General features: G+C 45.8%; 1 protein-coding gene across 2 annotated transcripts; it reads left to right on the top strand.

The window, feature by feature from the left end:
• The first annotated feature begins 19,829 nt into the window (after positions 1 to 19,829).
• Marco (macrophage receptor with collagenous structure) lies at positions 19,830 to 64,859 on the top strand. Of its 2 annotated transcripts, XM_048369337.1 has the most exons (17): positions 19,830 to 19,947; positions 42,701 to 42,802; positions 43,559 to 43,780; positions 44,974 to 45,009; positions 48,695 to 48,793; positions 48,878 to 48,922; positions 50,982 to 51,026; positions 51,268 to 51,375; positions 56,226 to 56,324; positions 56,428 to 56,463; positions 57,131 to 57,229; positions 57,315 to 57,377; positions 60,348 to 60,392; positions 61,849 to 61,947; positions 62,494 to 62,538; positions 63,128 to 63,304; positions 64,587 to 64,859. In XM_048369337.1, the coding sequence occupies exons 1-17, from the start codon at positions 19,914 to 19,916 to the stop codon at positions 64,715 to 64,717; spliced, it is 1,485 nt and encodes a 494-aa protein (XP_048225294.1). In that variant the 5' UTR covers positions 19,830 to 19,913; the 3' UTR covers positions 64,718 to 64,859. The 2 variants fall into 2 exon arrangements, with proteins under 2 accessions (XP_048225294.1, XP_048225295.1); XM_048369338.1 differs by lacking the exon at positions 48,695 to 48,793.
• The last annotated feature ends 6,584 nt before the right edge of the window (positions 64,860 to 71,443 follow it).

Genomic DNA, 71,443 nt, shown 5'->3' with positions numbered 1-71,443 from the left:
TGTGTCATGTGTCTACTTACCTGTCCAGAGAGACAAAGCATTTGGCTTACTAAATTAAAGGAGCCTCTGCCTCTAGGGCAATCCAGGGGCCCATTCCTCCCCCAAAACAAGGTCATCTAACTCTGTAACAAGAAAAGAGGGTAAGGTGAGAACACAGCTGTGGAGCTTCTCCAAAGGGTTGGATGATAGACCCATGCACCAGCTCTTCTCTTTGCTTATCTCTGACATCTGTGTGAATATACACAGAAATATCCAGGCTTGGAGATAGGGAGCTGTGTGTCTCTGGAGCTCCCCTGTGTGGAGCATGGTGCTGGGTGAAGGGTCCAGCCCCAGGCAAAACATAAGGCCCACTTCCAGTCTTTCCCACCATGCATATGGGTTTGGCTTCAGCCTGGAACCTGGCTTGTCCTCCGGTCAGTGGTACAAGAGGCCCAGGACCCAGGACAATCATTTCCCTGTACAATATCCACTGCTTTCCCAGATCCTGTTTGCTCAATATCACTTGCTGATTGATTCATTAAAGTCCTGTTTGCTATTTCTCTCAGGGAAATAAACTGACAGCTGAAATTATAACTAGATTTAAGACAAGGATGACAGGCTCAGATTGAAACATATTAAGGGAAATGTAATACATCCACATCAGCAACACTCAGAATCTGATATCAGGAAAAACATCTGCTCGGGACTCCAGCAGGTAGACAATTTTTGCCTGGGTGAGCCAAAAAGTGACCCAGGGAGGTCATTTTGTCACACACATACATTGCACACATACCATGGATGTGGTGCAGGCCAGGGAGTTTCTGAACACAAGTATCATTCCCTTAAACAGTAAATACTGTTGAAAAGAAGGAAATATGCTTTGTGGTGGGAATGACTATGTATTTGTTTGTGCGGGTGTATTTGTGTGTGGTTTGTGTGTAGACATATGCATAATTCACCTAAGCATTGTATGCAGGTATGCATGTTTGTGTATGTATGTATATATATATTGTGTGTGTGCATATATGTATGTGCAACATTTCCTCTGGGTGGAGGTGATAAGGGGGAAAGGATATGGATAAGGAGGAAAAACATACATGGCTTTACAGGTTGTCTTTCAAAATACAGCAAACAGCACTTGCATAAGGCAAGAGTTTTCTTGTCCCTAATCCTCAGAATTCCCCAACACCCTTGCTTTGTCGGGAGCTTCTCTCATCATGCTCCCATTCATTGGAGCAGCACCAGGAAGATCCAGCAGGCTCCTGAGTGGCAGCTGCTCTATGCTCCCTGACTTCCCAGAGCCATGAGCACCAGAACACCATGGGGACCTGGGGATGGAGCTCCTGGGAGTCAGAGCCCTGGGACCACCAGAACAGGGATTGGGGGCTGAGGGTCCATGCCCTGTAGAACAAGTGAGTTGTATGATCTCCTTTGGAATGGTCTTCTTTGGAACAGAGTTGGGCATGACTGTCTTGTGGCTAGGCATTTCTGGTTCATCCAGGCCTGTGACAGGGCCCTTCGGCCAGTGTCCCGCTGGGGCCCAGCCACTTGGAGTTCAGATGGTGAACATAGATTCACTCCTCCTTCATCTATGTACACAGCAAGACTAGGTAAAAACTGTCACATGCTAGGTGTAGAGAGGCACCAGGAAGGCAGCCCCTAACCCAGAACATTCAGTAAACAAGGAACAAAGGACCTAGATTTTCACAGACAGCATGAGAACCACGAATGCCTTAACCAGGGTGATGGTATAGAGGAACACTCCTGGTGGGGGATGCAGGGGAGGTCCTAGGGAGACCAGAGTTTGTTTCTACACAGGAGAGACAGGCAGAGACCCAGAGGGGCTGAGTATGAGGCACTTCTGGGGATATACAGAGGAGAATGGTTGCCAATTCTCAGGGAGGAGAAATGGAAGAAGTCCAATCCTGGTGTTTGGTGGGATGAGGATGGGGAGTGCCTGAGTGTGGGAGCAAGACAGCAGGTCCAGTCAGGATTTGGTCTATGAAGGAGGTTGGATGTGTTCCCAGAGCACTGATGATCCATGATAGATTCTAGAACAGGGAGCACAGGACACAAATCACATTGTCCAGGGCCCTTTGGCTACAGTGTAGAGTCCAGATTGAGTCCTGTCATGGTTGTCCCCACTTTGTATTCACTGTGCTGTCCCAAAGTCCAGCCAATGCTCGTGTTACCCATCTGTCTGGGCAGACTTTGGTGACTAAATAGTCACCCACTCCTGACTCTCTTGTGTGAGAGGGTGCCATAGGGACACCCCCACCCCGCTTCCAGGAAGGACAGCCATCCTAGAGCTGCTGCAGAGAGCAAGAGAGCCAGCCTCTGGGGAGCAGGAATCCTCATCCCATATCCCAGGCTTGATGCCACACCTCACCACCACCATGCTGCCTGACCTCTCTGCTGCTCCATTTCCAAGTCGGACAGGAGGCAAGTCTTAGGTATCAAGTGTTGGATCCCCTTGGAAGTTTCTGGATGTGGAATCTACAGTTCAAGTGGCATTACAAGTCCAGTAACCTGGTATGAACACTAAGTGCCCCCCCCATGGTCACTGGGAACAATTTGGGATGGTACTGTCCACACCTCAAGTGGTGACACATCTGAGGTTCCACATGGAGGATTCCACGCCCCCCTGGAGGGTGCATTCCTGAGACCCTTGGAGTAGAAGGGCCCAGCCTTCCTGGCTTTGTCATATGTATCATTTAGGATAGTGTCAGCCATAAGTGGAAATTTCTTCAACTGGCAGAGGCTTCAGTTATTAAGACATTATTACCTTAGTGATAACCCAGCAGCCTAGTCATTAATTCAGCAGTTCAATGCCAGTGGAGCTTTGGGGTTGCTTCTCTGGGATTTCAATTACATCCCCCTCTCATGGTCACAAAGTGACTGATGAAGCTCAAAGTAGAGCACTCTTTCATTGCTTCCACAAACATTAACACATTGTACTATGGTTTCAATGCCTTTCTAGGTACTGGGGAGGCATCAGTGTCAAAACCAACAAAAATCTCTGGCCTTCGGAGCTTCCACTTGGGAAGTGGGAAGAGAATTTTTTCTTTTTAAAGTAAGGAAACTGCATAGAACTTGCTGATATGTGCCACAGAGGACAGTGACAAAGGGAACAGAATGATGGGGATTTTTTTTCAAAATGGCAAGGAAATATTCTCACTGAGAAGTTGACATCTGAGTAAAGACCTTAAGGACAGGAAAGAGAAAGCCAGTGAAGATCTAGAGGAAAAATAGTTTAGGTGGAAGGAACAACTTGTGCAAAAGCTCTGGGTTGTGTGTGTGACATATTCTGGAAAGCAAAAGGCCATGGAGGATGGAGAACTGATGGAGGGAAAGGCAGTAGGATATGAAAGTAAAAAGATAAGAGTGGAACTTGTGCTGTCAGGGGGGTAGGGGTGGGGATGGGGAGGAGGTCACCAGGAGGGGGATGGATGAATGATGAGAGGAAGGGTAGAAGAATGCAGTCACATGTGAAGAGTGAACCAGGTCACTAGTGGCTGGGTGGGGCTGAGGGAGCTGTGGGGGAAAATGATGAAGGGGTGACACTGATCAAGATGCATTCTACTTCTAAACTGACATGGTGACTTAAAACTTCTTTGTACAACTACTTAAAGATACTAACAACAACAACAACAACAAAAACCCAGCATATAAAACTTTTCACTCTGAAGGCCTGCAAGATGGCATGGTAGCCCCCAGGTATCCATCTCTCAGTGTCAACCTGATCCACCCCAACCTGCCATTCCCCTGGTCAGTGCTGTAACTGTGCACAGGGCCCTCTGAGGTCCCGCTGTGTTCAAAAGTCCCAGCCAGAGAGCAGAGTGTGAGAGCCTGAAAGTCACTTTCAACTACTGTTCTTAGAAGCCCCGAGCTCCTGGCTTCCCTCTGGCTGGGGCAGCTGAAGGACACTGAACCCCTCTAGAGTCACCCCTGCATCAGCTCTCAGAAGCTCGGGATGCTGGCAGCCTGTCTGTATTTGGGACGCGCGGCCCATTAGGAATTCGAATGGACCGAGGCACAAGTCGCCGGCACTGCACAAAGTAAATACTAGCAAGGCGAGATCTGACTTCTGTGCAGTTCATTTAGACTCCACTCTGCATATAAATCAGTGTTTCCCTGCAGATCCACTGAGTCCTATCCCAGCCTGCGCTGAATGACAAATACCAGGCCGCCATCCTGGGTGGGAGAAATCCTGAGAGGCACCCAGGGGCACGTCCTTGAGCCCCAGGGAGGCTCCTGGCCAGGGAAGGACATGGGGCTCAGAGGACTGGGGCCACTTCGGGTAGGGCCTCATCTGTGCCTAAGGCTCTGCCCCCTGCAGGTGGACACTTAACCTGGCTGATATCCCCAGAGACCTTTCAGTGCCTCTCTCCCCAACTAACCCCATGGAAGTTTCAAGATCACCTCACCAGGAAAAGCCTGTTCTGGAAGGATTGGGCTCTGGGTCTGTGGGGTGTAATAAGGTGGTTTGGGGTAAGAGATTCTGCCTTCCTGGGTGTCTGATGAGAGTTTTCCTGATGGCAAGGGAAGAGGAGTGCTGAGGCTGCAGCCTGCCTGCCTCACTTCTGGGGGAGATGAAGTTTTGTCTGAGTCTGTCCAAAGGGATGGGGAAGTCTCTACCCAAAGAATTCAACCATCCCAGCTTCTCCTGCTGAGCAAAACTGGGTCTCCATGCTCTTAGGCAAGATGGGTTAATGCCTCTGCAACAGACCAGATAGGGCTGGCAGGAACCCAAACCTTCCTCCAGCCACCCTTAGGAGACAACCACACAAGCTTTTCCACAGAGTTAAGACAAGGGGAGGCTGAGAGAATGACTGCAGGCAGAGGCAGAGTGCTGATGACAGTGAGGGCGTTTCCATCCCAGTGGCCCCCTTTCGTCCCACAGCCTCTGTACCCATGGGCCATCTGAGGCTCTGTGAAGAGTCAGGCTGGACTCAGGCATACTGCAGTAACAAATCAATACTGAGATCTCAGTGGTTTGACCCAACCAGAGCTTATTGGTTGCTCATAACCTTTTGGAGGACAGATGACCTCCACGGGGTGACAGAGCAGTTTATTTTTCTATTCCACAGTTCTACCCTCTTTCTGTATAGCTTCCTGAGTCACTGTAGCAAATGAAGAGAAAGAATAGCTCCAACTAAATCCAGGGGGGTTACTTCTCAGCTCCCTGCATGACCCAAGATGAGAAGAAAGAGACAGATGTTAGACAGTCAGACCTTCTGATGGTGGGGTAGAGAGGAGATAGAGAGATCCAGAGGGGGAGGGAGAGTTTGTCCTAGGGCTTCAACTCAGGGTCTTGGTGCTTGTCTGTTTAAAGCTAGTGACTCATCTGCAAAGCTCTGGCACCCTGGGCTGCTGACTTGAAAGATCCCCAAAGCTTTTAGGAGCTAGAGTTCTCCTAGCGGCCTTTGCCCCTAAGCCCAAGCACCTCACAGAGCAGGCCTATGCCTCTCTGCTGCACGAGGCCTCCAGACCTGAATGCTGTCTCCCATCGCAGGGGCTGCTGGGGTCTGAAGAGAACTCTCAGGTCCACTTCTGTTTCAGATGTGGCCTTCCACTCCCAGCCAAGGCCAGGTGATGCCACAGCAAGCAGAAACTGCATCATCATCTCCCTGGGAGCACCCTGGAAAAGTAACATGGGAGCCCCAAGTGGACTGACCCCTGTGCCACCTGTCCACCATCAAAGCCCCCAGAGCCCCAGAAACACTTCTGTTTGGCATACCTCTAACCAACACCCCCTTCCTGTGGCACCAGAAGGGCCTCTTCCCTCCCATCTTCCCTTCCCTCCTCCCTCCATCCTTTCTGTGGGTTCAGCTTCTCTTCCCTTGTGCCTGACCTCCTAAGTTTGGCTTTTGAAATATGAAAATCAAGCTTTGAAAGTTCCAAGAGGACTACATTCTATTTCTGAAAATGGAGAACTTGCAAGGTTTCGTCTTATGATGTCCAGAAATTAAGTCTGAAATTCTGCTGTGCTGTTCTAGGCTGCGTCAGCTTCCAATGCAAGGCAAACAACTGTCAGAGACTTGAGCCTCCAGGCCCAGGGTCAAAGGCCAGCAGCAGAAGAGGAAAAAAGGAAAAGGAAGTTGATGCAATGGCTCACAACTGGTCCAGAGGCAGACATGGGAGGTTCAGGGTTGAGGTCAGCCTTGGCAAAGAATGACTACTCCTCATCACTAACTACTCATCGTCTCACTACTACAGGTGGTAAACCATGCCTGTAATCCCAGCTACTTGGGAGGCCTAGGCAGAAGAATCTCTGTCCAAGGCCAGCCCAAAGCAAAATGTGCAGAACAGCCAAAGTAAAAAGGCTGGATGTGAAGATCCTTCCATAAAGATTGATTTTTCTGGTTACATTTACTCTTAGGTATTTCACCTCTTCATTTACATTATCAGTGAGGTATATTCATTTACATTACCAGTGAGGCTATATTTGCTATTTTTCTAATTGAAAGTTGGTTTACATCAAGAAAACTATGGTTGCATATTACAACCTCTTTACTATTTTTCTTAATGTAGGGAGGGAAGGAGAGAGGAAAATGTGTGTGTATGTGAGTGTGTGTGTGTGTGTGTGTGTGGAGAGAGAGAGAGAGAGAGAGAGATTCTTTTTCTTGCATTCCTATGGCCTAGATGGCCTAGATGGAGAATGACTACAGTCAGAACTTTCTAACACTTTATAATATCTGGTAAGAGTAATTCCTCATAATCTTCCTCTTTCATTTTTTAGGTTATTCTTCCATGCTTATTTTTCCATATAAACATTAGGAAGAATTTTTCTAATGCTGTTCTTTCAAAAATATTCTGTTAATATTTTCTTATTGAGCTTGCACCTGACTTATAAATTCAATTAGGGACAAACTGGTACCATTACCCAATTGCATTTTCTTTTCCAACCCATTCATTCAAGTTTCTTAGAGAGAATTTCAAAGTTTTACTCATGTAAAGATTTAATTTTTTTGTTACATTTATTCTTAGGTATTTCATTTCTTCATAATATTAATGAGGCATGTTCATTTGTTACATTTATTTTTTAATTGATAACTGATGTATTTCAAGTAAACCATGGTTACATAACAGCTATGTTACCAACTTCCTTACTATTTTTATTTATATATCAATTGATTCTTTGGAGCTTTCCAGAAATACAATCACAAAAATTTTAATAATGTCTGGATGCCAGGCTTTATTATGCTTTAAAAATATCTGGTGGAGCTGGATGCCAGTGGCTCACACCTGTAATCCTATCTACTCTGGAGGCTGAGGTCTGAGGATCTCAATTCAAAGCCCTCCCAGGCAGGGAAATCCATGAGGCTTTTGTCTCCAATTAACCACCCAATAGCTGGAAGTGGAGCTGTTGCTCAAGTGGTAGAGCACTAGGCTTGGGCACAAAAGCTCAGAGACAGTGCCCAGGCTCTGAGTTCATGCCCTGATACTGGCACAAAAAGTGTTAATAATGTTAATTCCTTTGGGAATTATTAGTTCAGGTATAAAAATTCACTAAACTTGTCATTTTCAAACTCTAAGAAATAGACAAATTCCAGCATCCATTTCCTTCCCCCTCTCACCCAATGCTGCCTCAGTTTACCCTTCAGTGCCCACCCTCTGGCCTGTGCAGCTCACATGATTGGAGGGGCATTTCTGCTGTCCCTTCTTTCTTGTCATCAGCCTGTGTCTTCTACTTACAGTAGTCACACCAGTCCCATAGCCACCCCTGGCTGTGGCTATTAGAGGTGTGAAGTATTTCATATTTATGATGCTACTACACATTGTTAATTTGTAAAATTTTAGTGACTTTTTACTAGTATGTAGAAATTTAATAATTTTGGTGCTGACCTTATATATTGCATTCCTGCCCAACTTTTTAGTTTAAGTAGCATTAGTGTAGAAACCACTGAACTTTCCACATATTGTTTGTGAATAAGATAACTTTGCCTTTTAAAAATATATAATCAAGATTCCTTTTGTTTAATTTTCTTACCTTAGTGTATGTCTAGAGCCTTCAATAGATATTTGGGTAGATGCCTGTCATATCAGTTATGCAGGCACAAATGTAAGACCCTATTAAAAATTCACTTTAGAAAAAAGGGCTAGAGTCATAGCTCAAGTGGTACAGTGCCCGTCAAGGAAGTACAGAGCTCTGAGTTCAAACCCCAAGATCACAAAAACACTGTAGTCATGTATTTCAAAGACAGCTTCTTTTGCAAGGTGAATACTATTCTACTTTTAAGAAATCTTTTAACTAGTGTGTATATGAATACACATTTAACTGGCATCATTGCATCCATACTATTATGTTCTCTGCCCTTATTTTTCTCCTCAATAACCACTTGCAATAGTCTGGAAGTTGATATAATGTCATTACAACCTTCTTGTTAATGATTGGGTAGTGTTGCATAGCATATTGATTGTGTCCCCTTCAGAAAGCTATTTAGGACACTTGCAGCTTTAATTTTGTTTTAGTGCACAACATTGTCACATACTGACAGCACAGTGCATTCAGTAAGAATCTCCTCCAGTAAATTCTGGCTGTGGAAGTGCTGAGCACACATCCCAGGGAGGGTAAAGTCCTCCAGCAAGGGAAAAGCACCAAAAAACAAGAGGAGGGGGCTGAGTGCAGTGCTTCATACCAGTAATCTTAGCTACTTGGGAAGCAGAGATCAGAAACAAAGCAGTTTGAAACCAGCCTAAACAAAACGTTAGCAAGACTATCTCAACTCATAAGTTGGGTTTGGTGTCCTACATCTGTAATATTAGCTATAAGGGTATATAGATAAGAGGACTGCAGTCCAGGCCAGCCCCAGAGAAAAACTTGAGACCCTACCTTAGAAATAAAGCCAACTACAGGGCTAGGGGCTTGGAGCAAGTGGTGGAGTGCTTGCCTAATGAGCACTAGGTCCCGAGTTCAATCTCTAATAGCAGTGCCAGAGAGAGAGAGAGAGAGAGAAGAAAGGAAGAAGGAAGGAAGGAAGGAGGAAGGGAGAGAAGGAAGGAGGGAGAAGGAAGGAAGGAAGGAAGGAAGGAAGGAAGGAAGGAAGGAAGGAAGGAAGGAAGGAAGGAAGGAAGGAGAGAAGGAAGGAAGGAAAGAAGGAAGGAAGAAGGTGACATGCCAAAATGTCAGAGGGCACAACTGACCTTTGCTATTCGCAAGAGATTAGCTCTATGACTCCAAACATTGAGAATATTCAAGTCTCTTATGGAAAAATAGCTTAATGTTTTATATCACAGACACATACTCTCTTGTATATTTTAAATCATAATACCGAATGCAATATAAATCCTGTGCAAACAGCTGTTGCGATGTATTTTTAGAGAACAATGACAAGGACAAAGGTCTGCCTGGGTTTGGTACAGCCACTGGGGTGGAGTTGTAAAAGATTGCTTTCCATCCAAGCTTTGTTGGATCTGCCAATGCAGAAACTGCAGATACAGAAGGCCAACTGCTTGTTGCACAATTTACAATTTTCCTATGGGGTTTCTAGCTTCTAATTCTTTATAAATCTTACATCCACTCTATTGCTTTAGGCAAATCCCTCATAAGTGCATCCCTTAAATGACTCCAGCTTCCTTGCAATCCCCAGTGAGCCCAGCCTCTTGGTGAGGCAGGAGACACACTGAGCTCTTGCAGGCACTTGGCCCTGGTTGGGTGACCTTGGACAGGTGCCTTTTAATGGTCTGGAATGTCAGTTCTTCACCTGGAAAAAGGAACAGTGACATCCACATGGAAGTGGATTTTTGTGAGGTAAGAAGCTAGGCCATATTGAAAGTTAGGACCTGCCATGTTATCCACTAGACACTATGTCAAAAATGAACAGTACAACTTGTGAGTGGGGATAGGAGGGAAAAACTGGGAAAGAGCGTGGGAAGGGGTGACATTGCCCAAAAAGAAATGCACTCTTTACTGACATATAACTGTAACCCTTCTGCACATCACCTTTATAATAACAATGTAAAATGTATGAAAGGAAAGACAAATATATATAAAAAGAAGCTAGGCAAATGTCTAAGTATGCTTGGCCATGGAAGGTACTAAGACATGACTGATTCCTTCATCTTCTGGGGGAAATGATTCTACAGGACAAACTATTTCAGAAATGAGCCTAGGGAAATGAAGCCACGGAAGCTCCCTCCACCCTGCTCTGAAAACTGCATCAGGACACTGCTTCCCTTCTCATTTGTATCTCCTTTACACAGTCATCACAAGCTCACTCTCTTCTGCCATCTGAAATGACACAACAAGAGATATTAATAGACTGGGAATTTGGTCAACTAAGAAGAGAATTACTTGCTTGTATGCTTTTGACAGTTGTACCATATTCCCAGTGCAGTTCTCAGAATCCCCAGTCCTCAGAATTCAGCCTCAGGCAGAACAAAGCAGAGTCAGCAAGGAATCCAGCTTAAGTTACTATATATCTTCCCTCTTAAGAAATGTACTCATTAGCTGACTTAGGTAACTGCAACCCCTCTCTACATCACCTTTACAATAAAAATTAAAAATTAAAATTACTTAATAATGCTAGATGCCAGTGACTAACGTTAGCAATCTTAGCTACTTGGGACTCTGAGATCTGAGAATTGAGGTTCAAAGCCAGCCCTGGCAGAAAAGTTTGAGAGACTCTTATTTCCAATTAACCACCCAAAATCTGGAAGTGGAGGTGTGGTTCAAGTGATAGAGCACTGGCATTGAATGAAGAAAAAAAAATGGAAAGAGAGAGTGAGGCCCTGAGTTCAAGCCTGGTACTGGCACAAAAAGAATTTTCAAAAGTGACTACCAACCAAGCCTGGCTATGAAAGGCTAGAGCTGCCCTCCTCTGTGCACTTGCTCTCCCTGTAAGGGCAGGAGGGTGAGGGTGTACAGCCTCAGCCAAGACTCTCGGTCCCCAGCATCTCTCCTGTACAGACCTGACCAGCTGGTAACAAGGTTGTCTGTTAGAGTGTGTCATTCTTGGAAAGCTGGACACCCAAGGTTGGTATCAGCTGTTTATATCCAAGGATTGAGGTCAAGGACCTTGAAGAATACATATAAAGTTCTTTAGAGTCCTCAAGGGACTGACAAAAGGAAAGCTCACACATATGATTCTAGCCCTTTGGGAGGCTGAGATCTGGAAGATAACAGTTTGAAGTCAGCCCAGGCAGAAAAATCTATGAGACTCTATTTCCAATTAACTAACAAAACAAACAAACAAAAAACATGTTGGAGGCATGCCTCCAGTGGTAGATTTCTAGCTATGAGCAAGAAATCCAAACAAGAGTAAGAGGCCTTGAGTGAAGGTTCCAGCTAGTATTGGCTATTAAAATAAGTCATATGTTTCCAGAGAACCATCGTTTGCAATTCCATCTAACAGAGTAAGAGAATCAGTGACCTTTGACCTGACCTTTCCCCCTCTCCTCCTATGTCTTTTGGGGACATACACAATTTCTGTAGTGCTGCTGGAGAGGGAATCCTGGGATCTAGCTATTTCCCAGTAATTTCCTCATGAACTGTGGTGAAAGATTACAATGCATGCTTCCTGCCTGTGGGCAGCTAGTAGTTTATGGAAGACTCTGGAAACAAAGTGCTGTGGAAGAATCTCTGTGCTGAATACACATCCACTCAGGTAGCTCCATACCTGTAATCTTAGCTGCTCCACAGGCTGGTTCTGAGAGGATTGTGGTTTGAGGCCATCCTGTACAAAACATTCATGAGCCCTATCTCAACAGAAAATGCCTATCACCCCAGCAATAGTGGGAAGCTTAAATAGAAGTACGTATCAAAGATATGGAAACAAGAGGTTCTTATTATATCCTGTATGTAGTTGTTTGTTTCTCTTAGTTTTCTGTACCTTGTGACTTGTATATAAGATAATTCCATCTGTAGAAGGGAAAGGGATTCACAGAAACAGCAGGACAAAGGACGAAGTAATACAACATTGATACTCACTTGAGTGAGTATGTTGGATATGAAACTTACAACCTGCTAGGGAGGGGAGAAGCGAGTGAGAAGCAGGAGAAAGTGAGGGATGGGGTAACAGTATTTAAAATCAAATGTACTCATTACCTTACTTATGTAACTGTAACCCCCCTGCTCACCACCTATTCAATAAAGATTTTTAAAAAATCCAAACCAGTCCAGGTAAAACAAATAAGACTCTATCTCAAAAGCAAAATGGGCATAGCACAGAAGCCCTGAGTTCAAACTTTAGTACTACCAGCAATGGAAAAGAACACACATTGAACAGGTGAGTAGGAAGTATGGATTGCATTTACTTGGGAATAAACTCACTGGAAGATTCCTTAGCTTGAGTTACAGGCATCCAGTAGGGGAGATTCAGGAGTGGGGGATCTCCCCATGACCAAAGACAGCCTTGACAAACTCAGAGAAAGGCAAACTCAGAGAAACTCAGAAACTCAGAGAAAGGCTGAGAAATATGGGTAGATGGAGAAGGGAGCCACAAGTGCCCATAAAAAGGCACAGGCAGAATCACAGAAACCCTATTTACCAAATTAAGGATATTGGGGATTACTTTCCTCAGGTACCGGGGATTGTCTCCAGGAACTCACACTTGCTAGGCAAGCTCTCTACCTCTGAGACATGCCTCTAGCCCTGTTGTTTGGATTTTTTAAGATCCTTCTGCTTCTGTCTTCCATATAGCTGGAAACCTGTGCCACCACTCTTGGCTGGGCCTTTTAATTCTCCTAAAATCTGAACACCTGGGCCACCAGACGTTGAATGCCATTTTATTTTCCCTTCTCTCCCCTGCCCTCCCCTCCCTTGCCCTCCCCTCCCTTTCCCTTCCCTTCCCTTCCCTTTCTTTACCTTCCCTTCCCTTCCCTCCCTTCTCCTCCCCTCCTTTTTCCTCCCCTCCTTCCCCTTTTTTCTTCTCCTTTTTCTGTTTTCTTTTGCGTGGTGCTATAAATGGAAGTCAGGGCTTCTCTCATGCTAGTCAAGCACTCTACTACTTTAGTTTTATCCTCAGCCTACTGACGCAACTCTTGTTCTCTATCAGTCTGCAATATGTTGCAATCAGCAGAAATGAGTATCTAGTTGATTTAAGCTGAGAAGGAAATTACTAGAGGACTATTGGGAACTCACAATTTTGGAATGCTGAGGCAGGTCAGGGAAAAGGTCAGGGATGGGATATCTGGCCACAGTCCTCTGTGCCACAGAACATGTCCAGTGAGGACTCATCTGCTACCCTCCCATGACCACCCCTGCTGCCTAGGCCTAGGGGTGGGCTGGACTCAGGGTGTCACCCCAGCTACTGAGCCTTCTAGGCGTTCAGTTATCCCCCATTCTCCTCTAAAGGACTGTGTTGAGTATTTGGGCGATTATATACCACTTCTCTCAGCCAGGGAGCCTGGGAACTGGGGCAATGGAGTCTTTCAAACCCTAAGTACTTGAGAAGGCCAAACATGGAAAAACTTCTAACTAAATGAGGGGAAATACACCTTGCCAGGGCCTTTGTGAGAACAGAGAAGGATCCTGGCTAGATCATCAGGGCAAAGGCCCCTCCCATAGAGGTTCTGCATCCCTTGCCATGGCCTACAGCAGTCCTGTGTGCAGGACCCTGGATATCACATCTGCGTGGTCTTGAGCAGTCACACATGTGGGCACCTGGGCATCACCTCATGCGTATTGCCCTGGAGGACTTACATGTAAAGAGAGAATCGCTTGGACCCCAGAGGTGTGTGCTGGTACAAGCATTCAGTCTAATGAGCTGAATGACACATGGAGAGCTCAAACAGGCTGTATGGAGCCTCTGTCTGGGGCTGGGGGCTGGGATGACCCACGGATTGTCCAGTGATCTTTCAGCCACACCTTTGTCACCTAGAATCACCTTATTAACCCCTGCACAATACACCCCAGGCCATGCCCTCTCCTAAAGAGATCCCTCCTCTTTGCTCATATTTTTCTTCAATAAATCTTTGCTCTTTGACTTCTCCCTCTGTGTTCATGAGCTCATTCTTTGAGACCATAGCAAGAAAGGACCTGATCTGCTGTATATTGTGGACTTTCAGTGTATCCTTTTGATGTGTTTTGAACTTGCCACCAAGCCAAGAGCTATAGGAGAAAAGGGGCTGGCTGCTAGGAGGCCTTCCTGGGGCCTTTTGAGGAGGAAACCCTCTATTCATTGACACTTGATAACCATTTATCATTTTTTAAAAAGTTTGATACTCTTAGATGATTAGAAACTCTCCATCAAACTGAGTAAGTGTTCCTTTTACTGGTTCTTCTTGTTCCCTTACTTGTTAAGGTTAGAATACCCTATTGTTACCTTTTCCACTTGCTCAATTCCATGGAGATGGTATAGTTAGTCTCATGGTTTGATATTCTATCTAAGTGTCATGATTCCCAAATTAATATTTTAAAATATACATCACATAGACATTTCAAACACAGTAGTTGTTTCAGTCAAAAAGCTTACAGTCAACCTTGAACTTTATCTCTCTCCCTCTCTTTCCCAACATTCAGTCCATTAGGTATTCCATTGCTCAATCTAAAAATACATCCAGAATCTGAATGTTATGGGGTCCAGGGGAGGTACCCCAAATGGGACTCAAACCCATGTCCCTCCAGGGTCTACCATGTAAAGACAGTCTCAAGCAAAGATGGATTTATTGGGGAAGCAAAAAGTGAACTGACCGGCCAAGGACTAGATGACTCTTAAGGAAGTTTACTAGAAAGAAGAGTAAATCATTGGGTGGTAGATTGTAGGAAAGTAGGTCGGGGTAGGGGCTTAGGCCAGCAGAATAATTGTGTGCTCAGCAGTTGAGAAGTGCTCAATAAAGAGAAAATCAATGTCCTGAGGGAAAGAAGGAACACATGTTGTTGGAAATTCCCTACAAAAGGTGAGACTTGAGTGCCCACATGGAGACTTGGCTTTCTCTCTCCCTCTCCCTCTCCCTCTCTCTCTCTCTCTCTGTCTCTCTGTCTCTTTCTCTCTTTCCCCCCTACCTCTCTCCCTCCTTCCCTCCCTCCCTCCCTCCCTCCCTCCCTCCCTCCCTCCCTCCCTCCCTCCCTCCCTCCCTCCCTTCCTTCCTTTCTTCCTTCCTTCCTTCCTTCCTTCCTTCCTTCCTTCCTTCCTTCCTTCCTTCCTTCCTTCCTTCCTAATTTTCCTTCTGTCTTTCTCTATACTGGGGCTTGAACTCAGGGCCTGGGCACTGTCCTTTAGCTTTTTTATTCAAAGCTGACACTTATACTTGAGGCACACCTCCACTTCTGGCTTTTGGGTGGTTAATTGGAGCTAAGAATTGTAATATGGAGGTCAGATCTGGCCAGTGCCATCATTAGCTGTTGAGGGGTGTCAGACTGACTCCATCTCTGATTAGTTAAAGAGAGCAAAAGCCGATTCCATCTTCCCTAAGATCTCCCCCACCCTATCCAGGGATGTTCTCCTTCACTATGATAAGATTGTGTAAACTGCTTGACCACCTGAGGTGTGGAAGGTTCAAGGAACGTTCAAGGTTAAACCTGTGCCCTCCCATGAGTAGGTGTATCCACCTGCATCATGTGAGCCCCACCAAATCCATGGCGCCAATTCTAACTAGAATGATAGGTTGGTTCAAACAGATACTGTGAGGCAGACTGTAACTCCATTGGCCACCTGCATGTGACCTGGCATGCGCTGTAAGTGTTGAACCCCATTGGCCACCTGCATGTGGCAGGTTTGACTAAGTGATGTTTGCTTTTATAACCAGGCCTGAAAGGCTGCGTGTGGTCACAGTTTCAGCTCCAGAGTCTGGGCTGTGACCCTGGCCTGTCAGTTCGCTCTTTACCTTCCCAATAAATCCATCCTTTTATCATCTTTTTTCTGGAGACTGAATGGTGGACTCTAGGAGGAACCAGGAATCCCCTCCCTTGGGGTGGGGAGGTGACTCCATTACAAGAATCTAATGGAATTTCCTGTCTGGGCTGTAGTCCTCATTTCCCAGCCTCCTAAATAGCAGAATTACAAGTACAAGCCGCTGGGGCCCAGCCTGACTCTTTATAGGATCCTGGAATATCCATGGAGACTTGGCGACCCATCTTGATGGAGTTTTGTTTGCTGTGGACCCTGAAGTTGGTGAGAGTGCTTTTTAGGTTGAGTGTCAATATGGTTGTCCTGTTTTAGCCTGGAATAATGTTTTTCAAGGGCATTTTTTATGGTCTACCAAAGACACTGATTGAGCTAGTGTGGGATCTACTAGTTGATGGAATACTGTGCTCTTGCCATGGGCAGCTGCCTGTAATTCTAACTGCTCAAGAGGCAGATTCTACATCCGGAGCATCAAGGTTCAGGGAAAGCCTGTGCAAAAAGTTGTCAAGACCTTATCTCACACAATAAAAGTTGGGCATGGTGGGACACAGCAGCTGTCATCCCAACAACACAGGAAGCATAACTAAGAGGATGATAGTCCAGTCCAGCCTGGGCATAAACTTGAGATCATTTCTCAAAAATAACTAGGACACAAAGGGCTTGAAAGCATGGCTTAAGTGGCAGAGTACCTGCCTAGCAAGCAGAAGCTCTGAATTTAAATCTCAATACTATCCCTCCCCCAGCCCCAAATCAAGCTGGCTAGAGACCTCCAAGGGTGGGGAGCTGTGCTTCCTTGATGCCTCCAGTGTAATAAAGCAGTGTGAGCCAGTGGGCTGTCCCTCCAGAGAACATCAGGGCTCTGTACTGATACTAAATGATGCACATTTAAATGCTAAATCCAATTATACACACTTTGCTAGGAAAAATGAAGCCAAACCCTGCCTTTCTTGAACAATGTCATCCCTAAATGCAATGAACCACTTCATCAAGGGGAGAAACAGTCAGATCTATGTTCCTGGAGATAAGAGTGTCTGAGTGGAGCTCAGGAAGAGACTGTGCTGTTTCTTAAACTGTGCTCCAGGGAAGGTTTAAGAGATGAGGAGGGTGCACTCACAGTCAGGAGCTTCACCTTCTGTGCTAACTTGATGCAGGTATTGTTCTGAGCAGTCCTTCATTTACAAACCTGTTCACACTTCCGACCACTCCCTTTCTCCTCACCCACTCTGGGCACCCAAAGCTCCAGGTGTCCCCTATCCTGGAGATCAGGAAGCAACTGAAGCCCAAAGCAATGGAAAGGACCCGAAGAGAATAAGCAGACAGCAGTCTTCATTTAAAATGTCAGTGTTTTATGGATGATAGAAGGTGTTTTTTAAATTTATTTTGAGAGTATTATTTATTTATTTATTGGTGCTGATACTAGGGCTTGGACTCAGGCCTAGGCACTGTCCCTTAGTGTTCGTTTGTTTCTTTCTAGGTTGGTGCTCCACCACTGAACTGCAACTCTACTTCTAGTGATAAATTGGATAAGAGTCTCACAGACTTGGGCTGGCTTTGAATGACGATCCTCACATCTCAGCCTCCTGAGTAGCCAGGACTACAGCTGTCAGCTACAAGTACCCGGCTAAGTCGCCTGCACTTCAGGCTAATTTCCCACTGGCTTCATCCTTCTAGCTCCCAGTCCCAGGCTTCCCAAGAGGGAGTGGACTAGCTCCAGTCACTTGAAGTATCCATTTATTGCTTGAGAAAAAGGGATCCATATCAATAATTTCATGAGGTTCAGCTAATGGATGCTTTCAGGACAAAGGCAGAAGGATATCCTCTGTCTTCAGTTGATGCAGGATGCTTCATTATTCTACTTAGCAGTCCTCAGCTTAGAGGAGAATTCAATAAGACTAGAGCCTGAGGCTGGGATGGGAAATCTTGGGATTGTAGCCCTAAATTTAGCCAGAATTAAGTCTTTACAAGTGGGTTCTAGATTCAAATTCTATCACAAGCCTTTTCTAACTGCCTGACCACAGGTTGTCATGAGTATTGAGTAATATATGTAAATGTCTGGCACAATTCATGACATAGCAATAAACCCCGGAGAACAATGAATATTCCAGAAGTTAAGTCAACCCAGATCACACAGAGAATTCATGGAAGGGTTGAATCTCATTAGCCCACAGCATTTTCCAGGGAGCTTTCCTGCCATCAAGAGGATCCATGCTGAGCAGAGGAGCACCCAGCAGAGGGGAGTCCTGGGAACACAGTGAGAAAGAGAGGGGATTTCCCTTCCCCCAGGGGAGCCCCTCACAGCCTTTGCCAACCCCAAGGTCTGTCCCCAGCCTCTAGCTGGAACTGACTGCTTTCTACACTTCTTTATATCCAGTTCCCTTCCTTTTAACCTTTTCTGTCCCCGCTGTGGCTCCAGGCCCTCTGCTGAGACCAGTGACTTCCTCAATGTTGAAACTGTGGGCGCCACTGTGGGCCTCTGCCTCTGCTCCCCAGGAACTTCCAGAAACTCATTTTCCTGAACCTCATTCCCCTTTCAATTTCTGCCAGAGAAAGTGTCTTGCCCTGGCCCTGAACGCCTCTGCCCTCTTCTTCTTACCTCTTCTATTCCACGTGGACCCTAAGTCCCAAGCTTCCCCAGCTGGCCCATCTCTGTGAGGCTCAATTTCTCTTTCTTACCTGGGAGACCACCTCCTCCATTGTTAATTTTTTTTTTTTTGGTCAATCCTGGGGCTTGAACTTTGGGCCTGGACGCTGTCCCTGAGCTCTTCAGCTCAAGGCTAGTGCCTTACCACTTGAGCCACAGCACCATTAGTGGTTAGTTGGAAATAAGAGTCTCACAGACTTTCCTGTCTGAGCTGGCTTTGAACCAAGATCCTCACATCTCAGCCACCTGAGTAGCTAGCATTACAGGCATGAGCCACCAGTGCCTGGCATCCTTTTTGTTTTTGATGCCAGTAATGGGGAATTAAATTCAGGACCTTGAACTCTTGCTTGGCATTTCTGCTTAAGACTGGTACTCTACCACTGGAGCTACACCTCTACTTCTGGCTATATTTTGTGGTTATTTGGAGATAAGAGTCTCAGGGACTTTCCAGCTAGGCTGCTTTTGAGCTGCAGATTTGATTCATGGAATATATTCACAAGAGTGATTAGTGACTACCTTAATTTGCAAAGGAGCAAAGTTGAAAAGTTGAGCACCTAAACTGGAGTGATTTACAATCACACAAGAAAGGGTGGAATTGGAAATGGCCATTGTGTGTGTGTGTGTGTGTGTGTGTGTGTGTGTGTGTGTGTGTGTGTGTGTGTGTGTGTACAGAGGCTAGAACTCAAAACCTCTCATTCTCACTTACTTTTTTCACTCAAGGCTGGTGCTCTGCCACTTAAAGTATGTCTCCACTTCCATGAGAACAACCATTCTATCTCTCTATCTGTGCCTTCATCACCAGGCTGTGTGACCCCTGTAGAAATGCCTGACGTGAGGCAGATGGAGGGATGGAGGGTCCTCCCCTCAGGGAGCTCAGATCTTACCTGGCCAGCCTCCACACCTGCAGGCACTAGCACAGATGGGAAATCTGGGTGCAGCTTCTCAAATATTCCTGGGTATACAAGCCACCAGGGACCTTATTAAACTGCAGATTTGCATTCATCATTTTGGGGGAAGTGAGGGGAGATGTTGCAGGCCCAGGGACCATGCTCTCAGCAGTGTCCAGGAGAAGTAAGGCAGTAACTAGAACAGCCAGCTGTGTCTAGGACAAAGCAGAGCTTGGTCGGGCAGAGGGGATGAAGACGGCAGTCCTCCCAGTGTCACCGAGGGGCCTTGAGGGCAAAGAAGTGACCCCAAGCTCTCAATTCCCCATTCATAGCAGCTGCACCCAGGATGCATTCCACGTGAGAATGGCCTATAGGAAGAAATTCCCCATCACACAAGATATATTTTGCAAACTGAGAAGTCAGAGCCAAAGGGAAGTCCGGTGTGGTCTCCAGCTAGCTACTGCAGTTATATGAGAGGAAGAGTTTCCTCCAACCGGGCATTTCTGCTGCCTCCAGGGCTTTGGCCACCTATAAATCTTAGCAGTGGGGAATAAGGAAGCCCTCAAAGAGGAAGAGCTCCTGGGGTGTGCAGAAGAAGGATCAGCTGTCCATCACATCATGCTCGCTGCCACAGAGACCTTCCAAGTCAATGGTAAAGTACTGCTCCCCCATGCAGGGTCTGCCCACAAAGTTAGTGAATAGGGAAGTTTTACTGCATTGTGGACCTAGCAATCACCAGTGCACATTGGCAATGACCCATCTGTAATTTCGGTAGTGCTATTGACAGATGCTGTGTCCTTAGCCTATAGCTGGCCTTTGTTTTAAGCAGTATCATTTTATTTGAAGTATATTTAAATATTTTCCTTGGGATAAAAGTCACTGCCTATTAGATGTCCTCCTCTATTTAATGAGCGTCTTGCTCTGGTATACAGGCTGGATAACAATACAAATCAGGGGTATACACAGCTCCATAGTACTGAAGCCAAGTGCTGTGTGTGTATGTGCACTGTGTACACATATGTACATATATGTATACACACATGTATATATGTGTGTACACACAAATATGTATTTTCTCCATTTAGCTTACAATTAGATTGTATAGGATTGAACACAACATTAGAAATTCAGTTACCTATCATCTTCATTTTTACCCTCAGGGTTATTGAGGTGATATACGGTTTGAGTCTTCTAGAATTTGTAGCATTTAAAGGAGTAGACTTGGATCATCCCAGAGGCAATTTCTGATTTCCCGGTCTAGAACCTGCTGTTGGAATCATCTTCCCAAGTGACTGGCTTTCTTGGGAGTTGTAACATGGGAGCAATAGCAGTTTTATTTTTTAAAATTTATTTATTTTTCCAGTCCTGGGACTTGGACTCAGGGCATGAGCACTGTGCCTGGATTCTTTTTGCTGAAAGCTAGCACTCTACCACTTGAGCCACAGTACCACTTTTAGCTTTTTCTATATATGTGGTGCTGAGGAATCAAACCCAGGGCTTCATGGATGGGAGGCCAGCACTCTACCACTAGGCCACATTCCCAGTCCCACAATGGCAGTTCTATGCACACAGAATCAGTCTGCAAAGGTCCCTGGCTGGATAGAATGGAGATGCAAAATTATAAGTCTGTGCTGACTCTTGGAATTTTTATTTAGAACTTTCTAGAATGCAGTGTACTGGAGATGTGACTTTATTTGGAGGGGGAGGGACTGGTCCTAGAGCTTAAACTCAGGGCCTGGCAAGGCATTTTACCACTTGAGCCATAGCTCCCCTTCCAGCTTTTTTTGTTCATAAGAGTATCATGGCTTTCCTGCCTGGGCTGGCTTTGAACCACAATCCTCAGATCCCAGCCTCTGAGTAGCTAGGATGATAGGCGTGAGCCACTAGCCCCCAATTAGGTGTGACTTTTTAAGATACAGAAAATGTTCTAGAAAATCCAACTGATCAAATATATTGAGGACCTATTTCCGGTTGAGCACCACACCCAGTCCTGAGGAAAGAGACCTGGCATGGAGCTATCTCAAAGGCCCGTCCTTTGCTGGCATGGCCGGGCCACCCCCTCTCCATAAGCTGACCTTTCCCATATGGCTTGTCATAGGACATCACGGAAACACCAAACCTGGTGGAGGATCTGGAGGTCAGAACCGATGTCACTTCTAAAGTTCAAAGCATACAGGATGCTTCTGTAGAGAAAAGGGACTGGCTGGGTCTAGAGTGAGGTACTACATGTTCATGCTATCCCCATAAGGCATATTCTAAGGATATTTAACTTCATATTGCTGGACCAAAATCAGAAGTAGGGGTGCTCAGTAGGCTTGAAACTAGGCTCAGGAATGTGAACTTTTTTTTTTTTCTTGAAGCTGGGGTGGAGTGGCTGGGCTGAAGCCGGACTAGGAAACACTTGCAGCAGGTTGCTCGCTGTGAGAGATGGTGACAGGCTGGAGAGAGCAGGTGAGACAGTGATGAGACTATGAGACAGTGATGGAAAAGAAGGACAAGGACTGGAGATAAGTTGAGTCAGGGAGACACAAGAGTCACTGACAAACTCCAGATTTTTGATTTGGTCTGTGGATGCCAGGATCTACAATTCGAATGAAAAACAAAAATCCACACCACTTGGATTTTCTAAATAGAATTTCTACGTGATACAGATGTTTTCCTAAGTGAATTAATAAATTTCTGCCTTCTAATGCAAACATCATGGGAACTTTGTAGTTGAGTGTCATTATGAATAGCAACCACTGAGTGTTTGACACACAACAACCCTTCAGGTTTACTGTAATAACAAGTGACTTGCTTCCTAGGACAAAGTAGCTCTAGCCATCTTGTATTTGTATTTTCTCTGCCAAAGAGTTTGCTGCCTGTTGGGTGCAGGTGGTTCACACCTGTAATCCTAGCTACTCAGGAGGCTGAGATCCGAAGATTGCACTTTTTGCCTACACAGGAAAGTCTATGAGACTCTTATCTCCAATTTACCTGCAAAAATCCTGAAATGGAGCTGTGGTTCAACTGGTAGAGCACCAGTCTTGAGTGAAAAAGCCAAGTGAGAACATGCGGCCTTGAGTTCAAGCTCCAATACACCACCCCCACACACACACATACAAATTTGCTCCCTTCCTTTCTTCTTTCTCTTTCTCATACTTAGGTTTTATTTTTATTTTGAAAAAAAAAAAAACATTTTCTAAACGTATGACTTAGATTCACCAAAACATCACCCAAAAAACATTTGTAATGTGAAGTTTTCTCTTACTTTTCTCTATTGTGTTCAGTATTGAAACATAAATGCTACAAACCCCTACTTGATAAAATAGTAACCTTTTTAAAAACGATTTGGAAATTCCAGAAGGATGTTTTAACCATCCATGCAGAAACTTTTAGAAGTTAACCTGAGAAATTTACCTATTTTTCTCTAAAGTTAATCTAAAAATGATGGCAAGTTTAATGTTTTTTCTGCAAGCAATTTTAAATTCTACAAGCAAAGTGTTCTGTATCTGCCTTTATGGGGCCCTGGTGTGGCTTCCTCCTTTCTCACTCAAGCTCTACCTAAGGCCTAGAAAGCAAGGGCCTTATTATACAGAGGCTCTCTTGTCTTTCTCCTCCTCCTTCTCCTCTTCCTTCTCCTCCTTTTCCTCCCTTCTTCCTCTCTTTCTCCATCTCCTACTTCTCCTTCTCCTCCTTTTTCCTCATTGATGAAGGTTTATCTTGTTCTTTTTTACTAGTTTCTTGAGGTAGGAACTTATTTTGATTTGAGGCCCTTTAAATGGTGCTGTAAAATTTCTTGTCAGCACTGCATTAGTTATATCCCATAAAATTTGATACAGTATATTTTCATTTTTATTCAGTTCTACTTTTAACATTTTCATTAAGACTTTTCTCTATGACCCATACATAAAACTTCCAAGCATTTGGAGATTTTCATGTTGTCTGGGTGTTGTAGATTCCTACTTTTATTTTACTGTTGTCAGAGAAAATACACTTATGTAATCCCATTTTAAAAATATTTAATGAAGACATGGCCTATTTTGATATTCATCATCATTCATCCATATTCATCCATATAGGCTTGAAAAGAATCTGTATTCTGCTACTATTAACATGATCATTAGATCCTGCTGCTTGCTGATTTTCTAATTGAGAGCAGGGTATTAAAATCCACAGATAAAATTATAGATTAAGTTACTTCTCCTTTAAGTTATGTCAGTTTTCACTTCCTATATTTTAAAGTTCTAGTGTTTAATATCTTAGAAGTAGCAAATAGTTGAGTCCATTTTTGAAATTCGTTTTCCAGTATTTGCCTTCTGATAAGTATATTTAACTCATATAGATGTAATTATTGACATGTTAAACCTGTCATTTTATTGTGTGATTTTCTGTTTTTTCCCTCTTTCTCATTCATATGTTTTTGTTTTCTTTCCTTCCAATGAGTTATTGAAATATTAAATTCAATTCAGATTTATTTATAGTATGTTTAGTCCATTTTTTTGAATAGGTTCTTTGGCATGTCTACCTACAAACAGAATCACAGTCTATTTATACTAGTATTTTATCATTCATGTCAAGTGTAAAAACCCTATTTCAACTTGAACCCTTTAGCCATTTCCTCTTTTAAAATGTCATGACCCTAAGTATTTTCTCTATATACAGTGTAAGGGATATCACATAACATAATAATTTTTTTGTAATTTATTTATTAATTAAACAATTTTTTGACAAGGTGTTGTGCAAAATGGGTACATTTACATAGTAAGGCAGTGTGTACATTTCTTGTGATATCTTACACCCTGTTTTTCTTTCCCCTCCCTAGGTCAGGTAGACATATATACAATACACAATGTACCAAGAACATATACAGTGGCCACGAGGCCCACACCAAAGAAAATTCACCTAGGGCTTTAAATGTAATGTCGACATTAGACAATAGGTCGACAGTAATCTAATATGAACGTGCGTACATAGCTTTTGAGCTATTGTATTCCACTGAGAGGTCAATTTTTGACCTTTATATGTTGAGTAGTTGTTTGGTTTTAGTTACCTAATGTTGGGTCGCTGACCCAATCCTGTGGGAAATACCATTTGACAAGAAGTTTTTGGTTTTACAGACCTGGTCTCTACTGTCTCCCCGTCACCCCATCTTAGCATTCATATATCAGGGAGATCATGCCCCTTTGTTTTCTGTGTTCTAGGCTTATCTCGCTCAACATTATTTGTTCAAGTTCTGACCATTTCCCTGCAAATAACAATATTTCACCATTTCTAATCGCTATGTAGTATTCCATTGTGTATATAGGTACCATATTTTTTGGATCCATTCACCTGTGGAGGGGCATCTGGGTTGATTCCATATTTTGGTTATTGTGAATTGTGCAGCGATAAACATGGAAGTGCAAATGTCTTTTTGATATTTTGGGACCTGCTGTTCAGGATAGATGCCTAGGAGTGGTATGGCTAGGTCATAGAGTAGGTCTATATTGAGCTTTTTGAGAAACCTAAATAATGTTCTCCAAAGTGGTTGTACTAATTTTCACTCCCACCAACAATGGAGAAGGGTTCCTCTTTCCCCACACCCCCTCCAGCATTTGTTGTTGCCTGAGTTCAGAGTATAGGCCATTCTAACTGGAGTGAGGTGGTATCTCAGGGTTGTTTTTATTTGCATTTCCTTTACTACCAGGGATGGTGAACATTTCCTCATATGTTTCTTTGCCATTTTTATCTCTTCTCTTGTGAAGTCTCTCTTTAGCTCCTTTGCCCATTTCCTAATTGGTTTACTGGGCTTGGAGGGGCTTAGTTTTTTGAGTTCTCTGTAGATGACAGATATTAGGCCTTTGTCTGTTGCTGTGCTGGTAAAGATCCTTTCCCATATGGTTGGCTGTCTTTCTATTTTGGTGGCTATGTCCTTAGCTGTGCAGAAACTTTTTAATTTGTAGTAGTCCCATTTGTCAAGTCTCTCCCCTATTTGTTGTGCCCCTGGGACTGTATTCAGGAAGTTCCTTCCTGTGCCTATAAGTTCTAGCGTCTTTCCTACTCTGTCCTTCAATAGTTTCAAGGATTCAGGTCTGATATTGAGGTCCTTGATCCATTTTGAGTTGGTCTTGGTGCATGGTGATAGGCTTGGGTCTACTTTGAGTTTTCTGCATATGGCTGCCCAGTTCTCCCAGCACCAGTAGTTGAAGAGGCTATGTTTATTCCATTGTATGTCTTTAGCTCCTTTGTCGAATATCAGCTGACTGTAAGAGTGCAGTTTTATTTCTGGATCTTCAATTCGAATCCATTGGTCTTCTGGTCTGTTTTTATACCAATACCAGGCTGTTTTTGTTATGATGGCTCTATAGTAGAGCTTGAAGTCTGGTATTGTGATACCTCCTGCACTGCTTTTTTTTTTTTTTTTTTTTGCCTAGAATTGCTTTGGCTATTCTAGGTCTTTTGCTGTTCCATATGAATTTATGGATTGCTTTCCCTATTTCAGTGAAGAATGTAACTGGGATTTTGATAGGGATTGCATTGAATTTGTATAACAATTTGGGCAATATGGCCATTTGCACTATATTGATTCTGCCTACCCATGAGCATGGGTAACAGCAGACCTCTCCACACAAACCTACCACACACAAAGAGAACGGAAGAATACCCTTCCAATTTCTTCAGACCAACAACTGACTGATGCATGAGCACCTCCTTGTGTCTTCTTTGATTTCCCTTATTAGATTTTTATAGTTCTCATTAAATAGGTCTGTCACGTCCTTGGTAGGTTGATCCCTAGGTACTTTATTATTTTTTTGGCTACTGTAAATGGAATTGTTTCCATAATTTCCTTTTCTGCTTGTACATTGCTGGTGTACAGAAAAGCTGCTGACTTTTGTGGATTGATTTTGTATCCTGCTACTTTGCCAAAATGGTTTATTAGGTGTAGGAGTTTGGGGACTGAGTTTTTTGGGTCCTTCAGATAAGATCATGTCGTCTGTGAATAGGGATAGCTTGATTTCTTCCTTGCCGATGTGGATCCCTTTGATGTCCTCCTCTTGCCTTACTGCTATGGCTAGGGATTCCAGCACTATGTTGAAAAGAAGTGGGGGGAGTGGGCATCCTTGTCTTGTTCCTGAGTTTAGGGGGAATGATTTTAGTTTCTCTCCATTTAATACGATGTTAGCAGTTGGTCTGTTGTATATGGCTTTTATTGTTTTGAGGAATGTTCCATCTATTCCTGTTCTCTCCAGAGCTTTTAATAAGTATGGATGTTGTATTTTGTCAAAGGCTTTTGGGGTATCGACTGAGATAACTATGTGATTCTTGATATTAGTTCTGTTTATGTGGTGAATTACATTGATTGATTTACGGATGTTGAACCATCCTTGTGACTGTGGGATGAAGCCTACTTGGTCATGATGTATAATTTTCTTGATCAGTTTCTGGATCCTGTTAGCTAATATTTTATTGAGGAGCTTTGCGTCTGTGTTCATTAGTGATATTGGTCTGTAGTTCTCTTTTTTTGTTGGGTCTTTGTCTGGTTTGGGAATGAGTATATTAGCTTCATAGAATGAGTTTGGGATTTCTCCCTCTGTTTCTATTTCACAGAAGAGTTTGAGGAGTATTGGTATTAGCTCCTCACTAAAGGTTTTATAGAATTTGTTGGTGAATCCATCTGGGCCTGGGCTTTTCTTTGTTGGGAGGCTCTTGATTACCCCCTGTATCTCGCTGTAAGTTATTGGTTTATTTAGTTGATTTATTTCTTCTTGGTTCAGTTTGGGCAGTTTATATCTCTCTAAGAGTTGATCCATTTCTGTAAAATTATTGTTTTTTAGTGAGTAGAGGTTCTGGAAATAGTTCCTTATGATTGTTTGAATACTGTGTGTACTTGTTGTAAGTTTTCCGGTGGAATCCCTGATTTTACGTATATGAGTCTCTTCTTTTTTTTTTTGTAAGTCTTGGGAGGGGTCTGTCAATTTTATTTATTTTCTCAAAGAACCAGCTTTTAGTCTTATTTATTTGTTGAATGGTCTTTCTATTTTCAATCAGATTTATCTCTACTTTAATCTTTGTGATCTCTCTCTCCTAGTCATTTTAGATTCGATCATTTCTTGTTTCTCCAGTTGTTTTAGTTTCATCATTAGGTTATTCACCTGCTCTGTTTGCATTCTTTTAATGTGAGTGCTGAGGGCAATGATCTTGCCCCTCAGTACTGCCTTAGCTGTGTCCCATAGGTTTCTTTGTGATGTATTTTCATTGTCATTGTGGCTTATTGTTGGGGTTCCGGACACCCCCTTTCTCCCCCCACGGGGAGAATGGTAACCACAAACTCTATGAAAGAGCACCCAGCCTGGCCCTCCGCCAGCGGAAGGCCAAAGGCGTGCTCACATGGGCAAACGCTAAGTTGAGGACGGGTTGCTGAAGCTTCCCCTCCCCCCAGGCCCCCCACATGTTACCGAGGGCGGAGGCGAAAAGGAAGGCCTCAGGGACACGCTGCGGTGGTAGAATGCGTCTCAAAGACTTTAATATGGAAGGGCACTTATATAGAAGTAATGGCGGGAAGGAAAGGGGGCTGGCCAAAGGGTCAGTCATAGGCTAGGGGTCACGTTCATCAAGTGACATCACGAAACTTCCCTTTGCGGGCGGGACAATCCCATCATGGTGGCACACACGTGTTCACCTCCCAAGGGGTAGAGGTCAAAAGGTGGGAGGGGCTTCTATTGTCCCAAGGCTGGTGGAAGGGCAGTCTTTCCCAGGCCATAATAATCCCCAACATCTCCCCCTTTTGTTTTTTTCAATAAGCAGGGGATGCTGTAAACACATGGCATGTGTGGGCATAAGGCAAATGCTGACATAAGATCTGTGGGGCCCCTTCCACAAAACTGGGGTAAGGGGTAGGTAAGGGTCCATCCATCTGGCTATGTCCAGAAGTCAGAATCCTCAGCTGGTTTCTGCCAAGTGCAGGAAGGTGCAGACAGCAGCCCTCTTTTGTTGGTGAGGTAGAAGCTGAAACTCTGGCATTCCCGGCAGTTCACAGTAGCTGATAACTCAAACATAAGTGATTAGTAAAACATTCTTTTATATAAACATTGAAGCCAAGGTGTTAAACCTTTGCATTTACCCTTTTAAACATTTCTATCATAAAACATTGGGGTTGAGTGTCAATACCCTCAGCTTCTATTTTCTTTCCAACGGGACTCCCCAAGTCTAGCAGCAGGGGGAGAGGAAAGGAAGAAGCATGGTGCAAAATTCCTTTGGTTTCTTTTTGTGACGCTGTAGGCAGTATTGCCACAGCAAAACATTGAGCCATGAGATGCTCAAGAAGGAATCTAGAAAGCAAACAAGGAAAGGAAGCTTGGTTGCTTCCTACCGTAGGCAGTCCTACTTTTCATGAGCCATGAGATGCTCAAGAAGGAATCTAGAAAGCAGACAAGGAAAGGAAGCTTGGTTGCCTCCTACCGTAGGCAGTCCTACTTTCCATATTTTCATGGGAGAGCAGAAGTCCAACATGGTCCTCCTTTTCCTGGAGAGAACAAGAAAATATTTCTCCAGAGTGGGTGCTCTGGGTTTAATTTTCCAATCTGGAAAAACACATATACTGTACTCCATCCCACACTGATTCGGGATGATTTAAAATTTCTGGATAATTGACATAAGCATAACTAATCCTTAATTAATCCTAGGGAATCCTTAATTAATCCTGGGGGATACCTCCCCCTTTTGTTTTTGTTTTTTTTTAAAATTATGACACCGGCGGCCACCAGGCAGGGAGTATGGATGGAGGTCTCGTCTTCTGTAGCTACTTCCTGCTGTCAAGGGGGCGACGTAAATCAAGGGCCCCTGGTCAGCCTGGCAGACCGGTGTAGCTGGCAAAAAGTCCCCATCATTACCATGAGTATGGTCACTAGGGCCAGAGAGCGCTATGGTTTTCTCCAGCCCCCCCCTGAGTCTTTGGGCATACCCAGAAGTTTCCAAGGCTGGTGCCTCCAGGGTTCAGGCCTGTGTTAGGGTGACGACTGTGAACGGCAAATTCCCCATTGGTGATCTCAGCAAGAGATGTTATTCTGTCAAAAGACACTTTTGAAAAGGTCAGGCAAAGTATCGACAAGTTCTCAGAGCTGGTTGGCATGAATGGCATAGAACACACCCTGGGCATAAGCCAGGAACAGTTCCCTTTTGGAGCATAAACCCAATTGTAAAGTGAACGAGTAAGGAGAAACGACTGAAAGAAGTGGTTAATGATAGAAAACTGGTTTGGCATAGCCAGTCAGAGGCAAAATAAATAAATATATATATACACCTATATACAACTGGCAAAAGAGAAGAAAATGGACAGGAATTATCTCTCTCGATTTCCCGGCTCTGATCCATTTTGAAAGGGTGAAACAAGGCATCTCCCTTTAGGATAATATGGCACCATTCTCCTCTCACTCCACTCCACCTTTCCGTCTCCTGGACTGGCTAAGTCCCAGGAATTTCAACGTTTGTGGCTGGAATTGCATTTTTCCATCCGCGTTTGAACTCGGGGCCTGAGCACTGTCCATGAGCACTTTCGCTCAAGGCTAGTGCTCTACCACTTGAGTCACGGTGCTGCTTCAGCCTTTTGTTCGCTCTCTGTGGTTGAGCTCTCAATCTGGCTCTTTGCTGTTTACTGGGAGGTGGGATTTTGGAGAGATTTTTTCCTTTTGCCCGGGCTGGCTTTGAACTATCCAGGGAGTCATAGTCCTACAAGCCCTTTTTATTCCCAATTGAGCAACAAGGAAAAAACACAACAGAGATAATCCATTTGTAACCCGTTGAGAACTGACCAAAAACTGCTTGTGAAGGTTTGGCTATAACACTTAGAAAACATGAGATTTACATGCCATCAACTTGAATCACGCCATTGAATCCCACTGGCAAGTGAAAGAGAACACAGATAAATGACAACCAAGGGCAAAGGGTTAAAGCATTGTGGAATCCTCAGTCTCGGAAGTGGCTGCGTCCCTCATCCCCATTTGGCAAGTTCCATGCCATGCGATGGGGAACTCGAGGCAAAGCTGTAGTGGTATCTCTTGCTCACATCTTGCTCTGGGTTGCCTGCAAAATTTCTATATAGATTGGTTAGGGTGTTCAAAATTTTTCAGCACTTCTGGCTCTGGTATATCGAAGCCCTTCTGGTTTAAGCAGGGTGAAAAGACTTTCTTAATCACAAAATTTTAAGACTTTTTTAATCACAAAATTTTAAGACTTTCTTAATCCCAAAATTTTACCTGGCTAGCTGTGACCACTAACATAACTATGGTGATTTAACCTGGAGTAACTGTTAAGATGGAACTATTCACATCCTACTCAAGGCTCATAAATCATTCGAGCAGCTTCCAATGGGAGAGAGAGCAAAGAATCATTAGTAGTGAAACAAGGCAGTTTGGGAACAGAATATGGTGGCATCTTCCTATATCCAGGAGCTGCGACCGTCCATGCGGCTAGAACATCTGTCCACCTGTATCCTATAAAGCAGTATATTAATCCTGGGTCAGGAAAGTTGAGGTTAATGGTCACATTTGTATGAAGCAATCTCAATTTCTTGATCTTGAGAGTTTATGAGAACACAGGAGAGAAAATGGGAAGGTAAAATCTTAATTTATGCCAAAGAGTTGTTAAGACTAGATGCACACTTAACTTTTAACACACTGAGTATAAAATAACATGCTGATTTTATACCATTGTGCTTTTACTACATGCTGCATATTTGAACCTTATGGAAACACACTGAATATAAAATAACATACTGGTGAACTTTTACTACATGCTGCATATTTGAACCTTATGGAGATTTTTATAGGCACCTTTATCTCCATCGAACACCGGGATGGAAACCTATTGTTATGCTTTTAAATCTTACCAACATCCACACGCACGCGCGCGCACACACACACACACAAAAATACCTGAGCGCTCTTTAGAATTGCTTTGATTGGCCATTTAAATTTTCTGGAATTCCAGCGGCAAATGATATTAATTTGCCCATAATAGAACCACGTGGTTGAATAAAAAACAAAAGGGAAACCTGTTAATTACACACTCCCAACATGACAATTTTTAAATCACAGTGGACAAGCAAACCCTTTTATCCATCTAGAAAAACTCCAGTTGATTTCATATCTTTGAACTGGTAAACATGGAAGTTCAATCAAATTACCTATTGTTGTATCAAAACTTTGTTTTTCCCTTTAATAATTTTCCCTGTCTTTAACCCCGCCTGCAGCCGCGGAGAGAAAACCTGCAGGCAAGCAGGCAATCACTTGCAATCGTCAAATCCAGAGTCCCCGCCCAGCCTAGGGGAGTCTGCACGCCCCTCACCTGGGGGGAATTGGTAGGGCCCCGCCTCCAATATGGCGTGCCCCATTGTGCTCCACGTGTGTGTTAAGTCAGAGAAATCAGGATTCAACCAACTCACCCGAATTTCTGAGCTTAACGACCATCGGCGGGCATAAAGCAGTTTGCCGGGCTGCAGCCGCTGCTGCCGCCCACGCACCCCAACTGGGACACCGTCCCATGGTCTAAACTGCACGCCACGCCTTTTAATCCATCCGCGGGCTGGGGCCGCACTGGCTCCAGCCCAGCCATTGTAAATACAAGCCTGGCCAAAGCAGCAGCCATCCCCAACGCTCTGCCGCCGCCATGCCACAGCTTCCCACATGGCGGAACCGCGCTTCCGCCACGCCGTGCTCGGCCTGCCACACTCGGCTGCCGAAACGCTACCGCAAAAGACGCCTGGTGCCACGCGGGCCCCAGCGCACGCAGCTCGCGAACCCGGGCCGCGCAGAGCCCAGTGTACTCAGCTCAGCCCGCGCAAGCCAAACCGCTCCGGCGCTCGGCCACCCACTGCTTCTCAAGCGCCACTGCGGGTGCCTGCCGTCTGGCCCGGGGCGCACAGAGCAGAACTAACCGACCCCAGCCCGGGGTCGCATTCCTCTTGCTCCGGCCCCACTGCTCCACTGACATGTTTCCGCGGGAGGCGCGCCCCGCTCCCTCCCCAGCCTGGCGCCAAATCGCCACGGCGGGGCAACTCTCTGGCCGCGCGTCCCGCGAGCCCATGTCTCCATGCTTCTGCCCCATCTGGATGGGCAGGACCCTCCTCTAAAACCCTACTTAGCAAAATCTGTGGGGATACTGTACCCCGAACTTCTCGGCCGTACAATTCGGTCCCCGTTCGGGCGCCATTTATGTTGGGGTTCCGGACACCCCCTTTCTCCCCCCACGGGGAGAATGGTAACCACAAACTCTATGAAAGAGCACCCAGCCTGGCCCTCCGCCAGCGGAAGGCCAAAGGCGTGCTCACATGGGCAAACGCTAAGTTGAGGACGGGTTGCTGAAGCTTCCCCTCCCCCCAGGCCCCCCACATGTTACCGAGGGCGGAGGCGAAAAGGAAGGCCTCAGGGACACGCTGCGGTGGTAGAATGCGTCTCAAAGACTTTAATATGAAAGGCACTTATATAGAAGTAATGGCGGGAAGGAAAGGGGGCTGGCCAAAGGGTCAGTCATAGGCTAGGGGTCACGTTCATCAAGTGACATCACGAAACTTCCCTTTGCGGGCGGGACAATCCCATCATGGTGGCACACACGTGTTCACCTCCCAAGGGGTAGAGGTCAAAAGGTGGGAGGGGCTTCTATTGTCCCAAGGCTGGTGGAAGGGCAGTCTTTCCCAGGCCATAATAATCCCCAACAGCTTATGAATTCATTAATTTCATCTTTAATTTGGTCTGTGGCCCAAGTGTTGGATAACAGTGTGGGGTTTAGCCTCCAAGAATGTGTATAGCCTCTGTGGTAACCATTGTTATTGACAGTTACCTTTATTCCACGGTGGTCAAATATAATTCATGGGATGATATCAATACTTTTGTATTTGCTGAGGTTCTTTGTGTGGGCTATGACATGGTCTATTTTGAAGTATGATCCATGGGGTGCTGAGAAGAAGGTGTATTGGGTCTCTGTAGGGTGGAAGATTCTGTATAGATCTGTCAGATCCATTTGGGATAAGGTGTTACTTAAGTCCTCAGCTCCCTTGCTAATCCTCTGGGTGTTGGATCAGTCTCTTGGAGAGAGTGGGGTATTAAAGTCACCCACTATGATTGTGTTTGGGTCTATATTGTTCAGTAGTTCTGTGAGAATTTGCTTAACATATGTAGGGCCTCTTTTGTTCGGTAAGTATACATTTATCACCGTGATGTCTTGATTGTGGATTTTTCCTTGTATTAAAATGTAGTGACCTTCTTTGTCTTTTTGAGTTGATTTTAATGAGAAGTCCAGCTTGTCTGAGATCAGAATGGCTACTTCTGCCGTTTTGGTAGGTGCGTTTGCTTGGAAGATCTTGCTCCATCCTTTCATTCGGAGCCTGTTTTTATCCCTTGCTGTAAGTTGGGTCTCTTGTAGACAACAGATGGCAACTTTTTGTTTGCGGATCCATTCTGCCAGTCTGCTCCTCTTTATCGGAGAGTTTATACAGTTTATATTCACAGAGATCAAGGATAAGAGTGTTTTTTCTCCTTCCATTTTCTTGTTAGGCTGTTTTTCCTCTTTTTTTTTTTTCTTGTCTTTAGTGAGCTGCTCTTTCTGTTGGGCTCTGGCTGTTGTAGTTTCTTTCTGTTTCTGTCTGTGTGTCCTGTATGATTTCTGTTGGGTGGGGTTCCCTTCTTAGAATTCGCTGTAGGGCTGGTTTTTTATTCACATACTCCTTTAGATCCTCTTTGCTATGGAAAGATCTGGTTTTCCCCTCAAATATGAACTCCAACTTCGCTAGATATTTTATTCTAGGGTGGCAGTTGTTGGCCTGTAGGACTTGGATGGTGTTTTTCCATTGTCTTCGAGCATGGTAGGTTTGTGTGAAGAGGTCTGCTGTTATTCGGATCCTCTTCCCATTGTAATAAATTTCTTTCTTAGCTTTGGCTGCATTCAAAATTTACTCTTTATTCTTTAGATTTGAAGTCTTGATTATTATGTGCCTGGGAGTGGCTTTTCTAGGGTCTGGTCTGCCAGGTGTCCTATAGGCTTCGGTTACCTGGATGAGGTCCCTTGTGAGATTGGGGAAGTTTTCTGCAATCACTTTATTGAAAATATGTTGAAGCCCTCTGCTCTGGTATTCGGCTCCTTCTTCTATTCCAATTATGCACAGATTATATCTCTTGTCTTTGTCCACTAGCTCCTGGATTAGTCTGCCCTGGAGCTTTACTGTTTCTTGGAGTGTGGTAATTTTCTGGACCTTGTCGGCTGCATCATCATCCAAGAGAGAGATTCTGGCTTCAATATGGTCAATTCTTTGTGTTGTGGATTCAAGTGCGGAGTATATGGATGTCAGAGAGCTATTTATGGTTGCCAAATCAGCTCTGATTGTGGAAATTTCTTCCTTTAAAGAGTTGTATTTTAAATCTATTTTTTCATGCATTTCACTTCTCAGGATGTTAAGGTCTTCTTTAATGGAGGTTTGCATTGTATCCATTTTTGCTTCCATTTCTTTCTTGGCTTCCTGGATGTCCTTCGAGACTTCCACTCTAAACTCCTGAAATTGTTTCTGATTTTGTTTCTGAGGCTTTCCATCATTTCTGCTATCATAGCCTCAGTTGTTTTTTTATTGTCCATCTCTTCAGTTGTACTGTTTTTTGGAGCTGGCGAGTTGGCTTGCCCTTTGATAAAATTTGTTATATTTCTTTGTGATTTGCGCATCTGGAGATCTGTGGGTGGCTTCCCTGGTTTGGATTTGTGCTGGTTCCCGCTGGTCCATCAGTGGGAGACTTGTTTGTGTCCTGGCTCTGGGTTTGAGTTTGGCTGTTGAATCTTACTGCCCAATGGTTGTGCGTGACCATCTCGGTTGTTGCCGAGGTGGTCACCCTCACTGCACTTGGGGGTGGGTAGGTTCTGTGTCTTTCTCTGCAGAATAGTGTCCTGCCACTGTGTTTTGCTGACCCTAGTGTGCCCCTGGTGGGGGTTTGCTGGTCGCTGATTCAGCATGGCGTGGAGGCTTTTCTCTTCTTTGGTTCTTTTTTCCACTTGGTATCTTGGTCAGAGGAGCTCACCTCTCAGGCGATTCGCCCACCTGTGTGGATTGCTCCGGGGCCAGTGTTGTTGAGGGGAAGCCCACCCACTTGTGCGAAATGTGCCAATCTGAGTGGGCACTGCCACTGGGGGGCCCTGCCCACCTGTGTGAAGTGTGCCTACCACAGCGGGTGCTGCCGCTGGGGGACCCTGCCCACTTGTGTGGGGTACGCCTACCAGAGTGGGCCCCCGGTTGTTGGGGTGTGCTTGTGCCCTCCCGTGAGTTTTCTGTGGAGAGCGGTATGTGTGGGCCCCAGCAGGATCAAGTGTCCCGGTGCGGGTTGGTGCCTCTGCTGCAAGGGGGCCGTGTGATCGGGCCCAGGTGTCCCTGCTGGGCTGGTATTGCCCACCAGCGAGCCTGTGACTTTTGTTCAAAAAGTCCACGAGGACCAGGTGCCTCAGGTGGGGCTTCCAATGCCCACCGGTCCCCGGGCCCCTGTTGGGGAGGGCGGAGCCGGTGCAGCCGGTTCAGGCTCCTCTGCTGCCTTGGTGCTGCTCCACCCCTGCTAGCTCCTGTGTCCTCCCAGAGTCTGAAGAGACCTTTTGCTGCCTGATCTGAGGATCTTTGTTCCCTCGGGGTGGGGAAGGGGAGGGAGGGAGCTCTAGCTTCTTTGTAGGGTTTGTGTCTCTGAAAGCTGGTCTCCCGTTGGGGGAGGGGGTAATGGGGAACTTACTGGTCCTGGATTGTGTGTATGTCCTGGGCTGCTGTTGGCCCTTTGGAGGTGGGGTGCTGGGGTGTGGCGATTGGTCGTTTGGTGGTAACAGCCCCGGCTCTCCCCTTCTGCACCACCCAGTTCCCCCGCCGCTCATGTCTGATCCCGGCCGTGGGGTCCCGTACCTCCCATCCGCCGCTGTCTGTCTCAATTGGTCCTCACACCCCTTGGGGTCCATGGACTCCTGCTGTCTGGACTCTGCGCTCCTGGCGTGACTTTTCGGCAGTCGGTTTGTTGGCGCTGGCTCCCCTTTCCTATCCTGGCCCTGTTCGGGCCAGGGTCGGCGGGTGGGGGAGGGTACCCCAGAGATTTTCCAGCTCCATGCATGTTATAGGCTCTTCTTTTTTAATTTTTTTTTCATTTCCTGTGTTTCTCTATTGCTTCTGGCTGCTGGGTTTGCTGGGTTCTTGATGGGGTGTTGGGTGCTGGAGTTCCCAGCTCACTATTCAGTTGGAGCGAGTTGGGGTGCCTCCCTACTGTGGCGGCGCCATCTTCCTTCCCTCTGACATAATAATTTTGTTGGAAGTACTAAAGACTTGTGCTTGTCAGGCAGGCATTCAACCACTTAAGCCACAAATTCACCATAGCCCTTTCTTTCTTTTCTTTTCTACCATGCCTCTACTTCTGACCTTTACTGGTTATTTGTAGAGTCTTGAAGATTTTTCTGTCTAGGCTAGCTTCAAACCTTGAGCCTCACACTTTCATTATTTCAAAAATAGAATCTTGTATTTATGTCCTGGCTAGTTTGGACCACAAGCCTCCTATTTATACATCCTACACAACCAGGACATCAGTCACATGCTACCACCCCTAGCTTTTGATTAGTTGAGATGGTATCTTGCAGACTTTTTGCCCAAGATGGTCTTGATCAGTAATTCTTCTGATCTCTACTTCCTAAGTAGCTAGAATTACAGATGTAATTGTGACATTATAATTTTTTTCAACAACCAAGTATGGTTTTAGAAACTTGTATGGGGAAGGGTAGACTAATATATATCCTTATTTTCCTTTTTAGTTAATGAAATTTCAAGCCTTCTTCTATTGTAATTTCCTATTTGGAAAGCTCTCTTTAGACATTCTTTAAATGTAGTTATTTTCAACATGCCATGTGAAACTGTACCTTTTATTCCCTCTTGTACTCCCTTCCTGTCGTTTTACTCCTTCTATTACTGTAACTGATCTTAGGACCCCAGATACTGTATAGACATGTATTGGAACTAAGGAAGGGTAAGGGAATACCAAAATAAAGAGACAAAGGATAAAAAGACAAACCATTGCAATAGTTGTTGGGATCCATCTTTCCCCTTGATGGAAGGGGCTTGATGCACCTCCCCCAGCCCTGGGGAATGCAGCCCTACTACCCCCTCTGGATTGGAATCCAGAGAAACCGGTTGGGCAAACAGTCCCCAACCTTCTAGCCAGCCCGGCGCCTACCAACCCCGCCCTGGTTCGGCGCGCTCGAGTGACATTAGTCCTTGGGGGTCAGGTGATACCTTTCAGCCTATCGACATCCTGGCCAAACCCCTCCCTCGGAATCATCTCCCCTTGTCCTTCTCTTAATAAAGTCAGTTTGCTCTAAGAAGCCAGCCCCGTTGCATATGTTCGCCAGACTTCTAGCGTAAGGAGGCGATCACATATCTGCGGCAGATCACGTGCGCGTCAGGTCGGAGCTATCTCCTCCGCTCCACTCTAGCTTATTTGCAGGTTGAATGACTAGGGGAGAGGGTGTGAAAAGGAGAGTGGAAAGGAAGAAGTAAGAGTCCGATCCGGGAGGGGCAAAAAACCCCAACAAATAGTGATACTTACAAAACCAACTGGTGTAAACCAATTGTACAACTCATGGTGGGGAGGGAGGTGAGGAGGGGAGAGACAGGGAAAAATGAGGGAGGAGGTACAAGTTGGGTAAGAAATGTACTTGCCTTGCATATGAAACTGTAACCCCTCTGTATTTCACTGTAACAATAAAGAAGAAGAAAAAAGTTACATCCGTTAGCAAGAAATTTTCTTCATTTTCCTTCATCTGAGAATGTGTCTATTTTCTACCATTCTTAGAGGATATTTTCATTGGCAATAGGATTCATGATTGGCAGTGGTTTCTTTTTAGCACACAAAAACTTTGTGTCCTTAAATGTGACACAGTTTTAGATGGTAAATCTGCTGTCATTCAAATCAGGGTTCCTTTCTAGGAAATGTAGCATTTCTCTCTGGTTGCTTTCAAGACTTTTTCTTTTTTAAGGTTTTAATTTTTCTTCATCTCTAGATTTTCATACATTTAATTATTATAAGCTTTAGGTTTATCATGTTTGGGGTTTATTCTTTAATCTGGAAGTCCATACACTTCACAACACTCAGAAAATTCTTAACCATTACTTCTTTGAACATTTTCTTGGTCCTGTAAAGTCTCCTTGATATTATGGATGATGAGCATTTTGCTATTAGATCAAAGACTTCTCAGCCTCTGTTCATGATTTTTTCAGTTGATTTTCTGTTTTGTTTTTCTGTCATTGAGATCATTGATTGTTTCCTCTGTCACACTTATTACACTATTCTATTTATTTGGTTAACTTTTAAACATTTCTGAGGTTTTAAAAATTTTACAAGTCAAGCACTCTTGCCACTAGGCCATGTTCCCAGCCCCGTTTTAAAAATTTTAATGCTATAGTGATTTTTCTTCTATCTTCTGTTCCCTTGGTGAATTTTTTTTGTTTCAAGAGTATTTGTAGTTGTTCATTAAAGCACTGACATTATGGTTGCTTTAAAATTCTTGTTAGATAAGAATTCCTGATTCCTGGTATGATTTTCCCCATTGTTGGTTGTGATTTTCTCTTTTCTCTAGCATAGGATTATATGCTAGATATTTTGTATGGTATGTTAGAAGACTTTGAGTTCTATTTAAATATACTCATTTAGGTTTGTTTTGTAGGTTCTTGTTTACTTTTGTGGGCCACGTACTTTCTGGAGCCCTGTGTAAGTTACTCCAATCTGCTTAACTCACTTAATGACACAGGTGCTCCAGCTCTCCCCTCTGGTGCTGACTGCAAGCATAGAAGGTGGAAGGTGGGACCTATCAGGCCTTCAAGGAGGGCACCACTTCTCTGCGTCTCTCACCAAGTACCCAGTTCTGAATGTGTAGTAGAAAGCTTTCTGTTCCACATCCACAGTGTGTGGCTCCTACCAGGACTCTTCTGCCATGAGGAGGTGGCCTAGAAAGACTAAAATTGGTATGCAGCCCTTTTTCTTCATTGTGATCTTTTATGGAAGTGAAACATCACTTTTGTTTCCCTCTAGAGCCACAACTTCATTGTGAGTCAGATGGTAAAGCTTACAGTATCTAAAATCTCTGTGCAGACTGCCTGGTTTACCCCGGGGAAGCCCCTTCTGATCTACCAGAGGATATACCCCTTTGCTCAGCTTAAAGTGGCTTTTCCTAAGAAATACCTAAGATGGCATTTCCCTTGTAGTATCTTCCACCCTCAGAGGGACAGCATGGCAGTGTAGAGGGGAAAGACTTCATCAGGCCGTCCACTTTGTTTATTTTGGTGGTACTGGGTTTTGAAATCAAGGCATTGCACTTACTATATGGGTGCTCTACCACTTGCACCACACTTCTAGGCCCAGATCTTCCACTCTGAACAGAGTGAGTTAGATGTTACCTCAGATCCCATCTCCCAGTTCCTACCATAGCTGCCTGTAGGCCAGGTGAAAACTCTAAATTATAAAAGCATCCCAGGCTTGTATGAACATTCACAAAATCTATTTCCTCACTTTATCTTCACTAAGATGCCCCCCCACCATATCCCTGACATGTGGATTTAGAATATCTGTGTATTTCATGATTGCTCTCAACCACCCTTGACCCACCTCTCACCAACCTCTGCAATGTGTCTCACCTTTCCATTCCCATGATGTGTTATGTTTCATCAGGTTTAATGTTGGCCATGAGACTGTGTTGTATGCAATATGATGTTCCTCTGTGTGTCAGTTTTCCTCACCATGATGATCACAAGACTCCAAAGACTTTGAGTTGCACCTCTAACGTCCTTACCACATTTACAAAGAGGCTTCATTTGACCCTGAGCACTGGTTAGCCCCCAGCCTTCTGATGGGGTGAATGATCATTCATTCACTTATCTGTCCATTCAGTCATCACTTGTGTGCAGACTAAAGTGATGAATATATAGTGGTGCTGAAATATAGCCTGAGAAGCTTCCAGGCCATTTTAGGAGACCAAAACATGCACAGCCAAAGTTTCAAGTGGTCAGTACTATGGTAGAGAGAAACAGAGCAGTGTGGGGTTGCAGAAGGGATTCCTCCCAACCCAGGGGAGCCAGAATAGGTGTCTAGGTCCAGAAAAGGGCCTACTTTGCCCTCCAAGGATGGGCAGGTATGGGTCATGTGGAAGGGAGGAGGGAGGAGGATCCTGTGTTCAAAGGGTATACCTTGTTCTAGGTCAGAAGAATATAACCATTTGGTGTCATGTCTGATGGTGGTAGTTAAGGTCCAGGAGAGGGGTGCCTGGAGGAGAGCTGGCCAGTGTGGCTTCATGTATCCAATCTGAGTTGTTTGCCTGAAGACAGTAAGCAGCCAATAGAGGGCAGAAGATAGGGGATGACTTAGCTGGACTGTGTGTTAGGAAACTTACTCTGGCTGCAGTGTGGGTCTGCATTCTGGGGGTTTAGTGGCAGGGGACAGACACCCCATGTTAGATTGACCATAATCAAGTGCCACTAACTAAGAAAGCAACCTACCAGAAAACCATTCCTCTGGGTGATGCTGGCACTATCCCTACACCACTGAGAGCAGAAACATCTGCTCTTATGGAAGGAAGCAGTGGGGTTACAAGTTACCAAAGAGGTGGAGAAAAGGCTCAATTCCCACATATCTACTGAATAGTCACCATAACCAAGGAAAAACAGGGACACACACACACACACACACACACACACACACACACAAGCTGTTCACTTGTGTTTCCCTTCAGAGATGCCCTTGGGCTCATTTCAACTGTAATTTTCCCCAGAAGCAATGGTCAGTTCAGGTTGGTGAGGCAGGTTCAGGTCTTGGGGTTTCAGCTCTCGGGTTACCTGCTCATGGTATTACTTTGCTTTTCCCAAGTCCCCAGCTCTCTTTACTCTGCAGAAGGTAATGCCTTCCACAACCTTGCAGGGTTGCAGTGGGTTTGAGATGACACTGATAAATGCCCGTTGTGATGCAGGTACCCAGTCAATATGAGTAGTGAAAGCCTCCAGGCTCTCTGTAAACGGGTCCTCTTCCTTTGACAACCCTAAAAGGTCAGCATCTGACAGAAGGGTGGAGTTCAGAGCCCCAGAAAAGATTTATTACAAATTGCTCTGTAATGCTCCAAACTGGGAAGAGCTCATCAAAAGATAAATATCTTTTTATCTCTAAGGAATACTAGGCAGCTATTTAAAAGAATAGTTTAATTTCTCTCTACAAGGAAAACGAGGGAATATCTGTGAAAATTATTCATTACCAAGAACAATGTGCAGTATTATAGGTATTATGATACCATGTGCATAAGGCTAAAAGGAAAATAAATAAATCTGTTTTATAATGGAGTTGACCCTCTGTATCTGAAACCTAGTATCCATTGACTCAACTAAGGATTGGAAACACGAGGAGAAAAATTGTCCTGAGCATGTGCAGATGTTTTCTTGTCATTTGCTCAGCAACACAATATAATAATAGTTTCCATGTTGTAGGTACTATAAATTGTGTAGGGATGACTTAAAGTCTGCAAGAAGATGTGCCTAGGTTTAATGCATTTGACATATTATTTTGTATAAGATTTGCTCATCTCTGGATTTTGATAGCCTCCCAAAACCATTTCCCAGGGAATATCGTAGTTCTGTGGGATTATGTAAGCAGGCTACAAGAAAGAACACACCCCAGAAGGCCAACACTGCTCATGTCAGCAGGTTCTTGCCATGAGGTCGTTAAGCCTTGTCACACTCTCTATACTGTATCAAGTGGTATGTCAAAACAAAACAAGCCCTCATCAGTGGCTTGTGCCTGTAATCCTAGCTACTTAGGAAGCCGGGATCTGAGGATCACTGTTCAAAGGCAGCCCAGAAAGTCTGTGAGATTCTTATTTCCAATTAACCACCAAAAAACCAAAGGTGAGCTATGGCTCAAGTGGTAGACTACTAGCTTTGAGCAAACAAGCCAAAGGACAGTATCCAGGCCCTGAGTGCAAGCCCCAATACTGGCACTAAAAATAAATAAATAAATAAAATCTAGACATGAGTTCCAGATTGGCATGGAGGAGCCTAATAAGATATTGTGTTCTCCAAGCCTTGTTCATGGTTTATAAAAGGGTACATGATAATACCTCTTTTCCTAGAGCTTTTAAACTTAAACATATGAATTCATCCTATAAACATCAGTTGAGACCCTTATATAAAGCAGGTGTTCATTCAACAGTAAACAGGGTCCAGTTGGTGGCAAATGGCACAGATGTCTGTTTGTAGGTGGCACTTGTCTTGTGGCAGAAATGAGGACAGGGGAAGACTCAGATAGGTGTCTTTTCCATATAACCTCTCAGGGAGACCTTTGGTGGCATAGATGTGGCCTGACCCAGGCCAGGACTCTTCTCTGAGCCCTGAGGAGCAGCCACCACCCACCTGGCTTGTGTTTCAGATTCACCACCCAAGAAGAGAAATGGAGGGAATGCCTTCATGACTCTGGTGATCATCTACCTGGTTGTGCTTTCGGTGGGTGCTGTGCTGCTGCTGATCCAAGGTAAAGGAGTCTGGGTCCTGTGTGGTTTTCCTGGGGAGTCAAACTGGCCCCTCTGATGTAGCACTCAGGTTGAGAGGACGGTCCTGACAGCACTGCTGCCCAGCTGCTGGGAGAGAATGCTGCATTCCATCATAGTAATGGAGGGAGAAAAGGGCGTGTGTGTGTGTGTGTGTGTGTGTGTGTGTGTGTGTGTGTGTGTGTGTGTATAGACTCAATGATTTCACATGGGGTTTTCCACTAACACCAGATACAAAGAATCCCCAGCCTTTGGATGGTTACAGGCTTTATCGATTAAAGTGTTCATCTGAATGTGATTTTACTTGAAAATAAAATTCCCAGTCCATGTCAGTCACCAAACTATTCCATCAGCAGACACTGATGTCACCCAACAACAATTGTATGCCAACTTGTCATGAACAACAGGAAAACAAGGTCACATCTAAATATATCTTCAGGTGAGAATGTTGTCCTGCTTGCCCCTAGCAAACAGGAAAGTCTACCTACTTGAAGAGAATATGGATGGCAGATTCCTTGGGCACATCTGAAAGCCTTGTAAGAATGTTCTATGGCTGTGTCATGTTGTGCCTGAATATGAAGGAAGAATAAGGAAGCTTATACCAGGCTCTGACAGCACACGGAGCTGGTATTTATGAGTTCAGGACCTACAGAAGTCACACATGTGTGACACTTGCATATTAGGGATCTACCTCAAGCTTTAATGAGGTCCCTAAAGGGGTGCTGTGGGGTGGGGTTCAGGTCTGAATTTGCAGGTGAGGCTCCGAACCTTGGAGATGCACTTCCCCAATGGAACACTGATGATGGAGGAACATCCATCCTCCTCACTGCAGCTGGCATATCCCAGAACACACCTGGCAACAGGACCATCAGGGCTGCCCATCATTACAGCCCAGCTTACCTCGCTTCGCACCAACCAGGAGCACCTGCTTCAGTGGATGGCCAACATCACTAGCAATCCAGGTCTAGTCTCCTCTCTCTGGGGTTGGGATTCCTCAGAGGAGACTGAGGAATGAAGGGTTGCCTGTTTGGTGAGGATCCATTTGAATCCCTTTTTGTTGTAAGAGGAACTTCCAGGACCCAGGTCTTGGGAATCAGGCAGGGATGAGAGCCATATGAGATGGGCTTGAATGTGAGGATCCCAGGGGAGGCTACAAACGAGAGTCTGGGAAACAGTGGAGTCAAGAACTGTGGACCCCAGGGCCCTATGCAAACTGTGTTTCCACAAGCTAGGGCTTGAGCAACCAGCCCAAGGCCAGGTCTGAGTCACAAAGACCCCAGAACATTTAGGCAAGTGGACAGGACACAGAACTGGGTGAATCCTAGGAGCAAGTCCAATGTGAGCAACAAGAGCAACTGACTGCACAATGCCAGCGTACAACATGGGGTCTTTGGCAAGAGAGGACAACCCAGACTGGTGGGCGAAATGTGCCAAGCTAGGTGGTAAAGTGCCAGGCAAGAGAAAAATGGAAGGATTCCCCCTAGTCCTCCCAGGGCCTTGCATTGCCACCTCTCATTTCTCAGCTGCCCCAGAAGGGCTTTGCCCTTGGCTACTGTGTGCTCGATCTGCTAATAGACACACTCAGACTGCCCCAGGGTTACACCATGAATCAGAGCTTTAGCCCTGTGTCCAAGCGGGTTGGGACTTGGGAAAGTGAGCCCATGGCTGAATCTAGGACACAGGGTCCTGGATAGCAAATGTCTCCAGAGCCTGCAGGCTCTCCTGGGAGCAATGATGTGAGCTCAGGCTGTGGCTGTGGGCAGATGGATGGAGCCAGGCTCAAGCACTACCTGTATCTCTCCTGTTCTGGAGGGGCAAGGAGCTATTTTGACCCACAGGCAGAAGCCATTCCTTCTGTAATTCTGGGAGCCTTCGAAAGTTGGTGGAGGGCAATTCCATAGGCACACAGAATGTCCGGCTTGGGGAACCTCCACTCCTGGGAGAAGACTCCTAGTCATACCTGGTCTCTCGAAGGGTTATCTCCTAACATGCTCAGGTGTTAGTGTCCTGTGGTCCAAAGCCTCCTAGCCTGGCCAAAGCTTCTGCTCTCCATATGGGAGGGGGTGTTCAGATTTCAAATGTAGAGCCTAGGAGCTATCCGAGGGCATAGGGGTCCCATGTTTGAGCCTGTAACCCTCTTTTCTTGCCTCAACAGAGCTGTTACAGATCAAAGGTGAACCAGGCCCCCCAGGTAGGTCAATTCTTCTGTGTTCCATTCTATTCCTTCCCCAAACCTCCCTCCAGGGCTCTGTGGGCTAGGCCATGCTGAGACCCTGTTCTGCCAGGCTCCATATCATCTTTCAATGGTTTGCTGGGTTGAATCACCCTTCGGCTTCCTGACCACACTTTGGTTCCCAGGCCTCTGCCCTCCTTCTTGCCTGAAATGTCTCCCTTCTTCCTCTGTCTAGCTAAACTTCATCTTCCAAGACCACTGCAAATGCACCATTCCTCTCCCACTGCTCTAGGTGTCCCAGCCCCCGGGAAGAAGCCTTTCTTCTTATCTCCCATGATCCCTTCTGGCCCAGGGCTAATTGTGAGCACTGCTCTCTTTTCCCTGGGTACATGCATGGCTTGTCTCTCCCATGTGATTGTAATGCTGGGAACATGTGTGTAGATGTGTGTGACACAGAGAGAAAGAGATTGTAGACAAATAGATTGCACTGTCAGGCTGACCTGAGATCTAAGCTCAGGCTTGATTATTACTAGCTATGTGACTTTGGACTGGTAGTTTCACTTCTCTGAACTTCAGTCACTCACTTCATAGTGTAGAAAATAATGGTGATGGTTGGGTTCACATCACAGGATTGCTGAGATGGGAAAAAAGATGACATGCAAAGCTGCTCACAACTTCTCTCTAGCAAAAGTTGGCTGCCTGTCTGTCATCTTCCTCTCTCAGCCCACAGGTGTGCTGGGTCACACAAAGGCACACACAAGTGTGTGTGTACTTTCCTCACACCTTTGTTGCATACCTCCCACTGAAGGGTTAAAACTTCACCCCAAGAATAAAATATTCCTGACATTCCTGGTACAGACCCTTTGGTCCCTTGAGGTTCTATATGTTCATGGTCCAGGTCACCCTTGTGGCCTAGCAGGACTCTGAGTCAGCTTTGTACAGGACAGGAACAAGGACTTGATGTCTGGCACTCCTGGGACAAACTGTGACTCTGGCTTTTATGAACTGGGTGACCTTGAACAAGTTGCTTTAAGTCTCTGAGGCTCCAGGATTCCCATAAATGCAGCAATGCAGAAATGTTCTTCCTGGTATACAATGACATGCTATTTGCATAAAACTTATATGCATCCTCCCGTATACTTTAAATCACCCTTAGATGACTTGTAATATCTAAGACAATATAAATGTTATGTAAATTGTTATTGCACTGTGTTGTTTAGAGAATAATGATAAGAAACAAGACTGTACCTATTCAATACTCAGGTACTTTTTCTGAGTATTTTCAACCCAAATTTACCTAGATTCAGAGTTTGCAGAAGCACAGGCTCAACTTTTCATATAGAATCTCTAACTCTGCCTCCTTGTCCCTTAGTCTCTAATTTCTTCCTCCCTTCTTCTATCCCTTCCTCCCTCCCTCCCTTCCCTCCCTCACCTTGTTCTCTTTCTGTGGGCCCAGAAACTATAGGCAAGATCACAGAGATAGTGGGGGGGGGGCTTTGGCTTCAGGAGTCTGGGCCCCATCCCAGGGGTCTTTCCAGAGTTGCACCCCACCATGCCCCATCACATGAGGCTATGGTCGCTCTCTCCCATTCCTCAAGGCTTACTTGGCTGGGTCAGAGCTTTCCAAAGGCTCTGTGACTATGCTTCCCTGGAGACACACAGGAGAGCACAAGATGAGGGCTGAGTGTTCTGGTTTGCCTTGGACAGGGCCAACTATGGTATGAACTTTCACCCAGATACAGTCTGGGGTGAGCAAAAACTGGACAGCAGGTCAGCCAAGCTGCAGAGAGGTGAATTGTGGAACCTATTTGTCTTTCCTTCCTTGTCTTTCCTGCACTTTCTTGCTCCTTCCAAAAGCAAACATCAACAACAAAACCCCATGTACTGAAAACTCTGTAAGGAGGAGCCCCACCCTCAGCCCAAAGAATACAGACTTGAAGACCAACAAGGCCCAGCCTGCTGATCTTCCTGTTTAAGGCAGAGCAGGATGTGGTTATGGGCCTGGTGATTGTTCTGCACTATGTCCAGCGCCCTCTGTGAGGAGGAAAAGTGTCATCCCCAGGCCAGGGAAGGCTCCTGGAGGAAGTGCTGAGAGCAAGGGAGCATACATGGATGTAAAGCTAGGCAGGATAGGGACTGAACAGACCTAGAGTGGGGTGGAGAGGTTGGAGAACCCCTAGAAAGCCCAAGGACTCTTCCTCTATGCTTTCTGACTGACACTGTGCAGCTGTTGATCCTGTCCCCCTTTCACAGAGTGGTAACTGAGGCTCAGAGAACAGTGGCTTGTTTGAGATGATGCAGGCTGATCTGGAGGAGTGATGTCAGGAAACCAGGCAGGAGCAGCCATAGCCCCAGTTGTCTAAGAGGAAGCAAGGAGAGCCTTATCCATGAGCATGGGACCCTGGAAGGACCACTGGGGCTTGGGCCCAGACAGTCAGGAAGTGAGAACTGAAGTGGCAGAGTAGGAGCCTCCAGCCTCTGCCCAGCAGAAAAGCCAGCCCTTCAGGGATGGACCATCCCCTGGCCTGGAGGTCTATAGGTCTGGCTTTGTGATCTTGGCTGATAAGCACAGCAAGTACCCCATTTTCATCATCCCTCTCCTCCTGAAGAGTAATTGCTATGCTTACATTACAGGTGAGGAAGCTGGCTGGGCCAGTAAAGACTGATCCAGGTCTTCCAGCTGGCTAGTTGGAGCTCATTGGCAAGCTCCAGTGATTTCTTCCAGAGACACATCAGCAGGGCCCTGCTGCTCTGAGCCAGAAAGCACACGGAGAGCCTCACTGCTGGCTGCCTTGCCAAGGTTCAGGCTTTGTTTCTGGGAGATCTGAATCCTGCCCAACTCTCAGTGTGTGGCCTTGGGTACATCTCAAGCCACTCAGAACACCACTGCCCTCCTCGGTGATCTGGGCCCCACAGTATGGTATACCCATACCTACCCAGAATGATGTGACACTTAGGAAGGTTCCATTTGCACAACAGGGCTTGAAGATGGTAGGGAGCTCCTGACTTGCAGGTCCAATGGATCCAGAGCTCTTGGCGCATGTTTCTAATAGGAGGTCTCCATGGTGAGCCTGAAGAGCATCCAAGCCTGGTTGGCAAATACCCCACCTTATTGATGTGGAAGCTGAGGCTCAAGATCACCTCACAAATGTGCAGTGCTAGTACTGGAACTCAGGTTTCAGACACCATCTGTCTGATATGTTTCCTTTTCTTGCCTTTTTGGCTGTGTGTGTGTGTGTGTGTGTGTGTGTGTGTGTGTGTGTGTGTGTGTGTGTGTACATGCGCGTGCACCAGTGCTGGGACTTGAACTCAGACTCTCATATTCTCTTTTGGCTTTTTCACTCAAGGCTGGTGCTCTACTACTTGAGCCATACCTCCACTTCTGGCTTTTTGCTGGTGAATTGGAGATCAAATTCTCATTGGTTTTTTTTTTTTTTCCAAGGCTGGCTTTGAACCTCACTTCTCAGATTTCAGCCTCTTGAGTAGCTAAATCTGTAGGTGTGAGCCACAGGCTCCCAACTGGCTATGGACTTCTTATAGTAAGGAGTTTTGTCTTCTTTTCTTCAGTTCTTCTTTCTACTCAGGCTAGTTTGTGCTCAGTACTCAGGGTGTTTGTTAAGTGAATCATTGCGTGAGTAATGTAGTCACCTACCTTGTTGGTTGACACATTGGTATCTATACTCCTCTTCCCTATATCTTCCAGGTCAAAAGGGGGCCCCAGGTGTGCCTGGCATCCCTGGCCTTCCTGGGCAACCTGCAGAGAAGGGAGCCAAGGGGGATGCAGGGCGTGATGGACCCCCAGGTATGGTCTCTGTCTCCTAGCCTTGTGCTCTTTTACCTGTCCTCTCCAGACAGTGATCTGAATCACCTCTCCCTCCCAACACAGGTCTCCCAGGACCCCATGGCCCACCTGGCATCAAGGGAGAGGCAGGTGAGTAGAGGCTGTCTGGGCTGGGGGACATGTAGCAGGCTTTCTTGGTGACAGCCACAGGATGTAGACATGGACTTACACCCCAGTCTAGATGCTTGGATGGGTCTGAGGGGAGGTGGCTGGCATGAACCCCTGGGTGAGGTAAAGGGCAACCCACATCTCAGGGACCAGGGCTGGGCTAGAGTATGAGGGTGGTACTGACAAAGGCACCTGGCCGGACTGGTTGGAGGGCTGTGGGTGCTCCAGTCTTGTCCTCTGTGCCTGGTAGGCCAAGTTGCCATGTGAAGTCAGGCTCTGTAGTCCAGCAGGAACTTAAGAGTCCTACACATCTGCTCTGTGATCCTGGCAGCCATGACCAGCCTATACCTGACTTCTGGATGATGACTTAAAGTCCATGATTTATTACTAAAAATGTACTAGGTTCCATTTTCCAGGCTGTAGCCTAGGCATGCTCAGTCATCAAATGCATGGCCAGCCATCATTCAGTCAGGAAAACCCAAACCTGAGAGTGGCAGTCACAGTCCACTCCACTCTCACTTATACCTCAGACCAAGGTGCCCAGGGCTGAGCCTCAGAAAAAGATATAAAGTCATGAAGACCTTTACTCACCTAGGGAAGAGGCAGTGGATTCACAAGGAAAGGAGGCAAACAAACCACCACCTTAAGCCTCCACGATGAGGAGGCCAAAGGGAAGTACCAGGGAAACTAGTCAGTGGCAAAACTGACTTCCAGGAGTGGACTTTTAATACGTGAAATCCCAAAGAACATCTAGCAGGGGTTTTCCTGGGGAAAGGGACAACAGGAAATGGAAACATTATGGAATGAAAACAACAGGAAATGGAAAGAAACATTATGCTGTGGTGAGGCGCATGCACAAACACCTCCATACACACATCCACACAACCACATACCCTACTTGCACAACCATGTGGCTTCATGAATTCACACAGTCGCTTGCACAAACATCCACACAAAATCACACATTCATTTCACACACACTTGCAGAACTATATGCTCATACCGTGCACTCCCCTGTGCACAGTGCTTGCATTTTTACACTCATATCATACACACTAATATACTTGTACATGTATGCACAATCCTTGTACATGCTTGCATTCTCTCACACACTCACATACACTCACATGCTCTGTATGCACATTCAGCCTGTGGGAACTAGGGCAGGGAAGGCTGCTCTCCAATTTCCACCTAGAGACAAAGAGGCCAGGGCTGGACTCCCAGAGCAATCCAGGCTGAAACCAAGGAGGTCAACTCAAAAGGATGGTCCAGAGCGATTCAAGGAGTGTTACTTGCTCCTTAGGATGCTAATGGGCATGCACAGAGGACCGAGAAAGGCAGTAGGTCTGCATTGGAGCCAAAGCCATAGGGAGGGTGAGTCCAGAGCCACCCTGAGCTCATCAGGAAAAGCTGAAAAACGTCATCGTCCTCCAATGGGCCTTCCCCAATGCTTCCTTCACCCATGCCTCATCTCCTTCTTCCCTCTTCCTCCTGGATGCCTCACACAATCAGTGCCCTGCTCTCCACAGAGCTCCCACCCTCTCCCATCTGAACAATAGCAGCTCCAAACCATGCTGGGCATGCTAGCCTGGCATTCCTCAGCCACCCTGGGGGGGAACTCTTGTTTGTCAAGTCCACTTTCATCCTGGTCACTGGAGCACTGACACATCCCTGCAAAGAACTGGTCCTCACAGCCCCATTTCACAGATGAGAGAACTGAGGTGCAGGAGAATTTCCAAAGTCATCCTACCATGTGGCAGAGCTGTGGATTCAAACCTGTTTGCCTTGCTCTGTGGGCTTTCCTCTTTGGCCATGTTCAGGATGTGTTCCTAGGAGCTTGCAGGAGTGCAAACTCTGCCTGGATCCACCAGGGACACAGCAATGTGTACTCACTCATGGATTTGTGGGTGCATGCATTCATGTGTGTGTCCATGCATTCATGTGTGCATGCATGGGTGTGGGGTCCCCATCTCAGGGGCTCCAAAATGTCTGCTGAGAAGCCCAAACCACAGTGTCTGAGCATTTCCTTCCTTCTCCATAGGCCCCCAAGGACTCATGGGTGCACCTGGGAAGCAAGGAGCTGCAGGTAACGTTTGCGCCCCTGCTGAGGACCATGGGTCATTGCCTGAGGTGTTCTCTCCATGGCCCCACCCTCCCCCCCACCAGGCCCTGCTCTCCCCACTGTCCTTTTTCGAGTCTTCAGCCACCTCAATATCACCGTGGAAAAAATACACCAATGCGTTCCATAAGGGCCTCCTCCTCTCCTCCAACCTCCCCTTCTCCCAGGAGAATGGCGGAAACTCACCTCATCCACCTTCTCTTCTCAGGCACCCCGGGACGCCAAGGCGAGAAAGGCAGCAAAGGCGATAGCGGACTCGTGGGCCCCAAGGGGGAAGCTGGAGCTCAAGGAGACAAAGGCGACAAGGGAGCCCCAGGTAAGGGCTTCTGGGTCTGTCCTAACACTTGTGGAAACTGGAGGGAGCTGGTGCCTAATGGCCTCAGAGCTAGATTCCACCTATGGCTTCATCTTTCCTGTTGAGGAGGACAGTGCTAATCCCCGCACACCCTGTGACTAACAGGGGACTCAGGCTCTGCTAAGACCTCAGAGAGAAAGAGGAGAAAAGGGCAAGGAGCCTGATTCCAGCAGGGAACGCAGGTAGGTAGATGCCCTCATCCACCACAGATGCTGTCTGAGACCAGAGCTCTAGGGTTGTATGCCATGCCCAAGAAGTATCTGAGTGTTTGCTTGAGGTACAAGCTGGGCCCACAAGTCTGCTCTGAATGCCCAAATGATTCTGACCTTGAAGGTCTGGCACATTCCTTAACCATTCCACTCTTTAAGTTCCTCAACTTGGAGAAGAATGGTAATTCAACTCAAGCAACAGCGATTAAATTATATATACCTTGCAGGACAATTGTAAGGGCTAGAGATGTTTCAGACTGCTACATGGTAAATAAATGATAACCTTTGTAAGTAATAATCATAGCTTTTCTGCAAGATAGAAAGTCAAAAGACTGGGCTGGGGATATGGCCTAGTGGCAAGAGTGCTTGCCTCCCATACACGAAGCCCTGGATTCAATTCCCCAAGCACCACACATACAGAAAATGGCCAGAAGTGGCGCTGTGGTTCAAGTGGCAGAGTGCTTAGCCTTTAGCAAAAAAAAAAAAAAAAAAAAAAAAAAAAGAAGAAGAAGAAGCCAGGGACATTGCTCAGGCCCTGAGTCCAAGCCCCAGGACTGGCCAAAATAAATAAGTAAATAAATAAAGTCTTCCTAAAAAAAAAAAAAAAAAAAAAAAGAAAGGCAAAAGACTCCAGACCCAAGATAGACAGATCTGGGTTCTAATATAGCTCACTACCTGTGTGAATTTGGGCAAATGACTTAACCTTTCTGAGCCTCAAATTCCTCATCTATAATAGGATAACAGCATGGAATAGAGGATGTGTTGATGGTGCAACACATACCTAAAAGAGTAATTATTAACCCTCTATATACTTCTGGTTAAAAACAAAAACCAGGGATGCTGGCCTTCTGGATCAGAGACCTTGAATATTTTGAAAGACTTGGGAGAGAGAAATGATTTGCTCTAGGTCATGCCTGGACCAAGAATAGGGACTAGTGAACTAGTTTCAGGAGGACCAAACTGAAGTGAGACAAGGAAGCAAGAATGACTTAGCACTCAGGAAAGCCCTAATCTCAATGGGCAGATGTGGAAGAGGTCCCAGAATCCTCCTCTGCAGGGCTCGCGTGGGATCCTTGTACCAGGCAGGCCCCTCTGATTTCTCCAAAGCTAGTTCTCTGCTGCTCTCTTAGTGAGTAGAAAGGGAGACTCCACTTTCTCAAGGTGACCCCAGAGCACCACATGAAGAACCAATACTTGGCCCTCCAGCCTCTCTTCCTCCAGTCCACACCCAGACCCAGGCGTGGAAGCCACAGTGAGCTAGGAGAGGAAATAGCTCTTTCTGTGGTCAGAAAGCAGGGCTGTAGCTCAGGTCACCTCTCCCAACTTCCCTCTTCCATAGTGACCAGGTCTTACTTAATTAGCAATGGGGCCAGCCTGTGGGCTATGAGCAGTGAGCCACCCCCTCCTTCATGATGCTGGGGCTGACCCAGCTCTCCCCTCATCCATGGAATAATCATATTTTCTCCACTCCACTCTCAACCATAAAGTTCTGACATCAGAAGTAGCTTTGATTCCAGGGCTGGTCCTCTCCATGTGACACTGCCCTGCTTGTCAATGTCTTTCTGACCCTGACTAAGGCTTATAGCCATACGGGAGCAGGCCAGTTCATTCTGAAGAAACCACAGGCAGCAGAGGGAGCAATTGCTGTAACTTCACCAGTCTGGCAGTGGTCAATAGGCACCCACAGACCACCCCAGGAAATGTGTTCGAGGTCTTTCAGAGTGAAGAACATTAGACCTGAGGGATGTATATGGCCTTGGAAGTCATATGCTGCTTGAAAGACAGACATAACCTGGACATCTGCCTGTATTGTTTGTTTTTTTTTTTTTTTTTGGCCAGTCCTGGGCCTTGGACTCAGGGCCTGAGCACTGTCCCTGGCTTCTTCCCGCTCAAGGCTAGCACTCTGCCACTTGAGCCACAGCGCCGCTTCTGGCCGTTTTCTGTATATGTGGTGCTGGGGAATCGAACCTAGGGCCTCGTGTATCCGAGGCAGGCACTCTTGCCACTAGGCTATATCCCCAGCCCCTGTATTGTTAATTATATGTGGCCCTGGAATGATGCTGTAAATACCCAAGTGGCTCTTGGCAGAAAAACAAAGGTTTTCCACAGCAGCCTGGGGGTCTCTGGCCCCTTCTGTAAGTGGACATACTCAGCTGCCCATCTCAGTGGCCCAGGGCAGCCTTTCCTGAACTTAGTAGCTCACACTGCTTATGGGGCCTCAGCTGCAAAAGAGTTCTTTCCCAAGTTGATTTTTTTTTTAAATTTAAAATGTATTATTATTGTTGTTGTTGCTAATATTGTGTGTGTGCGTGCGTGTGTGCGTGTGTGTGTGTGTGTGTGTGTGTGTGTGTGTGTGTGTGTGTGATGGGGCTTGAACTCAAGGCCTGGGCACTGTCCTTAAACATTTTTGTTGAAGGCTAGTTCTCTACCACTTGAGCTACAGTTCCACTTCCAGCTTTTTTTGGTGCTTAATTGGAAATAAGAGTTTTACAGACTTTACTGCTTGGGTTGGCTTTAAACCTTAGACCTCAGATCTCAGTCTCCTGAGTAGCTAGACTTATAGGCATGAGCCTATAACAAAGGGGTTTCCACTCAACATTTCTATATGAGTACAATGCATCTTTATTAATGTCATGTCTTCCATCATGGTCCCATCCCAAAGTCAATCATCCCCTCAGTTTTCCTAGTTCTATTTCATATAAAATATTAGTGAAAATGGAACTTTGTGAATGAGTGAGTGTGTGTGTGTCTGTGAATGTGTGTAGGTAGGTAGGTACAGGGGCTTGAATTTGTGATCTATACATGTCCCTTATCTCTTTTGCTCAAGGCTGGCATTCTACCACTTGAGCTACACTCCACATCTGTATTTTTTTCTAGTTAGTGGGAGGTAAGAGTCTCATGTTCTTTGCTGCCCAGACTAGCTTCAAACCATGATCCTCAGATTCCAGCCTCCTGAATGGCTAGGATTACAGGTTTGAGCCAGTATCACTCATCTCAAGTTGACTAATTTTAATGGAGAGATAATATGCATGTTTATGGAGTACAGTGTGATACTCTGATAGACATATGCATTATGTAATGAACAACTCAAGATATTTAGGTTATCCACCACCACAAACATTGAACTTTTCTTAGGAATGAGAACTTCCAAGCTCTTCTAGCTGTTTTGATTCATCCAACTCAATATTAGCAGCAGCAACTGCCTGTATATAGAATGCCAGAAACCCACTCCTCCCTAGCTCTGCCTTTGCATGGGTAGTCTGTTCTTTCTCACTGTGTGTCTCCTATTAGGAACAACTCTTCCTTAAGAATCTGACTATTTCAAAGAGCCTGACCCTTGAGTCCCACACTTGTGTCACCCAAAGCTCTGGCCCAGAAAACCTGTCTATCTCTCCTCTTCGGTCCCTGTGTCCCTGTTCTTAATTCACTGCAAAGAATGCTGGCATTAGGCTGATGTCCTCTCTGGGACTATTTTGTCAGAATAATAGAACAGAGACATAAATTCCTTTAACAGTTTTCTATCCCAACTTGCCTACTTGAGAATCAAAAGGGTGGCTTTGGGGTAAAGACTTCCACTGCATGCTGGCTGTCCCCAGGGCTGAGGAGCTGGGCCTTTATCCCCAGCTGACAACTCACCAAATGCCCATGGCCCACAGTGGGGACTGTCTCAGAGCCTATCCTGCATGGATGGCAGTGAGAAGCCCATCCCTCCACCACCCTGCACCTTGGGAAGAAGTGCCAAGCCAGTCCTGGCTGGAGCTGCCTCAATTACTATGCACCAGGCACTAGCAGGAGGGAAGAAGGGAGCAATGGAGGACTCAGGAGAGGACAGGCTGGATGAGCCAAGAATGCTGATGACAAGTGGAAAATTTGAGATTGTGGGTGCCAGGGAAGCCCATGTCTGGGCCCTTGGCGGGAGTACGAACCGCTGCAGTGTTTTCTGTCCACCAACATCCTTTGATAGTCTCAGCATTTGCGATCTGCTTTCTAAAATACGCAATTTCACTTTGAGAGACTTTGAAAAGTAATTCCCAGAATGTTGCCAATAAAATGAGCCGAAAAGTGCTTGATGAGCCTGGGTTGCGGTCTTGCATGAAAGGATCATGGCTTTGATGGGGGTGCTAGGAGCCTGGCTACAAGACCTTCTACTGACTGTCATTCGTGCCCTGTCACCTGCCTCATTTGTTATGAGTTTATGTCTTGCCTCCTGGAAGGCAGTAATCAGATCTTACACTTCTGGGTACCATGTAGGAGCCCAAGGAATCTTAGCTTGGAATTTGGATACAATGCAAAATGTCTAATTGAGGGCTGGGGATATGGCCTAGTGGCAAGAGTGCCTGCCTCATATACATGAGGCCCTGGGTTCGATTCCCCAGCACCACATATACAGAAAATGGCCAGAAGTGGAGCTGTGGCTCAGGTGGCAGAGTGCTATCCTTGAGCAAAAAGAAGCCAGGGACAGTCAGTGCTCAGGCCCAGAGTCCAAGCCCCAGGACTGGCCAAAAAAAAAGTCTAATTGAGTGGATCCCCCAGCTGTCCTGCTCCCACGCCTGACTCTGACTCTCCGTTTTGTTTTGTTTTTTGCTAATTTTTATTTTTCAGGATACAAAGGGGAAAGAGGCATGAAGGGAGACACAGGGATGATGGGCCCTCCGGGAGTCCAGGGGAGTAAAGGTGACTTGGGAATGCCAGGCCCAACAGGTAAGAGGCCATGAAGTGAGGACCACTCACCTGTGGACATGCCCCTTTTCTGGGGAGGACTGAGCCCAAAGGAAACATTGCTAAAAATCCTTCTTCGCCATAGGTTTGACTGGATTTCCTGGAGCCAAAGGTGATCAGGGTAAGAACCAAGGGCATCATTGCAGTGGCTACTATCTATGCCCAGAGTAATTGGGAGACCTGACTTCACCATTGTGTGTGTGTGTGTGTATGTGTGTGTGTGTTTGTGTGTGTGTGTGTGTGTGTGTGTGTGTGTACTGGAGCTTGAACTCAGAGCCTTCAGCTCTCCAAGGCTGGAGCTCTACTACTTCAGCCTTACTTGCACTTCCAGTTTTTTTCTGATGTTTTTATTTTTCTGATTAATTGAAGATGAGAATCTCATGGGTGTTTCTGCCTGGGCTTGCTTCAACTCTCAACCCTCATTCCTCATATTTTAGCCTTCTGAGTAGCTTGGATTGAAGGCATTGGCTACTGGTACCAGAGCAGCCCCTCCTAGAAGGAACAGAGTAGCCAGCTAGGGGTGGACCTTGGTGAGCTTCCCCTTAGACCTTCTCCCCACTTTGCAAACTGGGAGCAAGGTGTAAAGATGGACATTCCTACCTAGAGTTCTAATCCATCAACAGTGTCACTTCCCTGGCCCCACTAGGGAATAGTTTGTGTTAAAGGTGCAGAGGGGCCCAGAGGGTGCTAGGAGACATAGCACTCCCTGCTGAGGACAAGAGTATGGGAATGGGGCTGGTCAGGCCCTCTGCTGCCCACCTACAATCCTATTACCATTTAACTTTCAGGACTCCCTGGAGTGCCAGGTGTTCTGGGTCCTCCTGGTGCAGTGGGACCCTCGGGTGCCAAGGGTGAGCCTGGCAGCATCGGCCTTGTTGGGCTAAGAGGTGAGATCCTGCATCCCTTTTGGCGTGGGGTGTCCCAACATCTATCCAGTCTAGTGCTTATGCCTCTGTGGTATCTGTTGTCTAGGACCACCAGGGAGTCCAGGGAGTCCAGGAGCTCCAGGCTTGAAAGGAAGCAAGGGAGATACAGGTAACAGGGCATGGGGAGGTGGGGGGGGGGAAGTTTGCTTGAGATCTGGATAAACAGGAAGGAGGTCTGTCTTCTGAAAGCCCATAGAGAAAAGCAGAAATTCTTTTGTGTTCTCACCTAGAGCTCCCTAATAAGGAGTGTAGTTTCTTCTGCAAACATTCCTTGAATGCAGAGCCTTTGGGCTGTTCTTTCTCTGCTCTGAGTTCCTGAAGAGCCCGGGATGTCATGTCCAAATCTTCAGTATCAAGAAGGAGAGCAGGCACCTTGCCCTGCCTCCCAGATATCCTCCATTTCCATACTACTCTGCTCACTTCAGTGTGGCCAGCACTTGGATTTGAGAGGGATGTCAAAAACCCTTCTTGCAGATTCTCTTGGAGGGTGGGCATATATAACTGCCCAAGGAAACATGATGAAGGATATATACATATATGTATTGTTATTATAAAGGTGATGTGCAAAGGGATTGCAGTTATGTAAGTCAAGTAAAGAATACATTTATTTTTGGACAATGTCACCCTTCCCTTGATGGATTATATTTTAAATTTAAGACATACATGAAATCAGAGGATGTAAAATCAAATTCACCACCTACCAAATGGCTTGTGTTTATCAAAGAGCAGTTGGTCCACAGACACAGGTGGTTCATCAGGACTTCTCAAGAGGGAATTCCCAGAGGGCCATGACTCTGCTGGACTCATAAGTTTATGAATTTCTGGGAAGATTAGATTTGAAGGTTTGTAGATGGTTAGGGAGATGGGGGAGAGCCAGATCTCCCAATCAGAGAAGATTGTGTCTACCCATCAATGTCAGAATGTTGGTATTCCCCAAACTAAAGTTACCATGGTGATTGCCCAGTTTGGATATATCCAGCCAGGTTTTCAAATGGATACATTTCCCATTTTGTAAATAAAATCATTAATCTCTCAAGAGACACTCTAGATGATTAGGATGAAAATAGAGAAATTACAGTGTTTTGACTTGACCTCGATGAAAGTTAGATTTCATTATTGTGCACTAATTATAAAGAATGAGAGATCCTTTTATTATTACCAGTGCCTCTGGACCAGGCACTGCACTCAGAACTTAGATCCCGTGGTCTCCATTCCTCTTTCTACATGTGAACTCATTCTCTCTACTTGGTAGCTGAAGAAACAAAGTTCATGTGAAGAAACAACGGCTCATGGGCTCTTGGCCCATACACAGCCTTTCAGTACTCACTGGATGTGGGAGCTCATCTCAAAATTGGAGCCTAAAATCATCCATTTCAATATTTTGTTGTATAAAATAACCACATTTTGTTGTATAAACCAAAAGAGATCAAGGTTGCACTTGCCCCTAGCCTGACTCTTCCAACAAGTGACTGATGGGTGAATCCCAGCTCAGTCACCAGACTTCTCTACCTCTGCCATTTAGCCATACTCCAACTCATTTAGGATCCATTATCCCTTTGTGCCTCATGAGAGTGGACAGAAGAAAAGAGAATTTCATTCATTTTGCTGGGAAAACAAACTACACACTTCACTAAGTAAGAAGCTATGCTCCACCAAATTTTCTCTAATGTTATGTTCTCTCACCTGGTAGAAACAAACTTCTATCCAAACTCAGCTTTTCCAGTTTTTCTCTACCCCAGCTTCTAGCTGGGCCCAGTGGCTCATGCCTATAATGCTAGTTACTCAAGAGGCTGAGGTCCGAGGATTACAATTCAAAGTCACCCTGGGCAGGAAAGTTCATGAGACTCTTATCTCCAATTAACTACCAAAAGGCCAGAGATAGAGCTATGGTTTAAGTGGTAGAGTGCTAGGTTTGAGCAAAAGAAGCTCAGGGACAATACCCAGGCCCTGAGTTCAAGCCCCAGGATCAGCAAAACTTAAAAAAAAAGAGTGACCCTTAAAAGTGACAGGCCATGGTGTTGCTCAGAGAATAAATTATAATCTGTAATGTTCTAGCCAGGTGCTAGGGACTGTGGCTTTCCATGAAAGTTTGTAGAATAAAGAGGTGAGTCGATAGAAAGAAGGAAGGGAGCAAAGGAGAGAGGGAGAGAAAAAGAGGAGGGAGGATTAATGGGATCAGTGTTAGTGATTAAATTACTGTTCCTCTTTCTCCCTTCCTTCCTTCCTTCCTTCCTTCCTTCCTTCCTTCCTTCCTTCCTTTCTTCCTTCCTTCTTCCCTCCCTCCCTCCCTCTCTTCCTTCCTTCCTTCCTTCCTTCCTTCCTTCCTTCCTTCCTTCCTTCCTTCCTTCCCTTAGCTTTTTTGCTCAAGGTTGGTGCTCTACCACTTGGGCCACAGCTCCACTTTTGGGGTTTGTGTTGGTTAATTGGAGATGAGTTGTACAGACTTTTCTCCCCAGACTGGCTTCAAACTATGATCCTTAGATCTTAGCCTCCTAAGATGATGATGATGAAGATGCTGATGATGGTGGTGGTGTGATGATAATGATTGCTATTATTCCATTTTTCTGAACATGAGATCTTTACCCATGGATCTTTAAAGATCCACATGGATCTTTACTCATATTGGTACACCAGTAGTAACCCAGGTAATTTGTGTGGAACATCTACTTCAAGGCCACTAGTGGCTATTAAGTCCTCTCCATGATCTTTTCTGAAATCAAAGGAACTTTATTTACATAATATTCCTCATTTTTCCTCAATAAGTATCTCTTGGTTAAATATAACAGCAAGCAAGGGAATTGGATTTAGACTTTAGGTCAGGTTACAGCTTTGGAGGCTGGGGTCTGTGTGCCCCAGACTTTCATCCAACACACTGCTGTTTGACTCCAGCATGTCTGCCTCCATTTTTCTGCAGTCTGTCTCCTTTTGTGCTCTGCTGAAGAGTTTTAAACAACCACGGAGAAGCAATGTACCTTTCCATCTGCATTAATCACACCAAAGGTAGAGGGTGTCTAAGATTAAAAGTGTCTAATATTGAAGTTTTATTATCTTCTCCCCCTTTTCTTTGTTTTGATCATAGGAGTCCAAGGACAGAAGGGAACAAAAGGAGAATCAGGAGTCCCAGGTAAAGGACTGGCTTCATTTTAATTTCTCAGAATGATGATGGGAGACCTGTGTGCTTGGCTGTTGACTTTGAATGAGCAACAGTGACCTTCCTCCTTACATTAGGCTGAGACTCCAGGGCTCCGTTGGCCCAAGCCCCTAATCTTCCCCAGAAAACTGGGGGATGTCAGAACTCACTTCTCAAGGAATAGAGGATGTCAGCTAAGATTGGGGATAGCAAAAGCTAAACAAAGATGTCAGGATTGCTGGAGCTGGAGCTGGAACTGGTGGCTATGGGCTGTGTCCTTCCATGGAGATGAGCGTCCCCATCTCTGTTCTACTCTGTTCTTCTCTTCTTCTCATGCCCACAGCCCCTCCTCTCCTCCTCCTGCTGCTTCTCACTAGGGTATCATCATCATCATCATTATTATTGCTATTATTATTTCTATTATTCCCATCCTGGACTCTTCAGCACTAAGCTTGGCACTTAGTATGCAGTATTTTTATCTTCTCAGCCTCATCTTCGCAAGTGCTATTTTAAACCATTTTTATTACTGTCATGAAACACTGGAGGTAGAATACTTTATTGAGAAAAGAGATGATTGAGTTCATTGGTTCTGAAGGGCATCGTGCTGGCTTCTGAGCAACCATACTGAAGGCTGATGGTGCATGGCATCATTGTGGTGAGAATACATAGAGAAAGGAGAGCTCACATCACCAGAGGAAGCCATAGACTGAGGTCCCTTCACGGCCCCTACAGGAAGTGCCCCAGGTAGCCTCAGGACTTCCCACCAGGCTCCTCTTCTCCAAGGGCCCCTCCCTACCACCTCATCACGCTGACAGGCAAATCCAGTGCCCAGTACACAAATGCTTGTGTTGTGGGACACACTCAAGCTGCATTTAAACCACACTGAATGCTTAAACAAGTTTCTAGAACAATTTTTCTTCCTCGTGTACTGCATATTCTACTACTAGAGTTTACTAAAGGAGACACAGAGGCCTATCAATATTCTATTAAATTCTTCCAGGGTAGCTAGAACTTCTGAAAAATTACTAATCTGCCAAGGACCAGCAACCTCTGGAGCTCTGTCAGCCATTTCCACCTGCAAAATTGCAATACATGTTTATGTGGGAGTTGGGAAACCAAAATTTCCCCCAGATGGATGGAAGACACTGGTTGAGTGTTTGCACAACCTACCCCTTGGGGACCTGGTAGCAAAGCCCTCTTACCTCTCAGGAGGCTAAGATCCGAAGATCTCAGTTCAAAGCCAGCCATGCAGGAAAGTCTATGAGACTTACCTCCAGTTAATCACCAGAAAACCAGAAGTAGAGCTGTGGCTCAAAGTGTAGATTGCTATCCTTGAGCAAAAGAGCTTAGGGACAGCACGCAGGCCCTGAGTTCAAGCTCCACAACTGACCAAAAAAAAAAAAAAAGCAAGCAGTCCACATATACCTATGGGTGGACTTGTTCTTCTTAGGTCCTGCAGGCAGAAATGGAGAAGTGGGAAGGGCTGGATCACCAGGCCCCAAAGGAGGACTTGGGCCAGCTGGTCAGAAGGGAGAACCAGGACAGAAAGGTAAGGCTTTGGGCATGCATTTCTCTGTAGCCAGGCTGTGTTTTAAGGGATGGGGGTAGAACCCAAACAGGTGGAAATGTGTTTCTTCTGTTAGCAAATTATTTGTCAGAGATGATCAAGGGCCTAGAAGACAGCATGAACAAGGCAGAACACAGTCCTAATCTGTTCCCTGCCCCACCACCCAGGCAGTATCTACCAAAGACTCAGTCTTACCATGAAGATGTCCTGTCCTACACTATGTTGCTGAGCCAGCAAATATCCCTCATTAAGTCAGGCACTGGTAGCTCATGCCTGTCATGCTAGTTACTCAAGAGATCTGGAGGATCACAGTTCAAAACCAACCCAGGCAGAAAAGTCCACGAGTCTCCATCTCCAGAATAACCAGCAGAAAGCTGCAGGCCTGGCTCAAGGGACATCCAATCCCTATAATGCCAAGTATCAGACAGAGCTGACGTAGATACACTTGACCTCCCATTCCTCTATCTTCCTGCTCACTGAGGGCAAAAGAGGGTGATCAGGCCCTGAACGGTATTCTCCTCACTGCAGGATCTTCTGGACAGCAAGGAGAAAAGGGAGAAAAAGGTCAAGCAGGTAAGGAACATTTCTGTTTCCTTTCATTTGTACTTTAAAATCAATTCTGTTTTGGAAAACTTAGTATTTGTGCAAAGAGCTTGGTTCCCAGAGCAGTTCTTCTTTGGGGGAAAGTACTGGACTCCTGTATTAATTAAGCCTGCCCATGGCACAGTCTGAGGACAATAGCCTTCCTCCTCCCTCTCGCCATTCTCCCTTCCCTTCTTTCTTCACTTTCTCCTTCCCTCCCCCCTCCACCCCTTCCCCTTTTCATTTTTTCTTCCACTCTTTCCTGACTCGTTCCCTTCCCTGTTCCCATTTTTTTTCTCCCCACTACATTCAGAAAGATATGCTCCATGGGACTGCAAGACAGCTGTGCACAGAGAGCTCAGCTCCTGTGGCCTGGTGCTCACAGGCCCAAGTGTGTGTAGGCTGCAGTAAGGAGGTACAGGTGTCCGTCAGACAGTGGGACTGTCAGACAGGCATGGCAGGTGAGCTGGAAGCCACCTTTCCTATAGCCACAGAAACTCTAGAAACTAAGCAAGAAGAATGGGCACCACCAGCCACCTGAGTTCTTTCTCATTTATCTTGCATACGCGTTCTTGTCTAGGTGTACCTTTGGGATTTGTCAGGATTGTGGGCAGTAGCACCCGAGGCCGAGCTGAAGTTTACTTTAACAATGTCTGGGGAACAATTTGCGACGATAGCTGGGATGACTCAGATGCCACTGTCTTCTGCCGCATGCTGGGATTCACCAGGGGCCAGGCCCTGGGCAGTTATGGTGGTGGTAAGTGACTGGAACCACTCTAGGGCCTCTTTCCTGGAGGCACAGAGGTGGTATGTAGACACCCTTTGGTATCAGATGTGGCTAGGGTTCAAAGAAAAGTATTGATTCAAGCTCTGGGTGGTCTGGCTTCAGTCTGGCTTGGGTCAGTATCTATGCTGTCTTGGAGTCAGAATGCTGAGTGGTCAAGGGTGCTGGCAGGCTGGGGGCAGGCTGGGTCTCCACTGAAGGAGGAAAAGACAGAGGGCAGACTGGAGTCTAGAACCCTGGACTGCCTGGTAGTCTTGGCTGGGATCATTGTTAAAGACTAGAGGAAGAAAAGAGAAAAGAAATTGCAGCATGGATTTACCAAAATCAATCTGGAAGTTGAGGGCATGGCTTAAACAGTAGAAATCCTGCCTAGGTATTTTGAAGCCCTGAGTTCAAACCCAACTACTATCAAAAAATAAAAATTAATTAATTAATTAATTAAGCTCAATTTGGGGAAGATGTCTAGGGGGTGCTAAAGACCAATTTATATATGTCTCCTTTTTTTTCTTTCAACCAAAGATCAAATCTCCAATGACTTAAATCCCAAACTAGGCCCCTTTCCTTAGCCATAAGAGCTTCCAACCCTAAATGCTCACTCCTTTATCTACTCCAGGGGCATTGTTTAAATTGAAATCCAGTTGGACTAAAAAAGGCCCTCAAATGTATATTTTCCTCAAATAATGACATTAGTGTATGCTGTAATCAAATAACCTGCTTTCAGCTATATCAGAAAAAGGATTGGGAGAGAAGCAGTGATCTCAATGTCAGGGGAGAAAGGAAGACATGATGGTAGTGAGCTAACAGGCAGGAACTTTTCTAGTGCGTGGATTAAGTATTAAATGTTTGGATAGGAAACAGGTGTGGGAGTGCATACCTGTAATCCCAACTATCGAGGAGGCAGAGATCAAGGTTCAAGGCCAACATGGGCAAAAATTATGAAGTCTACATCCAAAAAAATAACAAATGAAAAAAGGCTAGGCATGTGGGTCAAGTGGTACAGTACTTGCCTAGCAAGTGTAAGGCTGAGTTCATGCCCCAGTTCTGCCAACAAAACTTTAAAAAGATAAATATTTGAATAAGGTTTTTAGTCAAGGATGAAGAATAGAGAGAAATGAGGGTCCTTCTGAGAGACCACACTAACCTTTAGCATAGTAGGCTGAACAGATGTGAGAGACCCTACAGTCCAGCCTGGGCAGGAGCCTTCAGATGCAACCCTGGCTATAATCCTGTCTTCTCTTCCCCCTTGATCCTCTAGGTTCTGGGAAGATCTGGCTAGATGATGTTGCATGCACTGGGTCAGAAATGACCCTGTGGGACTGTAACAAGAGTAACTGGGGCAGTCACAACTGCAACCACAACGAGGATGCAGGTGTGCAGTGCAACTAAGCTTGGAGCGCTGAAGTCACCACTCTGTCATCCACATGTCCATGGGCTCCACTCACATGGAAAAGGAAAGGAAAGTCTCTCTGCAGTTCCCCTGAGACTGGCTGGGCAGCTTCTATAGAAGCATCATTAATAAAGCTCACAGTTGTACCTGTTTTGGCTGTGGCTAATAACTAGGACCGCTGTCCCTATCAGTGTGCTTTCAAATTCACTTTGTTCTCATAGGCCACTCACAGAGCCAGTGTCAGCTCACAGAGCCAGTCCTTGGGTTCTTCTCAGAGCAGGCTCCTTCCAGCAAGGGGCAGTCATCACATTGTTGGCTGGGCAGCAGATGAAGAGGTTGGCCCATGGGTGGCACAGTGTGGCAACACAGCAGATACATGTAAATTGTACCTTTCAGCCTGAAGATTAATTTCTGCTAGGAGCTCCCTAACAACAGGGGCCTTTATTGGTTTTATCTTCCCAGGTAGGGGCTCAGGAAATATTTATTGACTAAATGATCAAATCAAACCAACTAGGTGCAGAGGGCTTGTCCTATGGACAGCTTTACTTCTGTCTCCCTCATCAGTCTCCTTTGGGACCCACACACTCTCTCTTGGGATGTGTAATCTCACCACTCTCATTCCCTCCTTCTTTTCCTTCCTCCTTTCCTCTGATTCACCCATCTCTCTTGTTTCCATGAGAACTGGCAGCTGAGAGAATGAGTTGGTATCACTTCCTTTTGGCAGATGAGGGAGCTCCATCTCGAAAACTGCCCAACGTCAATTGCAAATGGCAGAGCCTAGGCAAAAACTCCAGAAGGAGCAGGTGGAAGCATCCAGAGGCAAATTAACCAAAGTATGTGGCTGTTGCTCAGCCCCTAGAGGCAGAGAGAGTATTCCCACTGGGACACAGGGGGCTCTTCTTATAAGAGCCTAGCCAAATACCCCAAACCAGCAATGTTTTCAGAAGCCAAAGCTGTAGGATCCCACACCAAAGCCAGGGTGGCAGGAGGGAGACTGGCAGCCTTCGGTCCTTGAAGGAAGGCAGGAAACTGGCTGTGACCATCTGGCAGATGATAACAGTGATGCCCCTTTTCTGGCACAGGAAATGGGATATGGAAAGTTCAAAGAGGAGGGAAGACACCCGGAGCCCTGCCAGGGCTCCTGGATTCATTGCATATTTGACAAATGACAAATGTGCCATATTGGCACCTTACTAGCACTCACTTCCTTCTGAAATATTAGTGTCTGTTCCAAAATGAGTTTTGTCCCCCTAAAAGCTATGACAGCCTCTGCCCCAAACAATGTCATCCTACCATCAAATCTCCAAGCTGACTACCCAAAGCCCTCTGTAAAGAGAGAGTTAGGAAAGCAGAGTAGAAAGCAGAAATGGCTTTCCCAGTTTTTCATCTAGCTTGAGCAGAACAAACAGGAAGGGTCTGTATGGGTCTCCCTCCCCCATAACACATATCAAAAGATGATGGGAAAGAAAAGTGAGGGGGAAACAATCAAGGGAAGGGCATTTCCTGAACTTTCTAACCCAGTTCCTTTATCCTCTTTTCCTATCCCAGAATCCCTTCTGAATGATAGATGGGGTAAGGGGACCTCCCGCTCCCATGAAAGACCCGTTCCTGCCTGGGGAAGCCCTGCCTCATCTCTAGGGATACTGGCTTAGGCCCTACAAAGATACCTCCCCACTAAAGCTACAATGGGAGCCTGCTTACAGGTGCATTCATGACAAGGTGCTGTTGGATGCCAACATATATAACTGGCTTTGAGCTCTGACAAGCCAGGCTAGACATCTTCATTGTAGTTTCTGCATCGACATCTTCATTGTAGTTTCTGCATCTCTTACTCTTTTATTCACTATGTGCTTATTGAATCTCAGCTTCAGAACAGGCTGGGTCCAGACATTTCTTCTTGTGTTTTCCTTTGGCAATTCCACCTACTAGGTAATTTGGAAGTATTTCCAAGCTGTGTGCCCTTGACTCACGCCAGTAATCTTAGCTATTCTGGAAGCTGAGATCTGAGGATTGTAGTTCTAAGCCAGCCTAGGCAGGAAAGATCGTGAGACTCTTATCTCCAATTAACCACTGAAGGAAATGAGCTGTGGCTCGAGTGGTAGTGTGCCAGCCTTAAGTGAAAAAGCTAAGGACAGTGCTCAAATCCTGAGTTCACACATGCACACACACACCCCCCAAATGTGCATCCTGAATGAATGATTGACTGAGTGAACAAATGATGGAATGCGTGAATGCTATGTCCAGCCTTTAATATCTCTGGACTGAGATTGCTGCCCAGCCATTCCTTCATCACTCCTTAGTATTTTCCCCAAAACTTGCACATGGTGGAATTCGTGTCAGCAGTGAGTTTTATGTACCAAATCCAGTCCCAGGGTGGGCCTTGCTGTCAAGATGCTTTCCATGTTTATGTGACCAAAAAGGTCCTATCCTGTCTTTCCTGTTTTATAAAGTCAACTTTCAAAACAACATTATGGAGGCCCAAGTTTCCCTGGGTAAGTAATGAATTTTAACATGTCCCATTTCCTGTGATCTCAGCATCCTCAATAGGCTGTGAACTCCCCCCTGGGGTGGGCAGGAGCACTACAGTAGGGTTGGCTCCTGCCTTCGTTTTCCTCTCTTGGCCTAATGACTGACCTAGCAGTATTCAAGGGCACCAAAGAAATCCCCATGCCTTTTATCTATGTCCCCTCAATCCTCAGTGCTTGTTCAGGGAGCCGGTTCACTCCCTGCTCCCAACCTACTTCAGCCCATCATGGTGCTCCTGCACCTGCCCTCCACAGTCCTCTTAGTGTGCAGCAGCTGGCTCGCAAAGATCTGTGAGTTTCACGGACATTACTGTCCTCTCATGTGGCCATACAGGTCTGGTCACCCTCTGAAAGATCAACCAAGACAAGGGCACCATGTCATACAAATAGGATTTCCCCCCCCGTGTAATAAACTAGCAAACTTGGTTTCTCAGAGGTTCTGTGATGCGAAGTGTTCTCTTCATAAAGTCTTGGCCTTTCCCATCCACATGCTGAGTGTCCATGAATTCAGCCAATCACAGGTCAAAAGACATCTGGGCCAGGCACTTGTGGCTCATGTCTGTAATCCTAGTTAATCAGAAGGCTCAGAATTGAGGATTGTGGTTTGAAGCTAGCCTGAGCAGGAAAGTCCATGAGATTCTTACCTCCAATTAACCACAAAAAAAGCCAGAAGTGGAGGAGTGGCTCAAGTGTTAGTGCACAAGTCTTGAGCAAAAAACTCAAAGACAGTGCTAAGACCCTGAATTCAAACCTCAGGACTGGTGCACACACACAAAGTAACAACTTACATAGCACTTCCATTTTACTGGATGCTCCAGTTCATCCAGAGATGATTTAAAGCATGGGAGAAAATTTCTATAGGGTCTATGCCAACAGCACACTATATTACTTTATTTTTTGTGTGTACCAGTACTGAGGCTTGAACTCAGGGCTTGGATACTGTCTCTTAGCTTTTTCTCTCAAGGCTAGCTCTCTACCACTTGAGCTACACCTCCACTGAAGACTTTTTGCTGGTTAATTGAAGATAAGAGTCTCATAGACTTTCCTGCCCATTCTGGTTTTGAAGCTTGGTCCTCAGACTTCAGCCTCCTGAATAATTAGTGTTACAGGCATGAGCCATAGCACTCAGCAGTGTCACACTCATTTATATGAAGGAATTGACCACGCAACTATTTTTATAACCACAGGGGGTCCTTGAATCTACACTCCCCTGTTACTGAGGGAATGCTTCAAGGACTTTTAAATGTGACTTTGAAACTGTTCGCTACGCAGTGATGTCTGTCCCCCATGCCACAAAGCCACACTAGACCTGCGACTTGCTGTGGCTGGTAGAAAGTAGCTCTGCAAAGCAGGTCCTAGCTGGTCTCCATGACTAGCTCCTACCACATCCTCTAACTGCTAGCCCAGCTCTCCAAAGCTGCATTAGTGACCTTAGCCATAGCTATCAAGTCCAGCCTTCCTCAGAACTTGTTGCTAAACCACCCAGAATTTCCTGAAAAGTCACTTAAGAGCTGTGAGTAGCATGAAGCCACTATGTTTACAGGGAACTCGTTGTACAGCAATAATGAATTGATTAATTAATTCAGTGGACTGAAACACACGGCCCACAGTGGGCAGAGCTGGGGTTGGAAGCTGCCTAGGTCTGTCTGGCCTTGAGAAGTTTCAGAAAGGAAAGAGAGGTGTTGCTCATGGTACCTCTACCAGACAGGCCTCTTAGAAGCCCACAGTCAGCTCTCCAGTTCTGTGTCTGCCCTGGACTGAAGTGAACTAGACACATTAACACAGTGACATCCTTATCTGCAGGTGAGCCGAGCTGGGGCACAGGAAACTGAGCGTGTCATCCGCGTGGCTGAGGTGCAGGTCTCTCTCCAGTCTCCATTTCCTGAGATGCTCTGTGCCATGGTTGTGGCCTGCAGGGCTAGTGCCAGCTCTGAGACTGAGTGGACAGGAAGGGGCAACAGGATCCTTATAGGACCCACACTCTCCCCAACTGCCACTCCCACAAGATGCACCTGAGTTTCTGGCCACCTTGCCTCCTATCTATGCCAGGGTAGGGAGGGAAGAGGGTCTGGGATGTGTATGAGAGAGGGGTGTGAAGATCAAAGATGAAAGATAAAGGTGGGGGGAGCAGAATGGAGCAGACAGCCTCACACTACCACGACTCATAAAGCCTTAGCTAACTCCTCTCAAATGGCGCCATGGGGCTATATTGTGTTTGGGGGGGGGGGTTGCCTTGGTACTATGTTCCACTTTTCTCAGGCCTCACCCAGGCTGCCCAGGAAGTTTTCTGCCTTGGCTTAGAGGTTTGGAGGATGTTACCAGAAAATCTGGGACCCTGGCTCCCCATTACCCAGAGATTCAGAGGCACTTTCATGGCTGATAGAAATGGCTTGCTGAATCAGTATGGAACTCAACATCTCATTTAAATCCCAATACCAGTGAGCCGCTGTGCAGCTTTGGGGATACCACCAAGCCTCTCTGTTTCTGTTTCCTCATCTATAAAGCATGGAGAAAGGAAGGAGAGGGAAAAAAGTTCCACACTGGATAGTGACATTTATACTCTTGGAACATTCTGGAGACCAAAGAACACTGGCTGTCATTAGAAGAGCTTCAGATTCCAAGCCTTATCCCGAATAGCTTCCTCCCTTCCACCTGCCACTCCAGAATCCATCCCCACTTGAGGCCCAGTTGGAATTGTATTTCTTCCAGGATAGCTTGTTGATTGCTCTCGCTCCAAGAAATGTTTCCTTTCTCTGAATGTATCTAGCCTCTCCAGGTAAGGTAGCCAAGAACAGGGCCAGAACTAAGGTTGGTTGTGGGCTCATTGTGTGTCTTCCTCTGTGCTGGCTGCATTTTATTTGTGCCTAGTAACACTGCTCAGCTCCTCCATTCCAACTCTGAGTGGAAATTTTTATTATAAGCTCTGTTTCTTTTTTGGATCTGGAAGACATATGATGGCTGGAAATGTTGCTTTACGGACTCCTCTGAACTCATCTTCAGATGTGGTAGCTCCGACACTTTGTCAGTCTGCCTGGCTTGAGGAGGCTTTCAAAAGGCAGGTCTGGGTGCAGAATGAATGTGACAGCACATAGAAAGCAGGGTTATTACCATTGTGCAGGAACAGCATTTACCCAAGAGGCCTATTCTCTACAGACCTGTGGGGATCAACAGACCATCCAAACTCAAGGAATTTGTTCAAACACTGGTCAGTCTCTCCCTGGTGGCTGGGTCAAAGAAGCCAAGTCCCAGAAATATAAATCATCTATTTACAATCAAAGAGACTATCAGTTAGAAAAAAAGCTTTAAAATTGGAGAGAGAGAGAGAGCGGGCAAGAGCAAGTGAGAAAGATTCACCCTTACAGTAAAAATAAATGCAAAAGAAAGACATGCATATGTCAAATTGGCAGTTTGTACTGGGCACTAGTGGCTCACATCTGTAATTCTATCTACCCAGAAGGCTGAAATCTAAGGATCCTGCTTCAAAGCTAGCCCAGGCAGACAAATTTAAGAGACTCCTATCTTCAATTAACCAGCAAAAAGCTGGAAGTGGAGGTATTCCTCAAGTTGTACAGTGCCAGCCTTGAGAATAAAAGTTAAGCAGGAGTACAAGGCTCTGAGTTCAAGACCCAGTACCAACACATACACGAAATAACTGTCAAGTTATAAAACCTCCTAGAAGCTGGTTTTAGAGATGGTAGCAAGCACCATGGCCCATTGTGAATAGAAATCAAAATGCTTTGAATAGGGCAGGAACAGTTCGGCAAGATGTCACCCCGGACATTTTGAAACATGAACAGAAATGTCGCTGAGATGCTGAGATATTGTGGTACAGCAAATGCCAGCAGGATTCAAGGGTTACCATTTTCTAAGCATTTTCTGCTTGGGCAGGTCACCTGAGACTGGCTGATTTGGCCTGGATCCACCACCAGCCATGATTCAAGCTTTGGTCAGCACAGGTCTTCTTGGTTCTGCTCCCTGGAGCTGTCTCCTGGTGGCAATGGATGAGATGACAATTGGGAACACATCAACAACTCCTTTTTCTCTCTTTTTCTTTCTTTTTGTCAGTCATGGGGCTTGAACTCAGAGGCCTGGGCACTGTCCCTAAACTATTTTTGCTCAAGGCCAGTTCTCTACGACTTTGAGCCACAGCTCCACTTATGATTTTCTGGTGGTTAATTAGAAATAAGCTCACAGACTTTC

The sequence above is a fragment of the Perognathus longimembris genome, chromosome 20, assembly GCF_023159225.1.
Source record: "Perognathus longimembris pacificus isolate PPM17 chromosome 20, ASM2315922v1, whole genome shotgun sequence".
Classification (NCBI taxonomy): domain Eukaryota; kingdom Metazoa; phylum Chordata; class Mammalia; order Rodentia; family Heteromyidae; genus Perognathus; species Perognathus longimembris.
The sequence above is the reverse complement of the archived record's forward strand: the minus strand, read 5'-3'. Positions and strand labels throughout refer to the sequence as shown.

Bases quoted from the DNA above. Each gene is read 5' to 3' on its own strand.
- Marco (XM_048369337.1), top strand. From the start codon at position 19,914: ATGCTCGCTGCCACAGAGACCTTCCAAGTCAATG. The intron at 42,803-43,558 runs GTAAAGGAGTCT...GGTGGGGTTCAG, and splicing joins TGTGCTGCTGCTGATCCAAG to GTCTGAATTTGCAGGTGAGG. The intron at 63,305-64,586 runs GTAAGTGACTGG...TTGATCCTCTAG, and splicing joins CCTGGGCAGTTATGGTGGTG to GTTCTGGGAAGATCTGGCTA.